Source organism: Miscanthus floridulus, chromosome 17 (assembly GCF_019320115.1).
Source record: "Miscanthus floridulus cultivar M001 chromosome 17, ASM1932011v1, whole genome shotgun sequence".
NCBI lineage: Eukaryota > Viridiplantae > Streptophyta > Magnoliopsida > Poales > Poaceae > Miscanthus > Miscanthus floridulus.
The window spans coordinates 75,824,437-75,895,426 of NC_089596.1; the positions used below are offsets into that span (position 1 = coordinate 75,824,437).

The 70,990-nt window shown below is 44.1% G+C and overlaps 5 protein-coding genes and 1 pseudogene across 16 annotated transcripts; 4 read left to right on the forward strand and 2 right to left on the reverse strand.

Annotated features, from left to right (window-relative positions):
• The first annotated feature begins 10,707 nt into the window (after positions 1-10,707).
• LOC136518867 (uncharacterized) lies at positions 10,708-14,447 on the forward strand. Of its 12 annotated transcripts, none has more exons than XM_066512545.1 (10): positions 10,708-10,801; positions 10,899-11,154; positions 12,086-12,160; positions 12,265-12,336; positions 12,412-12,543; positions 12,688-12,774; positions 12,907-12,969; positions 13,097-13,186; positions 14,112-14,184; positions 14,320-14,447. In XM_066512545.1, the coding sequence occupies exons 5-10, from the start codon at positions 12,444-12,446 to the stop codon at positions 14,384-14,386; spliced, it is 480 nt and encodes a 159-aa protein (XP_066368642.1). In that variant the 5' UTR covers positions 10,708-10,801; positions 10,899-11,154; positions 12,086-12,160; positions 12,265-12,336; positions 12,412-12,443; the 3' UTR covers positions 14,387-14,447. The 12 variants fall into 12 exon arrangements, 8 of the variants coding, with proteins under 8 accessions (XP_066368642.1, XP_066368644.1, XP_066368643.1 ...); XR_010774635.1 differs by adding an exon at positions 13,604-13,720 and having other exon boundaries at positions 10,717-11,154; XR_010774634.1 differs by adding an exon at positions 13,604-13,720 and having other exon boundaries at positions 10,717-11,154; positions 14,311-14,375.
• Positions 14,448-15,452: 1,005 nt separating this feature from the next.
• LOC136518835 (uncharacterized) lies at positions 15,453-18,339 on the reverse strand. The gene is made up of 2 exons (XM_066512525.1): positions 18,175-18,339; positions 15,453-15,614 (listed from the first exon to the last, which is right to left on the reverse strand). Exons 1-2 carry the CDS (start codon positions 18,337-18,339, stop codon positions 15,453-15,455), a joined length of 327 nt encoding a protein of 108 aa, XP_066368622.1.
• A 1,211-nt stretch (positions 18,340-19,550) lies between these two features.
• LOC136515811 (protein TORNADO 2-like) lies at positions 19,551-19,934 on the forward strand. The gene has a single exon (XM_066509302.1). It carries the CDS (start codon positions 19,551-19,553, stop codon positions 19,932-19,934), a length of 384 nt encoding a protein of 127 aa, XP_066365399.1.
• A 5,781-nt stretch (positions 19,935-25,715) lies between these two features.
• Positions 25,716-26,978, forward strand: LOC136515812 (uncharacterized). Its single transcript, XM_066509303.1, has 2 exons — positions 25,716-26,087; positions 26,304-26,978. The coding sequence occupies exons 1-2, from the start codon at positions 25,716-25,718 to the stop codon at positions 26,976-26,978; spliced, it is 1,047 nt and encodes a 348-aa protein (XP_066365400.1).
• Positions 26,979-57,045: 30,067 nt separating this feature from the next.
• Positions 57,046-58,181, forward strand: LOC136514982 (MDIS1-interacting receptor like kinase 1-like). The gene is made up of 2 exons (XM_066508686.1): positions 57,046-57,517; positions 57,627-58,181. The coding sequence occupies exons 1-2, from the start codon at positions 57,182-57,184 to the stop codon at positions 57,642-57,644; spliced, it is 354 nt and encodes a 117-aa protein (XP_066364783.1). The 5' UTR covers positions 57,046-57,181; the 3' UTR covers positions 57,645-58,181.
• Positions 58,182-65,598: 7,417 nt separating this feature from the next.
• LOC136515813 (uncharacterized) lies at positions 65,599-68,918 on the reverse strand (annotated as a pseudogene).
• Positions 68,919-70,990: the final 2,072 nt, after the last annotated feature.

Genomic DNA, 70,990 nt, shown 5'->3' on the forward strand with positions numbered 1-70,990 from the left:
ATGATACATAAATATTAAATTAATTTTAGTATTTTTCTATTTTAGTTTAAACCTAATATATTTATTGTCGTAAATTATTTTAATATTTTAATTTATTTTTTGCTAATGATTGATTAATTGACACATGTTGGATCCATGTCTGACGTACAGTCAGCGTGCCACGCCAATTTATAGGGTATGTTAGACCATACTTGGACAGAGATGATACCGCATGCCATGTTTAGGGACCTACGGTGATCACATTGAAAGTTCAGAAACTAGATGACACCGCTAGCCAAGTTTAGAAACCCACAAATATTACTTTAAAAGTTCATGAAACTGGATGACACAACCGGCCAAATTCATATACCGGCGGTGAATTTTGCTCCATTTAAAATTCATACCCCGGATCCCGAATGCCTCGCAAACTTCGGATTTGAATGCCGCAAACGAAGGACAAGCTATCAAGAGCACGAGACTTTCACGGAAGTTGGCCATGCCATACATAAAGCAATCCGACGTATTCCAATCAATTGGGATGCTAGTAACCGATAAGACTTTGTTTGAGTTATCGATAAAAGACGTGCAGGAGTTGAGATCATTTCGCGCACCTCACTTTGTGGGCGCCACAACGACGGCCTGGCTCGTCCCTTCCGGCGCCGCCTCCGCGGCCGCCCCCGCCGCCGTCTGCGGCTCGACGGGCGGAGAGGTGCGTCGTCTCCGTCGGTGGTCTTCGGCTTTGTCCCGCAGTTCCCCATCGCTTCCGCGGTTCCGCCCCTGCTTGCCTGTGCGATCGATGAGCCCAATACAACAAGGAACAAGAGGTTAGAAAGTTCGAAATGCTGCGGCGGAGGAGCTCAGAGAAGTACTATGTGAAATAGACGAAGGCGACCCCGTATAATAAGCAGCTATGATGTGTGCTCGATCGATCGATCAGCACGAAATGGATGGGCGGTCAGTGCAGCTGGCGGAAGCTTTGGTATCAGCGATGAGTTTTTGGTTGTTTGTGTGATTGACATATGGCTGCCATCAAAAATTACGACTCAGTGCAGTTGTTTAACGTGTGTTGGTTTCAGGACATGCTACGACTGGATGGTCCATCCTCTTTTTGTATTATATTAATTAAAAAAGATTTTTCTCAAAAAAATAAAAAAAAAAGATACTGAGGGCTCGGGCGCTCAACGATCGGTAGCTTGGTTTAACTGTGCAGCATGGTAGATTAAGCTTTGGTGTTCGATGGGTTATAGTTTGGTTGCAGTCCTTGGAAGATGATCAAGACAGCCTTACTCTTGCTGAAACTAGTTGGAACACGAGATTAGAAATGTTGTCTGTTTTGCTGTGGGCTAGATTCACCACTGTGGCAATGTTTTAGGCCAGTATCTGTGGAGATTTTCATTGCGTTGTTTTCAAGACTGTCATGTCATATAGAATGAAATGAAACTTAGATGGAACACTCACTCTCAATGCAAAGTTTGATTCTATGGTTTCATAAATATTTAATTTTGTAACTCATAGAGAGTTGGTAATCGTGCCAATAGAGTTTCATCCCCATGTAAGAATGGCAACGGGTCGGATTCGAATCGGGTGGAGTCTCCGTGCACCTAAAACCGAAACCCGAACTTAAAACCCGAATCCGCCCCGAACACCATTTTCGGGTGGAAATCCATCCCCGAAACCAAACCCGACGGATCCCCGAAACCCGTTGGATCCTCCGAAACCCAAAAATTTACAATAGACTCCACAGCTCCGCTTTGCCGGCTGGGTGCGTCGGCGTGCTGCTCCTGGTGCGCACGCATGCTGTGGGCTGCTACGGACCTCCGGTGCTGCCTGCTGGGGGCTGGGCGCCCTGCCCCTAGCCGCTGCAAAGCGTCGGGCTCGAGCGGCGTCCGAGGCGCTGACCGCCGAGGGCCGAGGAGGCCACTGACTTCGAGCGCAGCGACTCCGAGGCGAGGACAAGACCACCTCCACAGGTGACTCCGATAATATATATATATATATACAGAGAGAGAGAGAGAGAGAGAGAGAGAGAGAGAGAGAGAGAGAGAGAGAGAGAGAGAGAGAGGGCCAGGCGTGGCGTCGAGACTTCTTGACTGCCCAAACAACAGATGGAAAAGCAAGAAAGGATGTCAAACCAACTCCAGGGGCTACAATCAAGAAGATGTCTGTTTTCTTCAAGTATTTGCCATACTGGAAAGAGTTAGACGTATGACACGCGATCGATGGTATGCACGTTTAGAAGAACGTGTTTGAAAGCATAATTGGCACCTTGCTAGACATAAAGAGCAAAACAAAGGAAGGACTCAATTCACGTCTGGACATGGTAAATTTAGGAATAAAAAAAGAACTTCACCCTGTTCTTCAAGAAAATGGGAAGTACCACCTCCCGCCAGCAAGCTACAACCTGAACAGAGATGAGAAACATGCGACGTGTGTGTGGTTAAAGAATTTGAAAGTCCCAACTGGATTTTGCTCCAACATAAGGAGTATTGTGTCAATGAAAGACCTAACGCTCACCAACTACAACTCACATGATTGTCATGTCATGCTGACTACTTTCCTCCCTATTGCCATCAGGGCTATAAATCCGGTGTTCTTAAAGATGGCAATCATACGGTTGTGCTACTTTTTCAACAAGATCTCACAGAAGGTAATTGACCGCGATGAGTTGGCGTCTCTTCAGGAATTCGCGGTGGAGACATTGTCATAGTTTGAGATGTGTTTGCCCCCATCATTCTTCGATATAATGGTACACCTTGTGGTGCACTTGGTGCCACAAATAGAGGCATTGGGTCCCATGTATTTGCATGAAATGTGGACGTATGAGCGTTTCATGTCAATACTGAATGGCTATGTATCAACTCGTGCTCATCCTGAGGCGTCCATGGTAGAGGGGTACTCTACCGAAGAGGCCATTGAGTCCGGAGGTCCATTCTGCAATAATTTCTTAAAAGACCAGATTGCAATAGGTTTGCCTCCATCACGACATGAGGGTAGGCTGCATGGAAGTGGGAGGATGGGACAGAAATCATTCATCCCATCAGATTACAAAATAGTCCTCGAGGCACATCACAGCATCCTACATCAGCTCTCGATAATGGAGCCTTTGATCGAGCAACACATGAATGAGCTTCGCGAACATAATCATGGGCACACAGACGATTGGGTAATGAAGGAACACAAGCATCGGTTCACCACATGGCTAAGGGAGCAGAACATTCCAGATGGGGAAACAATTGAGGAACAAACCATCAAGATGTTGGCATCTAGACCATCACGCCAGGTCATGACATGGCAAATCTATGACATTAGTGGCTTCACGTTTTGTACCAATTCCAAGGATAAAAAGAGCATGGCACAAAACAGTGGTGTTCGATGCGAGGCCATAGACAATGAAATTGGTGAAATTACTACATACTTTGGCTTCATTGAGGACATATGGGAACTAGACTATGGTACATTTCAGATCCCCATGTTTCGATGTCAATGGGTTGAAGACAAACATGTCACGGTGGACAACTATGGGCTTAGAGTTCTTGATCTAAGTAAATTAGGTTACAAAGAGGACCCATGGATCCTTGCTAACCACGCTACACAGGTCTTCTATGCTGAACAGATCCTTTCTAAGAATGAGAAGAAAAGTACCAACAAGCCAAAGCATGTAGTTCTCCCTGGAAAGCAACAAGTTATAGGAGTTGATGGTGTAACTGATCTGGAGGATTTTAACTAGTTCAACGAGATGTCTCTCTTTACAGATCTTCCAGAGAAGATAAGGAATGTTGAGCGAAGCATCCCACAAAATTCGTTGCCCTGGGTGCGCCATGATGGACAAGGAAGAACAATAGCTGGCTAGATTATATTTGTCATTTGTCATGTAATTCATTTATCAGTTATATTTTGTACCCTGTGCTACCCTTCTCTGTTTCTACATGTTTACATTTCCCCTCCTTCATGTGAGAAACCGTGTCAATCATGTATACAGCGAATGGTATTCATTTTATATATTTTTCAAGTTAAGGGCAAGCACATGTAAGCCCTAAACACTAAACCTATGTCAGTGTGTCGACAGAACCTATGTGTTTTGTTGTTCATGGTGTTATTGTGTGGTTCAAGCCTATATTAGGGGTCATGTTCATCATGCATGTGCAAGGGGTTTCTAGGGTTGTTTAGGTGACATGCTAGGCTAGGGATTGCAAGGGTTTGAGCTCTAGTTAACATGTGCAACTAGTAATTTGGGAATCAATTTAATCATGAGAATTTATAGAGAATTTTCATGATATTGGGAATGGCAACTTTACTTTGAGATTGGGTGACCCCTAGTCCACCAAGATCATAGATGGGGTCTTGATAAACCTTAAATCCAAGCAAGAGAGATAGATTTTCCATTGACCCTGCATATTAATATAATTAATCATATCTTAGGGTTAATTATCTTTTATTTGAAATTACTAATGAGGTCAGGGCAAATTTGAATCCAGCACCATTTTTCTAAAAAAAATATAGCATTTTTATAGGCGGTGGTTAATGAAAACCGCCAGTGTAAATCAATTTACACCGGCGGTTCCTTATAACAACCGCCAGTGCAAACAATTTACACAGGCGGTTGGTGGAGATAACTGCCAGTGTAAATAGTTTACACAGGCGATTGTTATAAGGAACCGCCGGTGTAAATTGATTTACACTGGCGGTTTTCATTAACCACCGCTTGTAGAAATGCTACTATATATATAGCGCGTTCGAATTTTGCCCTGAAAATTCTAACTCCGGTGGCGCGCATTCCTTCTCCCCGACGCCGTCAGGCTGCCCAAATTTCCAACGCCGCCGTTGTCCCCGCCCGCGCCGCCGTCCCGCGCCACCCCTCGTCCGTAGCCCGGCTCGGAGCGCCATTTCCGAGCCCCGCTGTCTCGGCCGGAGCCCGCCTCGGAGCCCCACCGTCATCGTCGAGTTCGAGCGCCGCTAGGACCGCCCCGTCGGAGCCCGCCGTCTCCTCGGCTGGAGCCCCGCCTCTCAGAGCATCTTCTGTTGGCATCGACACGATCAACGTCTCTATACCACCACATGTTTTTGTTAGTGGCCGAGCCACGTCTATAATTACCTTCGAGGACATGCAATTGATGTTTAACCTCAAGAGACTCGACACACAGCTCATAACGGTGTGGTGCTTGTAAGTATCACTCATACTTACACAAACATGTGTTATTATTATTGTGTTGTATCAAGTTTCAATCTCTGACATGCACGTGCTTGTTGCAGAATGCAACATGATGAGCAGGAGAGGCGTTACGGTGAATATCCTTTTTCTCATGAAAGAGAAAGGGTTGGGTATCTCAACCCACAGAGAATATGCGAGCAGCAGCACACATTCACAGTCGGAAAGGACGAAGAAAAATTAAAGGACAAGACACCGGAAGAAGCTGAGACGATTATTGCTGAAATGAAAAAGACATTTGAGGCCGAATACACCGTCTACATAGGACACGCACTCCTTCAGTTTAAAAACAGGAAATGCATACAACTTTAGGTAAGTGTGAGTTTACATACTTCAAATTAATAATTTCAATTAACAAAATTATTGTCTAAACACACATGCATCACAAATTTGATTCGTGCAGGGACCATTGGATCTGTTTACTGATTTATCCCAGGGAGGGAAAGGTGCTGGTTCTAGACTCCGCAGATTACGATCCCGAAACTTATCAACCATTCTTGACCTACTTAGAGCGGTAAGCCGACATATGCATGCATACTTTTATCGATTAGAGTTTGAGAATGACTTGGTGATTTTATTCGAGATCATAGGGCATATAGGTATTATAAGATTAAAGGTGGACCATACGACTTGACGCGAAAAGGGGAGCCATTGGCCGTATATCACAAATGGCCGGTATGTAAATTTATGAATAGATATCATACATGTATAGTACGGAGGACGATGTTGCAACTACATAACCACTTTCCTGGTATATAGTGCCACAAGCAACCACCCGGATCGGTCCACTGTGGCTACTACGTGTGCGAGTTTATGAGAGAGAACGGACAATACATCAAGAACACTGATGAGGTAAGTAATAATAGTCATTTAAGAAGTTATGTCATTAAAGTTGTAAATATATGGTCAAGTGTAAATATATAATGTTTATAAACTTCCTTTCCAGGTATATAAAGTAAGCAAGACGAACAACGTCACCACTGCTTCTTTATACAACATATGCGCGGACTTGTGCTCATTCATCATGAAAGAAATTATTCCATGCAGCGGGAAATATCACGATGCTACCAGCGTCTTAGCAAGGCCAGAGTTTAGAGTGCTTACAGAAATTGAGAGGCTACAACTAAATCGAGATGATTATTAGAGCTTCCATGGAACTTAATGATTTATTAGGAGCAGAAAACTTTAATGTATATACATGTATGATATAATTAAATTTCATGTGACGTATATATTTCAATGGAACTTAATGATTATGAGCAGAAAACTTTGATGTAAATACATGTATGATATAATTAAATTGCACATTGCTACAGTTGATCATTATCCAAAAGAGTTTAGTAATTTCAATATATCATGTAGGGTTTAGTACAAATTTAGAAAACTGGTGGGAAATATCTTCACTGACGGTTCTTTTTTGAGATCCGCCAGTGTAAATAGATCTTCACTGGCGGTTCACTTAAATAAACTGCCAGTGTAAATAGATTTACAAGAGAACCGCCAGTGTAAATATATTTACACTGGTGGATCTCAATTAACCGGCAGTGAAGAGATTCATTTTCACTGGCCTCTCCCACTGGCGGAGCTAGAAAACGCCTGTAAAAATAGGTTACAAACCGCTTCTATAGGGCTTTTCTGTACTAGTGATTAATAGTGTATTCACTTGGGACAGAGGAAGTAATATTTTTTGTCACGACTAACAAGCAACTCTAGTTCATCCAAACTTAAAGAAGAGGATCGTTTTTCTTTCGTACTGTTTGGAGTTTTGGATCTCGAGTATATGAATGAACACGTGGTTGAGCTCGACTGCTTGCCGCTGGGAAGCCTGGGAGACTGGGAAAAAGATGGAGACGGACACCGGATAGAGCCGGAGCGCAGCGCAGGTCGTATTTTCTCGCGAGGTAATACTCGCAGCTTACTGTCAGTCAAAGTATCTCTACTTTTTCACCGTGCTGATGCTCAAGTATCCTCGCACTGTTCGCTTCGACTTATAAGCCGTACTTCAGCTTATTTGCTCCCACAGATTGACAAGAAAAAACGTTAACTTTGTTCTCTCCCGTTCCCGTGTCAGTGTGTGGGTGCAGCTTGATTCGTCACCGATGCCGCCGCCAACCCTTTCTGCCGGTGGCGTAAAAATAAATGCACGGCGCTGACGAGTCTGCCCCGCTACGCCTGCGCGGACGAGGTCGGCCGGCGCCCGGCGTGCAGACGAGCGGCGCGGGTGTGAAAAGACGCGCGCGCCCTTCCGGCCCCGACGCCGTGCACCGGCGCTCACAGGCACAAACTCATTAACAGCCGTAACCGAAAAGTTTCCCTTTTTCCATTAACAGCCGCCATTAAAAGGCGAGATGAGCACAGACTGTTGCACGGAAGTCGTAATTAACTGTTACCCGGATCGGATCCAATTCCTCAACCGAACCACCGCATGAAATTTGGTAGCTAAGCTGGCATCGCCGACGTGAATTACTCGCCGTACCTACCTGACGGTGCACGGGGACCTATCGCAGCGTGACAACGAGAGGTCGAGAAGCCGCGGCCGGTACAGGTCGGCATCCGAGGTGGCCGAGCCGAGGAAACAAAGGCTGTTGTCCGTCCCTTTGGCGTTGGCGACTTGGCGAGCCGGGGCGGTCTGTCCGCTAGCATCTGCGTGTGGGGCGGGCCCCGCTAGCAGACGGGCAGGTTCTGCCTGGCTGCACCGAGCGACGCCGTTGACAGGTCGGGCGGCAGTGGGGTTTAAGAAGCGTAGTAAAATGTAGTGTATGACGCACCAAGTATCTAGAGATGACGACGCGTTTAGATCCTGCGTGGCTGTGGCTGCGTGCCATTGTTGTCCCTTTTATCCCTGCGATTTGCGTGTAGTACTCTCCTTGTGCTGCCGGAGTAGACTGTATCAGTTCTTCGGATAGATACGGAAGTGCGAACGCGTTTGCGTGGAGTAGTGTTTGAGTCAACCAGAAATGCATGACAAAGGGTCGGTTAGTTGAGTGACAGATCTAATTCACATTCTTCACTAAGAAACTACAAACTCTTACTGCTATTGGTATCTTCACTATCTTGCACTTCAAAACAGAAAACAACATCTAATTTGGCTCCCGCCGGAAAAGACGAAGCAACCGTGCGCTATTGTATTCATCTTCTAGAGAAAAACAAAAGATATCTCTAATCTCTATAATCTCTATAAAACTAAAAAGACTAAAAGGTGGTGGACAACCTCTTCGTGCGACAAAAACGTCGGCACGTCGATCTGCCGCCCATGTGTCAACACCGCCTCCGATTTTTCTTTCCCACACGCGTGCGTCACGCGGCTCTCCCACCCTCTCCGGTTTTCGCGGCGTTGACTCCGATTTTTTTCTCCCCACACGGCCTGCGATCACGCGGTTCTCTGTAATACGTTCAATTGTCACGATCTCGACGCTCGCAATCAGCTCCCTCCGATTTTCACTAAAAAACGACGTCAAGCAACATGGAAACAAGAATCAATCAATCGACCTACTTTATTTGCTCGCCCTATGTCTTGTCGACCACGGCGACACTATCGTCTCCTTCCTTTCTCGCCTCTGATTTCGAGTTTGATCATCAATCTCTTCTACGAACACAAGGTTGAAATGTACCCTTGTGGTTCAAGTTTGTGATGAGTGACTGTCAACGAGCTGGCGCTTCGGATTGAGTTTATGAACTAACCATGATGTGAGTGTGTTGTGCAACATGTCTCTTCGCTTGTGGTGCGCAGGTGTGGAGCTCGGAGGCGGTGGTCGATAGCGAAGGTGAATGTCAAGCGGGTTCGTGCCGAGGGACTAGGAGCGGTGAAGGACAGACGCCGGAGGCTTGGACTGAGGGACCGGAGAAGCCGGACGACTAGCCGCGGTGGCTGACACCTGGGGACATCGACAAGTGCAAGTGTACATGGAGGAGTGACCGTGTTGACCAAGCCAAGACGACGGACATGCAAGTTGAGCGGAGGCTGTGGAAGACATGGCGGCCGGGCGGTCGAGGACGGCGTTGACACGTGTCGAGGTGCGGGGGACGCCTATGGAGTACGCTACTCGCGAGCGGGTTTGGTGGTTTGGGCTGCAAAACCACCGGTGGACGGTTTTCGAGTTTGGGCCTCAAAACCCGGACGGAGGTTCCGAGAAGGAATGGGGCGGCACGTGGCGGAATCACAAAGGTTGCGTCGAGGCGAAGCAAATCTGTGAAGAAAGCGTGGTCGTCCGATCAACAGATCTCGAGTTAGACCATAACGCCCCCGGGGTTAAGTGGTTCGGCTCAAAATATTTAGGGACAAGTTGGTCATGTGTAATTGCCCTATGAATAAGGGGAGGGCTGATCCAACCAGCTCTATCTCTCCAGTCATTCATTTTCTTTCATCCTTGTTAGGGTTCTCTGCCTCTAGACTACTGTAGTGATCCGCAAATAATTTAGCCAAATCATTCACATGTGTAAACCAAATCTTGTAGACCTGATCTAAGTGGGAATGTAGGTCTTAACCTCCTCTTGTCCTCCGGATTTCAAGATCTGAGTCAATTTCGTTTTGATTTGGTTTTGGTGTTCTTCCTCTCCCGATATCCCCCTTCTCTTGTTTTTGATGATTTGCTTGAGTCCGAGCTTTTGGGGGCTTTTGAGTTGGATCAAAACGTGTAAAGACACCTGAGAATCATTCCCACCAAGTGGTTTGGGCAGATTCAACTCGAGCACGAAAATCCATTCTTTTGAGAAATTTTGAGAAAACCCCACCCTTCTCGATGGATTTTGAGATTGCTTGAGATTTGTTGGGTTTTGGGTGTTGATGCTCTGAAGGTATCTTCTCAACACTCCCAAGAACATCCCTACAAAGTTTCAAGTCAATCTGAGTTGATTTGGTCGAGTTTCGAGCTTCAAATCGAATTTTACTGAAATCTGCTCGTACATACCAGACATGTCCGGTAAGTCACTTTCGAGTTTGAAGCTGAAATTTGGTGGAGAGCTATCTCAAGGTGTCTAGAAGCTATGTTTCAAATTTTATAATTTTTGGACATCGTTTGATAGGGTTTTCGATTTTTCTCCTAATGTCGCTCTGTGCTGTCCAGTTCAAACCGGACACGTCCTGTATGAACTGTGATTTGGATGTTTTCGCTTGTTCTCTGCGTGTTATCCGGACACGTCCGGTGCAGCCCTCAGACATGTCCGGTATGAGGACCTGAGCGCGGTTTTTCGCTATTTTGCGTCCGGTTCATTCTCGGTTTGCTTTGTAGTGTCCCGCTGTGTTCCTAAGGAACATCCACCCACTCATTTGGGTCGTGGACATCACGGTGATTGCTTTGCGTGCTTGGCGGTGATTTTGGGACAACGGCTCAATATGTCGAAAGAAATTTAAGGCTCCCATTTATCCTCCTCTGGTCGCCGTTTTCGGTCCTTCATCTTCCTGTTTCTAAGTTTCTTCATGTGCAAAAACTGATGGTCAGCGCGGCACCACGTTACACGACACAGCTCATCTTCCCTTCACGGACAGCGATGAACCGCCTCCGCAGAGTCGAGGGATGAGAAGGTGCGGCTCATCTACCCTGACCACAAGACGTTGATCATCGCTAGGGCATCGCCAGCGCTGCCTTCTATCCTAAGTGACTGGAATCCATTGATCAGGTTATGCATTATCAATTTATCATTCACCTCGAGTAGTTTGCAGGTTATGTATATCCATCATCTCGATCCCTGTTGTTGCGATGGCGTCCGCTGACAGGTCAAGGACGTGGTCCACGTACTGGGTGATATCCAGCCACCCCGATCCTTTCCTGCGATCTCGATCAGGTCCTCATCCTCCTGCACCTTCTCAGCCGCCGTCTCCCCAGGAGGAGGCAGGAGATCGCCGCGTGGGAAAGGAGATAGCAGCAGATAAGGCTCTGTTCGTGTAGGCGTGTGGGGGAGGTCAAGGCTTGGCAGGTGAAAGAATTGCCGCAATAACGAGACTGCCTCCAGATGATAATGAGTGCAACGAGGTAGGCGAAGGCTCTACTATATATATGTGAAACTGAATGTAAGATTATTTTCAGGTTTCATGGAGACTGCATGTTTTCTATCTGCTTTTGAATTAATATAAGCAATCCACCTGATAGCATTTGTCAAACATTTGTTTTGAACATGTGTTCATAGTAAGTTGATTTGATTACGTTGTTGCAGATTATGGTTCTGGAATTGGGAGCATATTACATTCTAGAGTTAACTCAATTACATCTGGACTTTTCAAATTTCAATAATCAGAGATAACTGCTCTTCTGTTGCAAAAGAAATGGTTGGACACCATTGCTTCAAAGTTTAAAGATAGTGTTGCTTAAGGAGCATTTCATTACAGTCAAAGATAGTGCTACTTAAGGAATGAACATGGCATTACTGATTCAGGATTGACATTGCTAAGCATTTGACCAGGTTGCATATGTTACATTTTTTTTTGGCTAAATTGCATGATATACATGCTTTGCCCTACTGTAGGTTAAAAGGCTTTGCATGCAATGGATAAAGATCTCTCAGACATAATTAGTGGATAAATCCTAGCTATCTATTTTAAGTGGGACTTTGCAAGATAGCTTAGCTCTTATCAGAGTCAGATTGCTAGCGATTTCCTAGCAGTAAAAAAACTAGCTCCTCTTATCGAGTTATCAAACATGTACACTGCCTATCAATTAAAGGCCCATAAGATTGTTTTTCAATAGTCTCATAATAATAGATCTGGCTGATTAATATGTTTCTAAATTCGATCCATATCTTTGTTCCTTGGTTCTCTGTAATACGTTCAGCTGTAAGTCCACTATCTCTGCTTGGTAGGCATGTGTTATGGCTTCTTTGTCATACGTTTGCACCTGCACTGAATTCCTGAATAAACTTCATCTGGATCCATCCATTGAAGCTAATAAGCATATCATGTAATTGCAGATTCATAGGATAAGCAGTATACCGGCCTGGGGCTCAGGAGCCCAATTTTCCTTGAAATCCACCTCAACTGAAAAGGTATTTTTTTTATTTGCACGCACTATTGATTTCCATGTGCTGATTTGTCCACCTCTTTTAATTTAGTGCAGTTTAATAATAGTGGGATAGCTTTTTACACGTAGTGTTGATGGACACGCCAAAGCCAACCGGTGATCGGGTGCTTTTAGGGGACCTTACAAATACAACACATGGAGGTATATAAACTTTTACAACATCTCTACATATTCTATGTTCATATGTTTGCAACTCCTCACCTTAATTTATTGAAGGCAATCATACCCGACTGGGTTGCTGCCACTGAATGGGGATCCTAATGAGCAGAAGAGGCAGAGGGAGAGAGAACGGTATGCAACAATGTCGGATAAAAAGAGAAGTGAAAGAAACAAGAAACACCGTGAGAGGTATAAGATGAATAACTAAGGTCTTATTGATCTTGATAACAATATGATTGCCCATTCAACAAGTAAGATGGTATTGCTGAGTGTCACTTTAATTGCCATACATGTTATAATTAATAACAATTTATACTATATTTAAACTTGCAGATGGTAATACAACAAATCAAACAGATGAAAATAGTGGCTGGCTCCATATGCACTCAACCTACAGTAATGACGCCGAACAATTATCAGGTTACTTATTCTGCTAATAAAAGTATTTATTGGTGCGGCGACTGCAATTATCGTGGTGACATAGCATGCTTATTGCATGGTTCAATTTGTATTGTATGGATTAATAACAATTTACTATGTTTAAACTTGTAGATGGGAATATAACAAATGAAATGGACGAAAATAGTGACCGGCTCCATAGGCACTCAACCTACAGTAATAGCTTGCAACAATTATCATGTTACTTGGTCTGCTAATAAAAATATTTATTGGTGCGGCGACTGTAGGTGACATAGTTTGCTGTTTGTATGGTTCAATTTATATTGTATGGTTATATTTGTAGACGGTCCGGTACCTTTAAGCAGCATTAGTGGCACCGGTGACGTGGATGACATTGACATCGAGGAAGATATCAGTATTGTTCATGAAACAGGTACACTTTTGTATCCATTGCCTGAGATTCTGGTGAATCGTGCCTGTGTTTGTTTATTACAATTGTGCTTAGACACCATCCTAGCGTGCATTGATTAAAGTGTTATTTCATGATATAAAGGTTTTCATCCCTCCATGATTTTGTTTAGTGTCAAGAACCTACAAGAGTTGTTAATGAACGACCGAGACATATCCGAGAACTGTTTCAACTTATGTGTCCGCTTTCAGGCAGCTCGAGAGTACAGAACACTTAAACAATACAATAGTATTACGAAGCATCACATGGACCTAAGCTTTTGTGCAAGCACATTTTTATAATTATTATCGTATTATATTATATTGTCTTTTTTTATTCTTCTAATTATATAAAATAGGCCAAGTTATACTAATCCTGACTCTCGATATTCTTCTCTTCTAGACAATGTGTGCTTTAACAAAAAGCCTAGAATACCGTAAAAAATACAGTGCAAAAGAAATGGCCGCTACGATTGGTGTATGTGAGAATATAGAATACAACTTACCACAGTGCAGATACGTAAGTCGCTTGCTCCTGCTTTTATTACTTTTTTCCTATTTATTATTCTAATCATTACCATGTTTGCAGTTTCTTCTGCCATGGCTCCGCATTGAAAAATATATGCTTTATGTTTTCGACCAGAAAAAAAAGACGCTTATCATGATTGCTAAAGACACACCAACGCTGATATATGCCAGTTAAACTCTTAGATTTAACATGCAGTACATGGACGCAGTGAATGCACATATTCCTGGATAGAATGAGGATATCTTCAAATGGAAATTCACCCGTGAAAAAAACATTGCAGATGACATAGATGTGTAACTAACTTAGAGTCACCGTCGCTTGCAATAATAATGCCTATAATTTAACTATTTTTATATATTTCTGATGGTGAATTTTGCCACAGATACTCAAGTGGATACCTTATTCTACATTATATGTCTTCGTGGAATAGACCTAAAGCCATACATATTTATACGGTGAGTATAACATACTTTGTGTTTAAGGTTTTGTGTGAGATTTTTGAAGACACGCAGTATTACCCATGTGACATGCACTAATATTTACATATATATACTCGAACCTATGTACATGATGGTATGGAGATGCGACAGAACTTATTCGTGGATTTATTGGCGCACGAAAGAAATAGATATCGGAGATATCTTCCTGCCGATATAAAACATTATCTTAGCCGCATCACTGAAAGATATATACAGTAGAGTTTGTAAGCCTGCGACGTCGTGCTCTCCGTGATTGTGTTAATTTCACGAACTTTGCTTTTTGGATTAAATGACACTTTAATGTCGATATTTAATTTTATAGTATTGTTATTTTATCGTGCGATCCGTGTGTTTTTAGTATAAAAATTTAGTTGTCCCGTAGCAACGTACGGATACAAACCTAGTATAATATAAATCATGAAGTGTCGCTGTGTCACAATGTGACGATGATAGCGTTACACTCGTCGAATGCTCCTCTTAACCGGCTGACTTAAATATGCCGCTATCGATTAGGTTAGGTTTCCAGATGGCGCTGATGATGTTTGTTGGAGCTTCGTTTACGCCGTATAGAATTATTCCTTCCGTCTCAAAATGAGTGCATATCTCATATTTCGAGAAGTCCAGCAATATCAAGTTTAATTAAATTTATAGAAAATAATATTAATATTAATTACTATGAAAACATATAATGTGATTAAGCTAGTGATGATTATTTGGTATTATAAAGGTTAGTATTTTTTTATTTAAATCCGGTAAAAAACTTAAATTTGTTTGACTCTTTAAGGTATGAGATGTATATTTATTTTGGGACGGGGTGGCTGGACTAACGCTACACGGGCGCACGGTCGCGCGATCATCTGCCGCGATGTGCTCGTACGTGTCCTTTGAAGAAAGGGCCGCAAAATTACAAGTTTCAGCGGGACATGGACGTGGTATTGCAATTTAAATCTAAGCAACCTTAATTTAATTAATTTGGGTCGGAAATGACGAGTTCCCATCATATATGTTCAGCAAACCAACAAACGAATAATACTAGCAGTAGGCCATATCTCCAAACCAACAACAGCCTAGCTAGAAGCATACTACTCGTAAGAAATGGCGAGAGGAAAAAGAAGACAACACGGCAGTAGAGTCGTGCCATGGGGATGCGGTCCATGCCTCAAAACATCCAGGAAGCAAAAAATGGAACTCGTAAGAACGCCGTCGTTTTGGCGTGATGATTGGGGGTGTGCCGTGTGCGTGCGTCAGGCGACGCTCACCGGAGTAGACGCCGGAAGCTCAGCGGCCTCCTCCGTCGTCGGCGTTTCTTTCTCCTTGCCGTGATCAGCGTCTTCCTTGGCAACCTCCTCCTCCTTTTCCTTTGGTTCAGCATGCTCGTTTTCTTCGACTGTCGTGGTCGTAGCTTCCTGCCACACGGAGGCAGTGAGACAAGGTCCGCCGATATTTTCATGACAATATTTTGTTTCTTTGAAATGTAATTTGTTACTTTATTAGTCCTATACGATAAAACTATTTTTTGAGTATGAAATTTGTCATGGAATATAATTATATTCGGTTGCAAGCATGATTGAATATGTGAATGGATGAAAATATATCCATATGCGGACCAATAAATAAATAGCATGCACATTACTATACATACATAGATCACGCGCGCATGGCTGGACAAGCTTAATGAAGTCATATCAGACCATTTATCACTCTCCTTTATGTTTGGAAAACCTAAACGTAACAGTACACTGGGATGGAGGAAATGGTTCTTTCATATTAGAACAAGAATCCGAGTTTGTCTTAAATCAAGTTATGTTAAGTTTGACTAAGTTTATAGAAAAGAATAATAATATTTACGCCATCAAATTAGCATAATTTGTATAGTGTGAAATGTATTTTTAGATTTTACATCTTTAATCTTTAATGTGGTAGATATTATTACTCTTTTTAAAATTCAGTCAAAATTAGTATAGTTTAACTCAAACTTGGATCACTTATATTTCAAGATGGAGGGAGGATATCTACTCTCTTGGTTCAAAATTATAAGTCACTTTGACTTTTTTAGTATATCCACTTTGCTACGTATCTAAATATAATAATATATCTAGATATATAATAAAATCGATGTAGAAAAAAGTCAAAGTGACTTATAATTTGGAACATAGGGAGTACATTAAAAGTATTAAAGCGAGCCATGGGCACGCGGATGGAGCCTAGAAATTTCGAGATTAATCTAAAAAATAATATGCATCATAGGATTTTATAATGATCTAAAGGTCTATATTGAACCAAAAGTTTTATATCAAATATAAAAAAATCTAAAAATATCGAAAGAGAAGTATTCTAAAACATAAATCATATGTATGAGAGAACTAGTGGAGGTTGTAGTTGCACTTGGTGTGGTCAGTGCAAGGTTTAAGTTTTTTTGTTGAACAAATGAACAAGCCGGTGACTGGCTGACCATGTCTGTTTGAATTCATCAAGCAAATTAACAAATTCAGCCTTACAAAAATAAATAGTGGTACATACCATCAAATCGTACATCTACAAGTTTACGATGAAATTATAATGCCAATAAAAATACCATAACAAATCTAGCCACACTATTTGCGCAAGCCACCATGCTAGTTGTTTTATATCATCAATCAAAAGGATAAAAAGTATTTAATGCAGTAATTAGCAACGAATCACGGCCCACGTACATGAGAACTAAGACCATCACAACACCTAAGGAAAAAGTCCACATTACCTTCCTCAACTTTTGCGAAAGTCCGTTTTTCTTCCCTGAACTCTAAAACCAGGTAAACCACACCCCTGAACTTTTAAAACCGTTCGTTTTACATCCCTGACCGGTTATAAGCATTTTTGTCCTTTTCTTTTTATTTATTTCGGCTAAATCTTTGAAAAATCATAGTAAATCATAGAAAAATCATAAAATGGAAAATCCAATTTTATTGGACTCTACATGAGTAGATCTACACAGTAAACATATAATATGATATGCTTTAGTATAAAGTTTTTCCTGTAGCTTTAGATCTATGCTTTTCTGTATTTAATTCATAGCTGCAGTTTCTATGGTCCAATTGTGGTGAAATTTTTATGGTGGTTTAATTATTGTATGCTAGAACTGTAGTAAAAATTTCATAAGCATACACCTAAATAAATCTGTAACTAAATTATACATGATTCAATGAGTATGAAATTTTTACTACAGTTCAAGCATACAATAATTAGCGCACCATAAAAATTTCACCACAATTGGACCATAGAAATTGCAGCTATGAATTAATTACAGAAATCATAGATCTAAAGGTACAACAAAAAATTTGTACTAAAGCATATCATATTATATATTCACTGTGTAGATCTACTCATGTGGAGTCAAACAAAATTAGATTTTCCATTTTATGATTTTTCTGTGATTTACTATGATTTTTCAAAGATTCAACCAAAATAAATAAAAAAGAAAAAAACAAAACCGTCTTTGAAAACCGCTTATAACCGGTCAGGGAGATAAAATGAACGGTTTTAAAAGTTCAGGGTGGTGGTTTACCCGGTTTTAGAGTTCAGAGAGAAAAAGCGGACTTTCGCAAAAGTTGAGGGAGGTAATTTTGACTTTTTCCCAGCACCTAACGACCTCCGTAAAATTGTATAAAACCATGGGCCAGTTTTTACAGAAAAGGCCGAAATGCAAGGGGCCCAAGTTGCGGAGGCAGAGACATCTGGTCCAAATAAAACCTACACTTTTTCCGTTCTTTTCATTTATTATACCCCCCGAATGCCTCTCAAACTGCAATTAAGGTCGGATTTAGATGCTGCAAACGAAGAACAAGCTATCAAGAGCACATGACTTTCACGGAACTTTTGGCCCATGTCATACATAAAGCAATCCAACTATCCCAATTGGGATGCTAGTTATCGATAAAAGACTTTGTTTGAGCTATCGATAAAGACGTGCGGGTCATTTTTGCGCACCTCACTTTGTGGCGCCACAACGGCCTGGCTCGTCCCTTCCGGCGCCGCGACCTCCTGGTCTTTGCGCTCCCCCTCCGCGGCCGCCCCCGCCGCCGTCTGCGGCTCGACGGGAGGAGGTGCGTCGTCTCCGTCGCTGGTCTTCGGCTTTGTCCCGCAGTTCCCCATCGCTTCTTACGCCCCTGCCTGCCTCTGCGATCGATGAGCTGAGCCGAAGACAAGGAACAAGCTAGGTGAGAAAGTTCGAAATGTTGCGGCGGAGGAGCTCAGAGTACTACGTGAAATAGACGAGAAGGCGACCCCGTAAAATAAGCGGCTGTGCTGTGGTGCTCCATCGATCGATAAACACGACATGGATAGCCGGTCAGTGCAGCTGGCGGAAGCTTTGGTATTAGCGATGAGTTTTTGGTTGCTTGTGTGATTGACAATTAATCGCAGCCAAATTGACATATGGCTGCTATTAAGATCACGACTCACCGGCGTTGTTTAGCATGCGTTGGTTTCAGGACAATGCTAGGACGAGATGGTCCCATCATCCTTTTCCATTATTAAAAAGATACCGAGGGCTCAGGCGCTCAGCGATCGGTAGCTTAGTTTAATTGTGCAACATGTCAAACTAAACTTTGGTGTTTTATGGGTTAGTTTAGCTGCAGTCCTTGGAAGATGGCCTATTAGGGTTATTCCTAGATGAAACTGCATGTTATTCAATGAAGATAATTTTCTTAGCAGCAAGCGCATTAAAAGGGTGCTAAAAGCAGCTCTGACGCAAAGTGGGGCTCTGGGGATAGGAAATGTCCTAATAGGAATATCAAGACAGCCTTAGAGCATCTCCAAGAGTTCCCTAAATATTTCTCCTAAAAAGTCTATGCTTACCAACTCATAAAAAGATTTTAGGAGAAAAAAAAAAAGTTCATCTCCAATAGTTTCTAATATTTAACTTCTAAAAAATCAAATGCAGGTCCTATTTGACTTTTTTTTCTTCGGTCTTCTTTTTTTCCACGCAAACCTCTTCGTCGCCGCACGTATCCACGCCGCCGCCGCCTGCTGCTGCTCTTCTTCCCTTCGCTCCTACTCTTCCGCTGCGGCACGCCGCCGCCGCCTCCCAGTCCCAGGTGTGCATTTTGATTTGATGGACTTGGATGAGGATTCTGGTTTCCAACAGTATGTTGCTGTGAAGCTTGATTGGCACGTTCTACTTGATCGATTTATGGCGCGGTGAACAAGTGTTACCACACGGCAACGGGCATGTATAGGCCCTGTATGTATGTGTTGGTACCGTCCGCAAAGGAGGCTGGCCGGCCGGCCACACTTTGTAGTATGTATGTATGTATTGTCGTATTTCATTCTGAGCTGCTAGGACTAGGAGCGGTAGCTAAGCCATGGGGCTCAACTACATGGGCGTCGCCGCCATCAACGTCGTGCCCGCGCTGCTGTCCATCCCCGTGATCGCCGCCGGCATCTGGCTGTCGACGCAGGCCGACAACGCCTGCGTCCAGATCCTCCAGTGGCCAGTGATTGCCCTCGGCGTGGCTGTCCTCGCGGTCGGCCTCGCGGGCTTCGTGGCCGCCTTCTGGCGCCTGCCGTGGCTCCTCCTCGCCGACCTCGTGACCATGTTTGTCGTCGTCGTGGCGCTGGCCTGCCTCGCCGTCTTCATCTTCGCGGTGACCATGGGCTCGTCGGGCCACCGGGTGCCGAGCCGGGAGTTCCTCGAGTACGACCTGGACGACTACTCGGCGTTTCGGAGCGTGGCTTCGTCCACGTAAAGTTATGCGGAAGGGGAAGGAATTTTCCAAGTCCTAAAAGATTAGGAGTAAATATTAAAAGTTGTTGGAGAAGTGTTTTTTTCCATCTTTCTAAAACACAAGGATTAGGAGGATGTTTAGGGAACTCTTGGAGATGCTCTTACTCTTGCTGAAACTAGTTGGAACCCAAGGTTAAAAATCTTGTCAGCTTTGCTGTGGTGTAGAGTCACCACTGTGGCACTGTTTTACTGTGATTGGTTATTTCATTGCTGACCAGAATGTCTGCATTTATGAAGATCAGCGCTAAGCGTTTTGGTGGTGACTTTGCATCAGTGGTCAGTGCCTCAGTGGCAAACTGTTTACGACAATGCTAACAATATTTACAAGAATTTGCACAAATAATATTTACGAGAATTCTTATTATGAATTTTTCTCAAACACAGCTAACGTTGATATTTACCAGAAATGAGTACTATGAATATAATTATTTACAAGAGTTTTGGACTATGGTTGAACACAAAAATTAATAAGAATGATCGACATTCCAAAGATCAGCATAAGTTACATCATATTTACGAGACTTCTGTTTACGGCAATACCAACATCATTTACAAGAATTTTCACTGATAATATTTACGACAAGACTCTCTTGTTCACGCATCGGCTCATCCTGCGCTTCTTCTGGTGGCGTTCGCCACTCCTGCGATTGCCGGACGACCCAGCGTCGGCCTCTACGCCTATTCCAGTTAGCATGCACTGTCCTTTGTTCATGGAGGACGCCACCAGAGATTTGGCGTTGGCGATGGTGTGGGCACAGCACCTAAAGCCCCGTGGCACTGACCGATGAGAGAGCGACCACAAGCAACTATCTTCTTAGATGAATAAGAACGACGGAGAGGTTCTGGCCCACGTCGATGGCCTCGCGACAGTGATTTTATTTGAACCCTGTGACGGTAGGAACTTGCTACCTCCAAAAGCATCCAGTACGTATCAAATCTTCATCTCGATCTACTCGAAACATAAAAGTCAGTAAATCACTTGGAAGATAAAACAAGTTGGGTATCATATCAAACACACCGTACCGTGAATTGGACCAGAAGTCATCTGCCAAAATATACATCCGCCAGCACGCTTGTTCTAACAGTGCGCATGTGCGGCCACCATCCGCCAGCACGCTTGTTCCAACCGTGCGCGTGTGCGGCCACGAGTCGCCATGACGATGAACCTGCCCAAACAGGCAAGCTGAATCGCGTGGAGTAGGCTAGATGGAGGGCGCGCACCTCTATCCATCGTCGGCAGAAGCAATGTGGGAGGGGCTCCGCCGGATGAAGTGGCCCTACTGCCGCCACCGCCGAGATGAGTTGATGCGCCACCGACGAGATGGTGGGGGCACCGCCGCCGCCTCTGGAGGTAGGAAGCCCGCCGCCGGATGCAGGGGCGATGCCGATTCACCGTTGAGGAAGGGGCTGTGGATCGGATGACGCCCAACGCCGGTCGGGGAAGGGGTGGCCGCGCGCAGATCGGATGTCGCGCCGTCGGACAGTGCGGACGGTCCTGCGGGGAGTCGTCGAGTCGAGGGCTCGGGGTCGACCAACGGAGTGATTTAGGAAGAACATGATTAAGGGGTGTGCGATCCAATTCCAATTAATATAAACGGCTAGATTTACGAGCCAGGCATCCAAGCTAAGCCACGCACTAGTAAAAAAAGGGCTTCGGCTGCCAACCCCTTTATTCATGGTTTAGTCCCGGTTGGTGATACCAACCGGGACTAAAAAGGTAGCCACGCCAGCGCCTGGGCTGGCCCCTTTATTTCCGGTTGGTGTTACCAACCGGGACTAAAGGGTCCTTTTTTTCCTGCTTATTTTAATTGATGATTCTTTTTTGTTTTAATTTGGTTTTCGAATACGCATTATTCGCTGCAAAGTAATATACGTATACGCGTGCGTACAGTAAAGTTTTCGCTCGATCAATGCACGCAAGCAACACAAGTAAAAGTAAACTAAAACATAATATTACATTTCATCGTCACATGTAAAGTTTGCATTAATTGTACATTTCATCATCACATGTTCTTTGGATTAATACGAAATTTGGCTTTCATCATCACATATTTGGGTCATAGTAAAACTCGCCGCCGGGAGTGAAGACCTGATCATTCAGAAATCCACCTATTGTCTCTTGGATTGCTTTGAGATGGTGTGTGTCCAGGGTTTTTTTCTTCAACCAACGAGTCTTCAATTTGAGATATGAGATAAAGAAAAAGTATATTAGTATATATATATATATATATCAAGAATAATGATAAATAAATTGTATCTATCACGAATATATATATATATATATATATATATATATATATATATATATATATATACACACACACACACACACACTTACCTTTTTTGCTCTAGACTAGTTCTTTTTTAGCACACTCTCATGAACTCGCAAACATAGTATCCATAGAGATTGGTCCCCTAGGGCCGCAGCAGAACCCACTTTACGAGAAAAAGATTCGTCATCATCCGAGCATAATGAAATTGAACTTAGGTAGGTATATAGTACTTACTTTGTATAGCACTACTTTCAGTGGCACTTTGCATTTCATGTGGTGTTCCTGACAGACCTTTTCCCAACAACTACCAAATAACATTAATTGATAAATATAATACACATTTCATACATATATACATTAATTGATATATATATATATACACACATTTCATACATATATAATTTCATACATATATACATTAATACATATTTCGTTAATATAATTCATAAATATAATAAATATAATAAATAAAATATATATATACCGCCGGTTTAGAATTAATGGAGTGTTGGCGACGGGCGGTGGTGGACAGCGGCGCTGGATCGAGGCACGGGGGCTCCTGGCCGGACGCGGCGTCGTCGGGGCTACTCCGGCGAGGTGTGGGTGGGCGTCGGGATGCCCTCCGGTGAGGAAGAAGGCGCGGCGTCGGGCCGGGGTGGCCCGGGAAAGCGAAATCGGCGGTGGCGTGGCGCGCGCGTGGCGTCGGGGGCAGCCAGGGGCTCCTCCTTGAGGGGCGCAGCGTCGGGGCTACTCCGGCGAGGTGGGCGGACGTCGGGGTGCCCTCTTGGGAGGAAGGCGGCATCGAGGGTGGCCGGGAAGGCGAAATCGGTGGTGGCGTGGCGCGCGCGCGGCGTCGGGGGCGGCCGGGGGCTCCTTGGTGAGGGGCGCGGCGTCGGGGCTACTCCGGCGAGGTGGGCGAGCCTCGGGGTGCCCTCTGGTGAGGAAGGCGGCGTCGGGGGTGGCCAGGGAGGCGAATCGACGGCGGCGGAGCTCTGGGGACGCGCTAAAGACGAAGACGATCAATGAGGAGGAAGAGAGAAGGAAGACTGCAGTATATAGGAGAGGGACCTTTAGTCCCGGCTCCATCCACCGCCCGGGACTAAAGCACCTTTAGTCCCGGCTCCTGCCACCAGCCGGGACTAAAGGGGGACCTTTAGTCCCGGTTGTTGGAAGGAGCTGGAACTAAAGGATTTTTTGGCGGGCCGCCAAATGCAGCCCACCTTTAGTCCCAACTGGTGGCAGGAGCCGGGAATAAAGGTGGGCTACATTTTCATTTCCCGCCAACTTTTAAGCAGATCAGTTTATTTTATATATATTTTGTATTTAAATATTTAAGTCTTATTATTTGGGCAGTAAATTCAATACTAGACATAAATTTTTTTAGAAAAAGTAATAAACTTTATTTTCATTTACTGCACAAAAAATGTGACCTAAACTATTGTGTTTTTTATTATAAATGTTGAACATAATGCAACTAATACTCACTATTTTCGTTAATGCAAAAATGTAGACTTCAATTGAAATTATTAAATTTATTGGTTTTCGACAGGAAATTAGTTTTCATGTAATTGTAACGTAAATCTTTAGGTTCTTCATTAATCATTGTATAATTAATTGATGAGTTCGGGCGAAAATTCAATTAAAGTTAAAAAAGTACCAAACCACCTCAGAAAAATCTCAAACTTGGTGGTGGCTACACACAGGGCATTTGTAGTCTTGAGAAAAAGTTTAAGACCAATCCGGCACTAGAAAGCAAATGGATAAGATCTTAGATTTTCCTGATAATTATTTTTATTATTACATTTTTCTTTGTGCCGCGTGAGACGAAATACGGCGAATTACATATTGAAAACAATATAATTTTGCATCGACCTCCACAAATATTTGTCTCCTAGGGCACAATAGACCATTTGGCAAAGTTTGGCACCATTCCGGATCATTTAGGGGGTGGACTCTGTTCAACGTATAATTAATCGGTGAAGTTGCGTGGAAATTCAATTAAAGTGAAAAAATTACCAAACTAATTCAGAAAAATCTCGAACTTGGTGGTGGCTTCACACTGGGCATTTGAAACCCTGATAAAAATTATGAGATCAATCAGGCACTAGAAAGCACATGGACCAGAAAATTCAAAGTATAGTTAACAAAAGAATATAATCAATTAAATGGTCTTTTCTCTTATTAAATAAATGTTTGGGTGCTTTCTTGTCGAGAAAGTGACTTAGTTCAGATGGCTAGCTAGTGCACTGCGGTTTGGACCTTGGCTATGAGGTTGTGGGTTCAATGCCAGGCTGCCCCATTTTTTTGTCCGGACGCCCCATTTTTTTTTGTCCACCGTGGTTTAAAGAAGGCGACACGTGGACGGCTCTGGTGCACCGGACACATCCGGTGCTCTAAAGAGGCGCGTCCAGTGCACGCGCAGTCTACCCAGTGAAAATAGGGCAACGGCTCTATTTGGAGGGGATGTCTATATATATTGGTTTGGCCGGCTTGGTGCCTTCTCTCTTGACTTTTTTACATTGCCAACATCCCATAGAGCTAAAGAGACTCCCTCCCACTCATCTCCTTGCTAGTGATTGCAAATCAAAGTGAGATTGAGTGATCCAAGTGCATTGCTTGAGTGATTGCATCTAGAAGCACTTGGTGATTGTGTTTCGCTATGAATTTCTCTTGTTACTCTTGGTGTTTGCCACACCTAGACGGCTTGGTGCAGTGAGGATCATTGAGCGGAGGGTGGTGTTTGTCTCCGGCTCCGATCGTGGTGATTGTGAGGGGTTCTTGAGCCTTCCCTGTGGGAGTTCACGAAAGGCATCTCTAGTGGATTGCTCGTAGCTTGTGGATCCCCATCTTGTGGTGGTTGTGCGGCACCCGATTGCGGGATTGGCGTGTGATGTCAATTAGCGCGTGAACCTCCAAGTGGGTGAATCGCTACAACAAGGACGTAGGTTGCCGACAAGCAAGTGAACCTTGGTAAAAATATTGTGTCATCTTCTCTCCAAGGTTTTCATTGTGCTTATTGATTCATCACTTGCCACAGCGGTATAACCATCTCTATCACTCTTCATATTTACATTGATAAATATCTTCTGTAGTGATAGTTTACTTTTCTAGTTGTATTTATCTATTGAAAGCTCTCTAATATTATTTGTTAGAATTAATCTTTGAGTGACTAGAAAAATATAGCACACTAGACTTGTGGTTAGGTGGCTTGCAACCCTCTTTGTAGTGCTAGCGCAAAACTCGTATTACGCCATTTAGTTGTCTAACCTCTTTGTTTAAGTGTTGTTGTAGAAAATTTTATTAGGCTATTCACCCTCCCTCTAGCCATTTAGGACCTTTCAAGTGGTATCGGAGCTAGTACACCGTTGATTCAAGGCTTATCAACCTACGGTGTTAAAATGGCTCAAATCAACAACACCAAAAGGCCACCCCAATTTGACGGCACAAATTATAGCTATTGGAAGGCAAAGATGACAACACACATAAAGTCAATCAATAGAAAGATATGGCAAGTTGTGGAGACCAAGTTTGAGGTTGCTAATCCGAAGGCTCCCACCACCGCCGAAGAAGAAAAGTTGCAAAACAATGATATTGCTCTTAGTGTTATTCATGATGCTATCAATCAAAGAGTGTTTGAGCAAATCAAGACTATGGAGATGTCTCATGATGCATGGATGAAGCTAGAAGAGTCATATGAGGGCACACAAGCGGTCAAGGGTGCCAAGGCTTATATTTTCAAGGAGAAGTTTGCAAGCTTCAAGATGAAAGAGAATGAAAATGTGCCGGAGATGTTTGATAGGCTCCAAGTGTTGGTAAATGATCTAAAGGAGCTTGGTGAGGAGGTGAAGGACAAAGACTTCTCTCATAAATTCTTGAGATGTCTCCCTTCAAGATTCAAAATGTTGGTCACTTTGCTAGTGAGGAGTGGTTTGGACACAATGACACCAAACCAAGTGCTTGGTGATGTGATGACCGATGACACATACCGGGATGAGGAGGAAGAGAAGAAGGATGAAAAAAGGAAGAGTGTGGCATTCAAAGCCACATCATCATCCAAGGGCAAGGCCAAGCTAGAAGAATCAAGTGATGGTGAATGCCCAAGTACTTGTGATGAAGATGATGATGAAGCAATGGCTCTATTTGTGAAGAAATTTGGTAAATTCATGATGAAGAAGGGCTATCCTGCTAGAAGAAAGAAGAGATCCTCGAAGAGCAAGGATGAACCAAGAAGGTGCTTCAAGTGCAATAGCAAGGATCATCTCATTGCAGATTGCCCACATAATAGTGACAATGATGATGATAAAAAGATCAAGAAGAAGGGCAAGAAAGAGAGCAAGATGACCTCCAAAAAGAAGAAGAAGGGAGGTTCATATGTAGTCACTTGGGATAGTGATGCATCCACAAGTGATGATGATAGTGATGATGAGAAGACTTCAAGCAAGAAGAAGGCTCTTGCAAGCATCGCTATCAACAACAAGCCTTCACTATTTGACACTCCATCTACATGTCTCATGGCTAAGGCCACTAAGGTACAATCCCATGATGAGAGTGACAATAATAGTGATAGTGATAGTGATAGTGATGATGAACCAACTAAAGATGAATTAATTGACATGCTTGAAGATGCCCATGAACATTTTGACATTAAGAGAAAGGAGTGCAAGGAATTGCACAAGAGCAACAAAACTTTTGAGCAATCTATTGAGGAGCTAAAGGCATCTCAGAGAGGCTAATGGAAGCCCATGAGAAGCTTCAAAAGGCTCACACCAAGCTTGAGGAAGATCACTCTTCTCTTATTGCCCAAAATGAGAAGGAACAAATTCAAACATGTGATAAAGGCTTAACTTGTGATATAATTGATGAATCACTTTATAAGCCTATTATTGTTCCTATCACTAACCCTTCTTGTAGCACATCCACTTCTACCTCATCTACTAGTGATGGTCTCACATGTGATTCCTCACTAATGGTTGAGAATGAAACCCTCAAGAAGGAGGTAAATGAGCTCACTCACACCTTAGGTAAAACCTATGGTGGTGAGGCCTGCTTGCTTAAGTGCTTAGGTAGCCAAAGGTTCTCTCTTAACAAAGAGGGATTGGGCTATACCCCCAAGAATGGCAAGACAGCTTTTGTCACTCACAAGACTAGTTTTGTGAAGGTCAATGATCGGTTTTGCACTAGATGCAAGCAAGTTGGGCATGTAGAGCAAGCATACAAGATCAAAAGAAACAATGCTAATGTATCCTCTATTTGTGAAGTGACTCAGGGGCTCGGTGCTGAAACAGTAAAAGCACCGGACGCTACTGTCGATGTTTGACCACCGATAGCCTGCCACGGGGGTATCCGGGGCAGTATGTTCGGGTTTCGGCGTATGCAAAGATGGTTAACGCAAGAGATAGTCGATTTATCCTGGTTCAGGCCCTCGATCACAGATCGAGTAATAACCCTACGTCCAGTCGGTGTTAGCTTTTGCGTTGGATTGATTATGAAGTGTTGTGTCATACAATTGTTCTCTTGAACTCACTATCTAAGGAGCCCTGCCCTCCTTTATATAGTCAGGAGGTCAGAGTCCTAGTCGGTTTACAGTGAGAATTCCTAGTAGGATTATGGAGTAACACTGCTATTAAGATTATAGGGGAAGAGTCCTAGTTAGACTAGGTCTTCTTCCTTCCTTGCGGGGTATCCCATGGGTCCCGCACTGACAAGCCCCCGAGCACTTCATGGTTGAGTTATGGAAGCCTCGTCTTGTTCCTTCAAGTCTTGTTGAGCAGGAACAAGCGTCATCCGAGTGCTTTCTTGATTGAGACCATGTAGCGCTTCGTGAGATCTTTGCGTGGTGTGTACCTTTTTGAAAAAAAGTACTCCCATATGGATGTAGCCCCCGAGCCTCTTGCTATTTGGCACAAGGAGCTTGAGGGTCTTTTCTTGTAACCTTCCTGATTCTTCATCGAAAGGCTCCCCGACTTCTTTATTGAAAAAGGGGCTCTGATTTAGCTGTGTTCGGGTTCTTTTTATCTTGTGGCCCTGACGCCGTCTGTCTTGAAGAAGCATTCTGAGTGGTGTGCGCTTTTTTGGAGAAAAAAGTGCACTCACTGAGTGTAGCCCCTGAGCCTCTTGCTATTTGGAACAAAATGTTGGAGGGTCTTGAATATGAGTTGTTTGATAGAACTGTATACCTCTCCTTTTGCAGCCCCCGAGCATATATTCGGGTTGTTTTGTTCAGGAAGAACTTAGAAGTAGGGTTTTGGCATATTCTCTGGTAGTCTGCTATTGTTAGATGTAGTTGTATGGTGGTGGTTGAGTGTGAATGCCTTTTGTTCATGGGTTGTACTGTGTCGGTATATTCTTCCGAATATGCCCGTCTTTGAGTATTGTTCCCTCTCGCCTAAGTCTTCCATTATTGAGTCATGTCTTTTCACTGTGTCCTTTGTTAGGCTTATTTTGTTGGTACTCCTAGTCCATGTGCACCGCTCCTTTGATCTATAAATACCCTCTCAGAGTGCTTGCTTTCATCCATTGAATATTCTGTTAAAACCTTTGTGATCATTAACATGGTAGTTTGTGAAGCAAAGCAGCCCCCGGGCGTGTTTCGTAGTTCCTGTGTGTCTTGTCGTAGTTGGAGGAAGTCTTGTGATAGGGATTAGAGGTAGGCTAATCCCGCGGCAGCAATGTACCAGGATGTACGTGGTGGTAGTTGGAGGAAGTCTTGTGATGTGGACTTCGTTCCTTCATCTGGCAGTTCTGGGTTGATCCTCGTCGCCTGTCTTGAGACTGTTCGATGCAGATCAACACCATATCTAGCATCACATCGGTCTTGGGTAGACAGACGTCTGCCGGCCTTCTCTGCTCCATGTTGTCCTACCGTGCTGCTGATTTCCGCCTTGGATGCACTGTGTCCATTCTTTGAAGAAAATAGTGTAGCCGATGGCGGTTTGTCCTTCCGAGTAGCAATTTAGGACACGTAGTCTTTCTAGAGCCCAGCCGTGTTCGTGTTCTTCTTTGCTACTTTGCTTTTCATGGTACCGAGTACGTTGGGTCTTGTAAGATTTGTAATCTTCTATTTTTGAAGTCGCTTGTAATGGAAAGAATCTTGTCTTCTAAGTTCTTATTTACTTTTCTGCTGTAGTTCCGGTTGTTCATGATATTCCTGAGTTCTTTCCCTAAGAACCGAGTTCTTATGTTCCTTATGAAGTTGCCCTTCTTTTCTTCTTTGTTGACGGGTTGTTCTTGTAGTTATCTGATAACTCCACAGTAGTGCTAGATGGATAAGTCTGAAATCTGCCCGTTGAATTGTACCATTGTGTGGATTTGTGCCCTTCGTCATTTTAGCTGTGTTAGTAAATGGACCGTTGCGTTCTCACATGGTGCTTTAACGGGCCGGGTGGGCCATTTTTAACGCTGTAAAATCTATTTAAAGACCCTTCATCTTCTTCTTCTTTACTGCCTTTCTCTTGCCTTCAAAACCCTAGCTCTCAGTCATCCGCCGTCGCCATTTCTGTCGCCATCTTTAGCGCCGCTGTCTAGGCTTTCTTTTCCCCTAATTGCTTTTTGTCTCCGTTAGTACATGGGTAAGAAGAAAGCCACAAGTAAGTCCCAGTCTTCTTTCGTGGACGAGGAGTCATCACTCTCCGTGATCGAGAATTAGGAGTTTGTTGCCATGAGGGCCGCCCAGAAGTCTTGGCCGACTCCGACAACCACCGAAGAGCAACTCCGCGAGCTTGTCAGCGATAGCTTGATCCAGAGCAAGGCTTTTACTGAATGGAGAGTTCCAGGTGAGCATCGGGTCCCTGCTCCAGGTCCTGGTGAGATTGTTCTTTTTGTCTCTTTCATTCGCACTGGACTTTGCCTTCCCGCCTCTGCCTTTCTTCATCAATTTCTCAACTATTTTGGGATTTGCTTGAACCATCTTGCTCCTAATGCAGTTCTTCACCTTTATATCTTTGTTCATCTTTGCGAAGCTTTCCTTGGAATTCCCCCTTCTCTTTCTCTATTTCGTTACTTCTTTCGCCTGAAACCCCAACCCCACCGTGAAGAAACCAGTGTTCTTGGTGGTTGTGGGATTCAATTTCGCTAGGGTCTTAAGAGCAAGTTCTTTGACTATGACCTGGTCGATTCTGTAAGAGATTGGCGTGCCGACTGGTTTTATGCCACCAATCTGATCCCTTCCCTTGCTATCCACTCTGGATCTAGTCCCGTGATTAATGACCAATGGGATAAGAACCCTGTGTCGCCCGCTAAGGTTCAGGCAATCCAGTCATTCCTTGATAGGATTAGTATGCTGAAACAGTAGGGTTTAACTAGTTTTGGTATTGTCTCGAGTTTTCTTCATCGCCGAGTTCAGCCTTTGAAGGAGCGAGAGCACCTTGGCTTCAAGTACTCTGGGGCTGAGGATCCTTCACGCATGGTCCCAGCTCTTGAGCTGACCGATGAGGAGGTACTCGAGCATCTCCAGATGATGCTGAAAGGAGCAAGCATTGTCTCGCTTACTGTCTTCGAGTTCTCTGCCAACAACCCACCTCCAGTCGTAAGTTGTTTTTCTCTTTGTTTGGGTACTTTATGTATTCTTGCTGTATCCATTTTTGTTTAACTTTTCCCTTTCTTGTTGTTCTATTCTTTTTCATAGGAGTTTGGGTGCAACTTTGTTGACCCAATCCCTCTTGATGTTCTCCCTGCCGTGGCAAAAACTAGGGAGAAACTTGCTGGAGCCTCCGCAACCAGTAAGTTCCCAATCTCCACAGCGCTTCCTGGAGTTTCTTCTGGATTTGTTGATGTATATGAAGAATATGTTCCTCGTCTAGTCCCCCATGGTCCTCGTAGTGTCTCAAAGAGGGGGCAAATGGATGGGTCTTCATCTAGCCTGCCTGCTTCCAAGAAGTCTCGCAAGCCAAATACTCTTCTAGGTACTCCAGTTGTAGCTAGTATGCTCTTAGGTGAGCATATTTTATACTCTCTGTCCCTTTGTTTTCTTGTTTTTATCTTGAACCGAGTACTTTTATTCTTTTTTCAGTGGGTGCTCTGGTGGCCTTGGTTGAGACTGAGGGGAAGAGGATGATGAAGTACCCCTCATCATGCGGTGGTGAGTAGTTTTCATATTCCCCTTCCATTAAATTTCTCCTCTTTGTCTTGACTTTTAGTCTTGATCTTTTTGAAGTACCCGGATGTCGGGTATGGGTTCTTCTGAGGCTCCCATGCTGGCTTCTTTCGAAGCTCCGGTGTTGAGTTCTTTGGTAGCTTTGGTACTGAGTTCTTCCACAGCTCTGGTGCAGAGTTCTTCCGTGGCTCCAGCCCTGGCTTCTTTCGGGGCTCCAGTATCGGCTATACCGCTCCTGTCGCCAAGTGGCGGGGATGTTTTTGCCACCGTGGTCCCCCCTATGAGGTCTTCTTTTGGTTTTGTGAGGAAGAAGGTGGCTGGGTGAGTAGATTCTGGCTTCATCTTTTTGCTTCTGTTCTCCTTTTTTTGGTTCTCATCGGTGATTTCTTTTATCAATTTTTAGTCCTTCGTCTTCTCTCGCTTCTTCGTCGACTTCTTATCAGCCCTTTGTCATGCCACCGAGTATCGAGCCTCAAGACTCATAGCGTACTGTTGGTGAAGTGGCTGCAGGGGTTACGAAGCTTTCTGGCGATGGTGCCGCTGCAGACTTGGCTGCTCCGGAGGTGACCGTGGCCATTGCATCGGGTCCTTTTGAGGGTTTGGCCTTGGCTTCCTAGGAGGTTGCTCTGGTCATTCTTTCTTTGCCTCGGCCGGCCTCTCCCTCTCCTTCTCTTGCCTCTGGCGGTCCTCCTTTTGCTAATGATGTGGTGCAGCAGTTCGATGCCACTCATCGGCTATCGGAATTAACTGCTGCCTAGGGAAACTTGTCGTCCCTTGCGACTTCTTTTGGAGAAAAGCTCTAGGTAAGCTTTTTCATCGTTCCTTCTTTGGATGTTCGTTTTCCTTTGGTCCTTATTCTTTGTTTTTCTTTGTATCTTTTTGCTCAGTCCTTCTCTCATGATCATACCGGCTTCTTTTTCTTGTCTGAAAACGAGAAAAAGTTGTCTTCAGAAGTGAGCACCTTGAAAGCTTATCTTGATCTCCTCTGGGCCGAGATGGAGGCTGAGCATCAAACGCATCAGGATGAAGAAAAGTCTCTACGTGCCTGGGCTATTGAAATCGAGAAGCAGAGGGATGCTGCTCTTCAGGAGGCTCAAAAGAACTCAGAGGCCGTGAAGGACTTGGAGGCCATGAAGGAGTGCAACGGTATTGAGTGTTATTTTTGTTTCTTTTTGTATTCAAACTTTCCTTTCTGCTGACTTGTTGTCTGTTACTTCATCCAGCTCTCTGGGTTGAAAAGCAGAAACTCTCGGAGGGCATTGAAGAAATGAAGACTCTTGTTTGTACAAGTCATAATAAGGCTGAGGAGGTAATTACTCATGTTGAAGAGGAACTTGCGCTTGCTAAGTTGATTAGACATGGAGTTGATAGAGATCTTGTGCAGGCCCAGAAAACCATTGAAGACTTGTTTGGCAGGTTAGTGACGGCTACTGAAAACTGGAAGGCTTTGTGGAAATCCTTTCATTCAGTAGCCGACGTTCTTTGAACTCTAGCGGATGACGGGCAATCTTGGGCTCAGTTGATTCCCCGAATTCTAACTCGTTTCCAAGAGTTTGTGAAGAGGTGCGCTCAACTGTGTACCAAGAATGTTCTGGCCCAAGTCCGGGTTCTTGCTCCGTGGCTCCTTTGTCCAAGATAGCAGAGGAAGCTGATAGTCAAGAATACATCGATGCTGTCGAGAGGATGGAGCTTGAAGTTGAAGACTTAGCTAGTAGGATAGTAGATAATCCCAATATTGTTCTCCCTTCTCCTGATGATGAGGCTTGATGTATTTGACTTTTATGCCCATGCCTTGTAATATGACATTATACTTCTTTTTTGAATGAAGGTCTTTTTTGTTGATGTCTTCTTTGCCTGAATGCCCTGCCTATTCCTCAGATGATTTGTCGAGTACTTTTCTGTTCAAGTAAACAACTCGTTATATATAGATCTTTGTGTTGACGACCTATCTTGATCTATCGAGTGCTTGTCTGGCCTTCTCTTGTGCCCTGTAAACAACTCATTATATGTAGATCTTTGTGTTGACGACCTTTCTTGATCCATCGAGTTGTAAACAACTCATTATATGTAGATCTTTCCGTTCTTGGGTATCTCTAGTGTAGCCCCCGAGCCTCTTGCTATTTGTTGCAAGTAGCTGGAGGGTCTTGCTTTTGATATTGCTCTAGTCTATGCCCAGGCTTAGTTTCAGTCATTTTGATTTTATTTCGGGTTCTAGCTTGTTAGCTACCCTCATCAGCGGGCTCAAGCGTCTTTTTAGCTATTTTGCTCTCGGTCGGGATGCTCAGGCGTATTTTTAGCTATTTTGCAATTTATTTCGGGTGTTAGCTTGTTAACTACCCTCATCGGCGGGCTCAAGTGTCTTTTCAACTATTTTGCTCTCGGCCGGGATGCTCAGGCGTCTTTTCAGCCATTTTGCATTTTATTTCGGGTGTTAGCTTGTTAGCTACCCTCATCGGCGGGCTCAAGTGTCTTTTCAACTATTTTGCTCTTGGCCGGGATGCTCAGGCATCTTTTCAGCCATTTTGCATTTTATTTTAGGTGTTAGGTTGTTAGCTACCCTCATTGGCAGGCTCAAGTGTCTTTTCAACTATTTTGCTCTCGCCCGGGATGCTCAGGCGTCTTTTCAGCTATTTTGCATTTTATTTCGGGTGTTAGCTTGTTAGCTACCCTCATCGACGGGCTCAAGTGTCTTTTCAACTATTTTGCTCTCGGTCGGGATGCTCAGGCGTCTTTTTAGCCATTTTGCATTTTATTTCGGGTGTTAGCTTGTTAGCTACCCTCATCGGCGGGCTCAAGTGTCTTTTCAACTATTTTGCTCTCGGCCGGGATGCTCAGGCGTATTTTTAGCCATTTTGCATTTAAGAAACAACTCGCATAGAGCCATGAGACATATGTTTGTCGAGAGATAATCATCTTTATTGATCATGAATATTGATGTGTTACAATGATATTGCGGTATCTTGTTGATCATGAACGTTGACCTCTTGTGTCTTGTATACATATTCTCCCTTGAGTTGTTTTTATGCGTAGAATCTTCATAGCTGACTGATGTCCCATGTATTGTTGACTTCTTTTCCATCTTCAGTTATGAGCTTGTATGTGCCTGGTCCGATGACTTTTGCGATGATAAAAGGACCTTCCCATGGACTGAGTAGTTTGTGTCGTCCGTTGGTTTTTTGTATTCTTCTTAGTGCTAGGTCTCCGACTTGTAATGATCGAGACTGTGTATTCTTGTTGTAGTGGCGCCTTAGTCCTTGTAGGTATTTTGCTGATTGCAGGGTAGCGTTTACTCTGACTTCTTCTGTGCTATCGAGTTCTAATCTTTGGGTGTGTTCTGCTTCTCCTTTGTCGTATTGTTCTATCCTTGGTGACGTCCAGATCAGGTCTGCGGGTAGTACGGCTTCTGATCCGTATACCAGAAAGAAAGGTGAGTATCCAGTGGCTCTGCTTATTTGAGTCCATAGCCCCCATACAACTTTGGGTAATTCTTCGATCCATTTTGACCCATAGTCTACTAGTTCTTCATACAATCTTGGTTTTAATCCGGCTAGTATGAATCCATTAGCCCATTCTACCTGTTCGTTGGCTTCTGGATGTGTGATTGATGCGTAATCTATACTGAAGCCACAATCCTGTGCCCAACTTTTGAATTCTATAGCTGTGAAGGGAGAACCCAAATCTATGATGATTTGATTGGGCATGCCGAAGCGGTGCATAATATCTTGGATGAACTCGACCGCTTTGGCTGCGCTGTATTTTGCGAGTGGTTTGTATTCGATCCACTTGGTGAACTTGTCGATTGCTACAAAGATGTACTCGAAACCGCCCTTTGCTTTCTTGAGAGGTCCCACTTGATCCAACCCCCAGCAGGAGAAAGGCCAAGCGTGTGGAATGCAGATGAGGTTGTGGGCTGGCACATGAGCTTGTCTTGCGAACATCTGACAACTTTTGCATCTTCTGATGAGCTCTTCTGTGTCTTTCAAAGCAGTTGGCCAGTAGAAAACAGTGCGGAATGCTTTGCCGACTAGTGTTCTTGAAGCGGCATGATTTCCACAGCAGCCTGAGTGTATTTCATCTAGGATTTGTTTCCTTCTTCAAATGAGACGCATTTTAGGAGTACTCCTGATGATGCGGCTCTTCTGTATAGCTTGTCTCCTACTAGGACGTAATTCTTGCTTCTGTGGACGACTTGTGTGGCTTGCTGTTTTTCCGTCGGCAACTTATTCTCTTTGATGTAATCAATAAAAACCTGTGTCCATGAAGTGTTGATCACCAGAATCTGGTTGCCTTTGGCTGTGAGTTCTATGGTTGTCTCACCAGGTTGTTTGATAGAAGGAGCTGATAACTCCTCTATGAATACGCCGGGTGGTACCTTTGCCCTGTCGGATCCAAGCTTGGCAAGAACATCTGCTGTAATGTTGGAATCCCGCAGGACATGTAGAATTTCTAGTCCTTGGAAGTGTTTTCGAGTTTTCAGATTTTAGCACAGTAAGCACCCATGTTTTCTTTGGTGCAATCCCAATCTTTGTTGACTTGGTTGATGACTACTGCTGAATCGCCGTATATGAGTAGTCACTTGATTCCGAGGGTAATAGCCACTCTTAGCCCGTGTATGAGAGCTTCATATTCTGCTTCATTGTATGTGGCTTGCCATAATATCTGGAGGACATACTTTAGTTGTCTTCTGTCTAGAGAATTTAGGAGGACGCCTGCCCTAGCTCCGCCTAGCTTAAGTGATCCATCAAAGTACATCTTCCAATGATCAAGGATGGCGCTTGATACGGGTTGTTGAATTTCTGTCCATTCGGCAACAAAATCAGCAAGGGCTTGAGATTTAATTGCTTTCAACGGGGTGAAATCGATGTTGACAGCGCCGAGTTCAACCGCCCACTTGGATATGCGTCCCGTTGCGTCTTTGTTGTGTAAGATGTCTCCTAGTGGGAAATCTGTTACCACGGTAATCTTGTGGCCTTCAAAATAGTGACGAAGCTTGCGTGAAGTGATCAGTAGGGTGTAGAGTAGTTTTTGCACATGCGGATACTAGATTTTTGATTCTGATAGAACTTCGCTGATGTAGTATACTAGGTATTGTACTTTATACACGCGCCCTTCTTCTTCTCTTTCCACTACTACTATCGTGCTGATTACAGTAGTAATTGCTGCAATGTATAGCATCATGTCTTCGTCTTTCTTTGGAGGTGTTAGGACTAGTGAGGAGGTGAGGTATGCCTTAAGTTTCTTGAAAGCTTCATTGGTTTGTTCCGTCCACTCGAACTTGTCTATCTTCTTTAGTAGTTTAAAGAAAGGCAACCCTTTTTCGCCGAGTCTTGATATGAAACGGTTGAGTGCCGCCATGCAGCCTGTTAGTTTTTGTACTTCTTTGATGTTTTGAGGAGGGCCCATCTCTGTTATTGCTCGAATTTGCTTGGTGCTTGCTTTGATTCCGCGATGACTAACCAAGAATCCGAGTAGTTGTCCTGAGGGAACTTTGAATACGCACTTGTTTGGGTTCAATTTCCACCTCCACCTCTTCAGGTTCTTGAAGGTTTGTTTTAAGTCTTCAATCAGTGTATCCAGGTTCTTTATTTTTACAACCACGTCATCCACCTATGCTTCTATGTTTTCGCTGATCTGATCACCGAGGCATGTTTGGATGGCTCTTTAGTAAGTGGCTCCAGCATTCTTAAGTCCAAACGACATGGTCCTATAGCAGTAGGCACTGAACGGATCGTGATGAAAGATGTCTTGCTTTGGACCTATTCTTTTAATGTGATCTGGTGATACCCGGAATAGCAATCAAGAAAAGATAATAGGACAGATCATGTTGTTGAATCAACTATTTGATCAATGCGTGGTAGCCCGAACAGATCTTTTGGGCAGTGTTTGTTAAGATCTGTGTAGTCAACACACATATGCCACTCGTCTGTGTTCTTTTTCTGTACTAGAACTGGATTTGCTAGCCAATCTAGATGTAGAATTTCCCTGATGAATCCAGCTGCCATTAGTTTTGTAATTTCCTTTTTAATCGCTGCCTTCTTGTCGGGAGAGAATCGTCGTAGTCGTTGCTTCACAGGCTTGGAGCCTTTATTGATATCAATTCCGTGCTCAGCCAACTCTCTTGGGACCCCTGGCATGTCAGCCGGCTTCCAAGCAAAGATATCCTTGTTGTCCCGAAGAAAGTTGGTGAGCGCAAGTTCCTATTTTGCCAATAGGTGGGCACTAATGGTTGCTGTTTTTGTGGGAGCACCGGTGCCTAGGTCGATTTGCTTCACATTGACTTCTTTTGGTGGTGCTAGGATGCTTGGTCTCTTAGCCGGTATCTCTAGTTCTTCTTGGCTTGTTTCTGCGGCGCTAGTGGCTATTTCTTTTCTTCCATCGTTTGCCTGTGCCTTTGCTACAATTTGGATCGCATGTACGTCGCAGTCAAATGCGCGCTTTAAATCACTCCGAAGAGAAAGAACTCCGTTAGGCCCTGGCATCTTAGGCAACAGGTATGGATAATGCGGTATTGCCATAAATTTTGCTAGTGCTGGGCGCCCAAGACTTGCATGATATGAGGAATTAAAATCTGCGACTTCAAATTTGATGAACTCTATGCGGTAGTTCAAGGGAGTCCCAAAGGTAACCGGTAGAGTGATTTGTCCAAGTGGCATTGCTGCCTTGCCGGGTACTATGCCATAAAAAGGTGTGCTTGTTGGTGTGATCATCCCGGCGAGTTGTAGTCCCATCTTCCTTAGAGTTTCTGAAAAGATGATGTTGAGTCCTGCTCCTCCGTCAATAGTACTTTCATGACAGTCATGCCAGCAATGGTTGGATCTAGAACCAATGGGTAATGGCCTACGTTTCCTACGCTGGTCCACTGGTCTTCTCTTGAGAATTAGATTGGATACTCTGATCAGTTGAGATATCTTGGTGTAGCGGGTTCTGCGGCCATAATTGTTCGTAGCGCTAGCTTTTCTTGATGTTTGCTTCTGGGGTCTAGGATCCCGACAAAGATTACTGCTACTGTCCCTCTGGATTTTTGGAATCCCTTGTCATCATGGTTGTCTCCTTCTTTTTTCTGATTGTCTTCTTTATTGTTTCCCTTGCTATCTTTTCTAGTGTACCTTTCATTGAAGGTGTAGCAATTTCCGATGGTGTGCCTCCCATTGGGGTGCAAAGGGCAACGCATGTTCTCAATGTTGTCATATCTTCTAGGCTTGGTAAATTTCTTTGATTTGTTAGCCATTGCTACCGTGTTGTCTGGACCTCGTTTTCTCTCCTGATGTCTGTTGTTTCGAGGATTTTGCCTATCCGGGTTGTCTCTGTTGTTCCTTTCTGGGAATCTTTCTTTCGTTTTTTCTTCTGCAGTAATCATCTTTTCTACTGTTCTTCTGAATTCTTTGTTATTTCTTGGGTTTTCTTTGCAGAAGTCTTGGAATTGCCACCCAGCCATGATTCCATGAGAGAAAGCTTCGATTACTTCTCGTTGTGTGATGTCATGTACTTGAGCTCGTAGTTCGCCAAATCGTCGATAGTAATTTCTGAGACTTTCACCTCCTTTCTGCTTGAGTCCTTTTAATTCTACGTGGGTGATTGGATGTGTAATAATTCCCACAAAATTTTTATAGAAAGCTCTTTGTAAGTCTTCCCAATTTCTGATTGATTCGGGATTTAATTTGTCAAACCATTGAAGCGGCATGGTTTCTAGGGCCATTGGGAAGAACAAGGTTTTGATGTCATCGTCTCCTCCGGCTAATTCAATCGATTGTGAGTAAATCCTGAGCCATTGCTTCGGTTCGGTCTTGCCGTCGCATTTGGAGTGGTTGGATGGTTTGAACTTATGAGGTAGTCGAATCGAAGCGAGTCTGTTTGCAAAACAGGGAAATCTATCGTGTGTTTTGGCTTCTGTATATTCTAATTCTGTGCCCCCTTCTTGCCAACTGTCGTCTTGGTAAGAGTAGTTTTGTGTGGCTGTCCAAGTAGGTGCTCTGCTTTTGTCCTTTCTTGGTTGCTCGACTCGGTTATTTTGACTGTGATTTCTTCGGCTTCCTCCGTTGTGACTTCCACTTGGTCCTAGTCTTTCAAAAGCAGACTTCCTTTGATTTTGATCTTCCTGTTCATGAGATGTTGCCTTTCCGTTGTTCGTTTTAAAGATTGTTGATCGAAGGAAATCTCGAAGCTATTCTTGTTTCTCATTGGGATGTGAGGTCGCCCTAAGTTCTTCTAGTGCTTCCCGGATCTTATTACTCGCTGCTCGTCCTTCTTCGATTTCTCGTTCTGATTTTCTTCTATTGTACTCGGCTAGGTCTGATTTATATTTGATCCAAGTGTCTTTTCGCTGTTTCGCACGACGTTGTCGTCCTTGTTTCAATTTGTTCTTTCTTTCTCTTGCTTGCCTCTGGCTCTCAGTCTCACCATTGTATCCCTAGATAAATGGTGATATATTGGACTCAGATTCATCTAAAGACCTTACGTCGGGTGCTTCTAGGGGGATCAATGGTGATCGAGGATGGCGAATCATGAGTACTTCTATAGCGTGAGTTGTTCTGTCACCGTCGTTGATTTCCGTACTGGCAGAGCTGTTGATGACTTCAGTAGAGGTCTCAAAGTCATAGATGGAATCTTCTTCTTGGTAGGGTAGAATTGCTGTTGTCGTGTCATCGACTAGTTGGGCGTCGTCATCCTCAGGAACGGTATCTGGCCAGTGAATGATGCAATCTTGAGATGTTATGGTTAAAACGAGACCTTCTTGGGCTCCCTTTAGTGGCATTCTAAGCATGGGATAAGTGGATCCTTCGTGCCATGTCTGATAGGATGTTGCCATGTTGTGAAGTCCGAACGAAAAAAGACCCGACTTCTTTGAAGTATTCTGGGTGTACTCCAAGTAGTATTCTTGACAGGTTGACATCATGTCCTGGAGCTTTGTCAGAAAAGAACTTGGTTTTCTAAAAGAACTTAGATAAGACTTCATTTCGGAAGCAGAACTTGAGTTTGAATCGGACACATGAATTTGCGAGAACTGAGTCGGATTGAGCTATGCGAATCTTCCGACAAGCTGATCTGTAATTATCGTCAAAATAGGATGGTCCTAATGATGATCTAAATCTTCAAGGAGACAGCCTTGGAGCTTGCCATCATCGCCTGCCTTGCAGATCCATGAACCGAAGATGAAGGTCGATCCCTTCGGGAAGATCATGTTGTCGAGGTCCATCAAGCTCTCGGATGCAAAGTCGCCGAAAGCCCCTACCTGGCGTGCTAGCTGTCGATGTTTGACCACCGATAGCCTAGCACGGGGGTATCCGGGGCAGTATGTTTGGGTTTCGGCGTATGCAGAACTCGATGGTTAACGCAAGAGATAGTCGATTTATCCTGGTTTAGGCCCTTGATCGCAGATCGAGTAATAACCTTACGTCCAGTCGGTGTTAGCTTTTGCGTTGGATTGATTATGAAGTGTTGTGTCATACAATTGTTCTCTTGAACTCGCTATCTAAGGAGCCCTACCCTCCTTTATATAGTCAGGAGGTCAGAGTCCTAGTTGGTTTACAGTGAGAATTCCTAGTAGGATTACGGAGTAACACTGCTATTAAGATTATAGGGGAAGAGTCCTAGTTAGACTAGGTCTTCTTCCTTCCTTGCGGGGTATCCCATGGGTCCCGCACTGATAGCTACCAGTGTCTGGTTAGCTGGACCGGACGCGTCCGATGTGAAAACTGAAGTTTTGGAAGTCTCTGAGTTGGGATCGGACGCTGTGGCCTACGCGTCCGGTGTTCCGACCGTCGCATCCGGTGTGGATGTAATGGTCACTTTAAGAGCTTTTGACCATTGGAATCAAACGACCGTGGTTTAAAGAAGGCGACACGTGGACGGCTCTGGTGCACCGGACACATCCGGTGCTCTAAAGAGGCGCGTCCGGTGCACGCGCAGTCTACCCAGTGAAAATAGGGTAACGGCTCTATTTGGAGGGGATGTCTATATATATTGGTTTGGCCGGCTTGGTGCCTTCTCTCTTGACTTTTTTACATTGCCAACATCCCATAGAGCTAAAGAGACTCCCTCCCACTCATCTCCTTGCTAGTGATTGCAAATCAAAGTGAGATTGAGTGATCCAAGTGCATTGCTTGAGTGATTGCATCTAGAGGCACTTGGTGATTGTGTTTTGCTGCGGATTTCTCTTGTTACTCTTGGTGTTTGCCACACCTAGATGGCTTGGTGCAGCGAGGATCGTTGATTGGAGGGTGGTGTTTGTCTCTAGCTCCGATCGTGGTGATTGTGAGGGGTTCTTGAGCCTTCCCCATGGGAGTTCACGAAAGGCATCTCTAGTGGATTGCTCGTAGCTTATGGATCCTCATCTTGTGGTGGTTGTGCGGCACCTAATTGCGGGATTGGCGTGTGATGCTAATTAGCACGTGAATCTCCAAGTGGGTGAATCGCTACAACAAGGACATAGCTTGCTGACAAGCAAGTGAACCTTGGTAAAAATCATTGTGTCTTCTTCTCTCCAAGGTTTTCATTGTGCTTATTGATTCATCACTTGCCACGGTGGTATAACCATCTCTATCACTCTTCGTATTTACATTGATAAATATCTTGTGTAGTGATAGTTTACTTTTCTAGTTGTATTTATCTATTGAAAGCTCTCTAATATTATTTGTTAGAATTAATCTTTGAGTGACTAGAAAAGTATAGCACACTAGACTTGGGGTTAGGTGGCTTGCAACCCTTTTTGTAGTGCTAGCGTAAAACTCGCATTACACCATTTAATTGTCTAACCTGTTTGTTTAAGTGTTGTAGAAAATTTTATTAGGTTGTTCACCCCTCCTCTAGCCATTTTGGACCTTTCAGCGTGTTAAGTTTATAGGATCGTCTAGTGTAGATCTGAGGGACTTCTAGCTTATCGGATCATTCAAAACTGACTTGAAACATGAACTAGACATAGAACAAGAGAGAGAGAGGTAGAGAGCGTGTTGGACCTAACACCGCAGGGGTTGATGGTCTAGAGGCCTCCATCGCATTCATCGGTGGAGTCTACGCACAGGCAGCAACGTTCGGGGAAGAGGTTGGTGAAGTTGTCGTCGGTGGAGCGGGGCGGCGTGGCTGGTGGCTTCCTGTCACTGGCTGCACCCCTCTTTGATTGGATTAGGGTTTAGGGTTTCAGTGGGGAGCTTGGCTCACGGTCAACCTCATACCCAGAGCTGCCGGCCCCCACCTCTATTTATTGCGTAGTGTGACAGGGGCCCTCCAGCCATAGTTGGCTGGGTGCCCCCGATCAGGGCACGAATCAAAGGCCCCAACTAGGCCATTGGGTCTAGTGTGGTGTTAGAGATCAATCTAACAATCTTCCCCTTGATCTTCTACCATCTTTCAATTTCATATCATTTACTTTTGTTCATTCCATTACAGATTAGCGCATAGAGCATATTTCATCATCACGGTCAATTGCTGATAGATTTAACAGCTACAATACACCACTCTGTTCTGAAATAGATACTTATCTTTGGGCCTTCTTTTATCCGGGAATTATAGGCTTTCCCTTAAACCCATGTTGGCTACATGTTCTCTAAACACGTTGGGTGGTGAGCCTTTTGTAAGCGGATCCACGAGCATCTTTTCGGTACTTATATGCTCAAGTCTTATGACATGATCCTGGACTTTATCTTTCACAACATAATACTTTATGTCATTGTGTTTGGTAGCACCACTTGACTTATTATTGTGAGCACACTATACTGCCGGATTATTATCGTAGTATAACTTAAGTGGTCTATAGATGTCGTCAACCACCTTCAAACCGGGTATGAACTTCTTTAGCCAGTTCACCTGCCCCGTTGCCTCATAACACGCTACAAACTCGGCATACATTGTGGATGATGTAGTGATGGTTTGCTTTGAGCTTTTCCAAGAAATAGCTCCCCCTACGAGAGTGAATACATATCTAGACGTGAATTTTCTATCATCTCCCGCATAATTAGAATCTAAATATCCCACTATATGGAGTGAATCTGATCTTCTATACGTCATCATGAGGCCTTTCATTCCTTGCAAATAACGCAAGACTTTCTTTACTAATTTCCAGTGTTCTATTCTAGGATTGCTTTGGAATCTACCAAGTAACAGGTAACAAATGCCAAGTCAGGGCGCATACATACTTGAGCATATTGCAAGCTTTCACCAGCTGAAGCATATGGAACCGTTTTCATTTGATCGATCTCATACTGGTTCCTGGGGCATTGAAAATCCCCATATCTGTCGCCCTTGACTATAGGAGCAGGTGAGGGACTGCATTTGTGCATACTGAATTTCTTTAAGATCTTCTCTATGTATGCCTTTTGTGATAGTCCTAATACCCCTTTACTTCTATTTTGGTGAATCTCAATCCCTAGAACGAACAAAGCTTCACCAAGATCTTTCATATCAAATTTTGAGGATAAAAACTTCTTTGTCTCCAGTAGTAGACTGACATCACTACTAGCAAGTAAGATATCATCCACATACAGGATAAGGAAGATAAACTTCCCATTCTTAAACTTTACATAGACACAATTATCCTCTACATTCTCCTTAAACCCAAAATTCCTTATTGTCTAATCTAACTTCAAGTACCACTGTCTTGAAGCTTATTTTAATCCGTAAATGGATTTCTTTAGGCAGCATCCCATTCGTTCTTTTCCTTCCATGACAAAACCTTTCGGTTGTGCCATGTAAACATTTTCCTCCAAGTCCCCGTTAAGAATGTCATCTTTATATCCATCTGATGTAATTCTAAATCGTAATGTGCCACTAATGCCATTATGATTCTAAAGGAATCCTTACATGAGACTGGAGAAAAGGTCTCATTGTAATCAATCCCTTCTTTTTGCGTAAAGCCTTTTGCCATAAGTCGCGCTTTATATCTCTCTATATTCCCTTGAGAGTCAAGTTTTGTTTTGTAGACCCATTTATAGCCTACTATTTTGGCTCCTTTAGGAATTATTTCTAAGTCCCAAACTTTATTGGCATTCATAGATTTCATTTCATCTTCCATGGCCTCAAGCCACTTTGATGAATGATCACTTCTCATGGCTTCTTCAAATGAGGTGGGATCATCCTCCATTTGAAATTCCTCAGTGTTGTATACTTCATAGTCAGCAGGAATAGCTGATCTTCTAACTCTTTGAAACCTTCTAGGGGCCTCCATATTTGGCACATCTTCTATTTGAGGTTGTTGTTGCTCCCCCTCATGTGTGGCAATAGGTTCTACAGGATTCTAAAGAACAGGTTCCTCATCGTCATTCATTGTTGCTACAGGCGGAATAACAATAGGTGCTGGCACCATAGTATCTTGCACTATCGGTGCAGCGACAGCAGGTAGTGAGAAAAATGGCTCATGAATCATCGGAGTGGGCGCATACACCTGCTTCTCTTCAAGGTCAATTTCTCGAGCTACCATGCTCCCCCTCATCATTTCATCCTCTAGGAAGACAGCGTGTCTCGTTTCCACAAACTTTGTATGTCTGTCTGGATAGTACAAATGAAAACCTTTTGACTTTTCTAGGTAGCCAATGAAATGGCAACTTACTATTTTGGGATCTAGTTTCCCAATGTTTGGGTTAAATACTTTAGCCTGAATAGAACTCCCCCACACACGTAAATGGTTTAGTGAGGGTACTCTTCCTGTCCACAACTCATACGGTGTTTTGGGCACCGACTTACATGGTACTCTATTGAGAATAATAATGGAGGTTTTTAACGCCTCCATCCACAGGCTCAATGGTAAGGTGGAGTAACTTATCATACTGCGCACCATATCCATCAGGGTACGATTGTGCCTTTTAGCTACTCCATTCTGTTGAGGTTCGCCTGGTGTAGAATACTGGGCTACTATGCCATTCTCCTATAAGAACCTTACAAAAGGTTCAGGAACTTGGCCATATGGGGTATGCCGACCGTAGTACTCACCCCCACGGTCGGACCTGACTATCTTAATCTTTAAATTGTGTTGGTTTTCAACTTCTGCTTTAAATATCTTAAATTTATCCAATGCTTATGTTCTTTCTTTAATTGGATAAATATAGCCATAACGGGAGTAATCATCTATGAATGTTATGAACGAATCATAACCATCCACACTCTTTATAGGAAACGGACCGTAGATGTTTGTGTGAATAATCTATAAAATTCCTACGCTTCGTTTGGCATCTTTCTTAATTTTCTTTACATACTTTCCTTTTATGCATTCTCTATATTATTCTAAATCTGAGAACTCTAATGGAGGAAGAATATCATTCTTAACTAGTCTTTCTATTTCCCCCCTCGAAATATGGCCTAAATGATAGTGCCATAATTTCGACGACGCATCATGAGTTCTCTTTTGTTTTCTGTTTACATCCGCAGACGAGGATACATTCTCATTGTCACACGCAACGTTCCCATCATCGCATACAACATTCATATCATCACGTAGTGATAATAAATAGAGCTCATTTTGTAAGATAGCAAGACCAACACATGTATTATTAAATGTTATCTTACATTTGCCATTTCCAAAATAGCAATCATAACCATCATTGTCCAAGCATGAAACACTAATCAAGTTTCTCTATAAAGAGGGAACATAAAGTACATCTCTAAGTAAAAGTATGAAGCCATCAGCAAGCTCTAGAGAAAGATCACCAACAGCTTCAACATCTGCTCGGACTCTATTTGCAACTTTAACGTGTCTTTCTCTTCTTTGCGTAGTCCTCGTTGAACGGAATCCCTGTAAAGAATTAGCAACATGAACAGTTGCACCTGTGTCAATCCACCAAGTAGATTTAGAATATTGTACATATAGGGATTCATTTATGAACGTAATAATGTTCTCACCTTTCTTTGCCTTGATCATCTTTAAGAAATTGGGATAATCTTTCTTATAATGTCCTGTCTTTTTGCAATGGAGACACAGGTCTTTCTCTACTGTGAACTTATTCTGCTAAGGCTGATGCAGCATGGGACCCTTTCCTTTTGGCTTTGAGGAGGAGTTAGCATTATTATTCCTTTTCTTGTTGTCTTTCACATAATTAATGGTGCCACCATTGGCAACTTTTATTCTCTCCTCTTGCACACACATAGCCATGAGCCTCTCTAAGTCTCACTTCTCAGGCTATATGTTGTAGTTGACAACAAAAGTATCAAATTCTTTTGGCAAGGAAGCAAAAATCTGATGGATAAGGAACTCTTCCTTGAGAGCCAGATCCATTGGTTTTAGCTTGGATGTCAAATTGCTCATTCTTAGTATGTGCTCTCTTACACCATCATTTTCAGAGTACCTCTCTGTCACCAGCTGCTTTATCAGCTGGGTAGCATATGTCTTTGAAGAGCCAGTGAATCGACTCTTTATTCTATCAAGGTACTTGGTGACCATGTCACACTCTAGGATTGAGCCCACAATTGCAGGCTCAATCGTATTCTTTATCACAGCCACACATTTCTTGTTAGCAGTGACCCACTTCCTTTGCTCAAGGTCATAGGACATCTTTTGGGATGCAAAATCCCTCTCTCTAGTTGTCCAAGCGGCATCAGCCTCTTTTGTCTCCCTCACCGGTGCCACGGGCTTAGTGGAACACGGTGAGGTGACTACCCAGTCCACCTTAGCCAAGATAAAGGCTAGGTTAATCTTTTTCTTCCACTCCGTGTAGTTGTCACCTTTGAGAGTGGGGATCTCTTTGATACAATCCATCAAGTTGTATCCACCTAAAAACACAATTCATATAGTGTGAGAACATAAATAATAACAACAATTGTATGCCTTGATTCCAACGTTGGTCAAAATTAAAACATACAATTGTTTATACATTAAATCTACATCACCATTGGGCAGAAATAGAATTAATGCATGACAAAACTCATCATAATATTGCCATTAATCAACGTTGGTCAGAATAATAACAATATTATAATAAACTAAAAACTTATCCATTTTTCAAAATTAAATTCTCCCATTGGTTCGAATTTAATAATGAAAATAACAACTTTAAATACGCAGCGGAAAGCGTAAAAATTCTCATTATTATTTTTCCAGAGACTTTATAGTACTGTACTTTTCTCTGAACAAAATTGTCGCTGAATAAAAAATGTGCAGAGTTGGACATCAAATTCAATTGAAATTCATCAAAATATGTATCAAAAGGTTTCTAGAAAAATAAAACGAAAGAAAAAACTGTTTCACTGTGTTTGTAGCCATTTCGGCCCAGCAGAGCAGAAACGCGGCCCATGGCCTAGCGGGCAACTGCGCTCCCCCGTGCCCAGGCCGCTACCTGGGCCTGGGCTAGGAATTCGGCCCGCAGCGTGCGCGCTGCTGCACCGCCCCGCCTGGGCCACTGCCGGTCCAGACGATCTCGGTTGTTGATTTCCATCCGACGGCCAGGCATCAATATCGTGAGAACAAAAACCACCACCGCGGCCGTCTCACCCGAAACCCTAGCTCACTCGCCCCTCCCTCTTCTCTCTCTACGCCCGTGCTCCTTCTTCCTCAACGCAGCAGCAGCGAGCGACGACCGAGCGAGAGTGAGCACCGACGAGAGAGAGAGGCGGAGCTTCGGCGCCGTCGCTGGCCCGTTTGCCGGCGTGCGCGCTCCCCGGTGGGTGAGCGCGCCGCCGTCGAGCGGCCTGGCCGCGGCGCCTCTTTGCCAGAGCCCGACGAGCATCTCCCTGGCTTGGCCTTCTTCTCCTCACAACAGGGGTTTCTGCAGCAGCGAGGTAGGCCCTTCCCCTTCCCCTTCTTGACCTTTTGATTTGGTTGTTCTTCTCGGATTTGAGTCTGATTGGGATGGGGATCAATTAGGGTTAGGGTTACGGCAAGTTAGGGTTAGGGTTTCTTTTCCCGATTCGATTCATTGTTCTTCTTCCCCATGAGTCTTCATGGGTTTAGGGTTCGGCTGTGATTCTCTTCTAGGCTGAAACCCTCTTCTATTTGCTCAGATCCGAAAGGATCTAAAACATTCTTTCCTTTTTCTAGTCTGATTCTAGCCCTTGCCGTGATCTACATCTAGCAAACCAGCTCCGATACCATTGTTAAGTTTATAGGATCGTCTAGTGTAGATCCGAGGGACTTCTAGCTTATCGGATCATTCAAACCGACTTGAAACATGAACTAGACATAGAACGAGAGAGAGAGAGAGGTAGAGAGCGTGTCAGACCTGACACCGCAGGGGTTGATGGTCCAGAGGCCTCCATCGTGTTCGTAGGTGGAGTCTGTGCACGGGCAGTGACGTTCGGGGAAGAGGTCGGTGAAGTTGTCGTCGGTGGAGCGGGGCGGCGCGGCTGGTGGCTTCCCGTCACTGGTTGTGCCCCTCTTTGATTCGATTAGAGTTTAGGGTTTCGGTGGGGAGGTTGGCTCATGGTCAACCTCGTACCTAGAGCCGCCGGCCCCCACCTCTATTTATTACGCAGTGTGACAGGGGCCCTCCAGCTATAGTGGGCTAGGCGCCCCCGATCAGGGCGTAGATCAAAGGCCCCAACTAGGCCGTTGGGTCCAGTGTGGGGTTAGAGATCAATCTAACACGGTGTGGCAGCCGAAGGCGCCCTTGTAGGAATGCGCCTCGTCGATGACGACGTACTCGAGGTTGGATAGGATCATCCTGAACTGAGCGTGAGACGACAGGATGGACATGTGGAGCATGTCAGGGTTGGTGATGAGCAGCCGCGCGCTGTCCCTGATCTTCGCGCGATCTTTCATCGGAGTGTCGCCGTCGTAGATGCTGACGTGGTAATTGTTATTGTCGGAGCACCACGGTGTGCTGGTATTTCCCCGGCATTGCCGACGGCGGGGAAGGAGACCGGAGCGCACGAATCGCAAGCGAGATCGCGGCGCCTTCCCGTCATCATCTGATTTTGTCAGGACAGCGCGGTGGTGGTGTGTTCGACACGGAGCATGAGTCCGACCCGGAAAGCGTAGTTGCGCCTGGGCTGCACGGCCCAACTAGGAATCGTGCGCCGATAAGCGGTTAGAGATTACTGGGCCGGATTTTGGGGGCCGCCAACGATTCAGGTCACTGAGGACGGGGCGCGGCAAGCAGACCTGTTTCGGTGGCGAATGGCCGGAGTAATCTCTTGAGCCCAACTTCGACGGGCTATAGGCTTCTTTCGGCCGCGATCCAATATCCGCGTCATCTATCGGCCTACTAGTTGGCAGTGTCGGATTACTGGGCTGATTGTCGCGTGGCCCTGAATGAACGACAAACTCGTCCTTGGGCTTTTTCCTCATTCCACTCTGCAGATTTTTTTCAATATTCTAAATAGCGGGCTATAACATTTAGCGGATAGTTTTGCTCCGCCGTAATAGCTCTGCTATATCCCGCTTTACCCGCTATTTAGTATAATGATATTGCAGTGGCAGTTGCCAAAAATTGATATAGCCCGCTATTTAGTACAATAATGTTGTAGTGGCAGTTGCCAAAAATCGCTATAGCCCGCTATTTTGAATTGAATTTTTATCCACGGGAAGCCACGATTCGGCCCAGTCTAACGTTACAGGAGTTAACTACGTCGTGCACTGGTACGGTTCATGGAAATTTGATTTGCGACTCATGGATTTGGCACTGACAGTGGCTTAACATTCATTTTGGCCCCAATTCTACAATAATACTACTCCATAGACTAGTGCTCATATCATAGCCTCATAGGCGGTGCTTCATGGATTGCGTGGTCAGCTCTGAATATTTTCTGATGATGTTGCTTAAGCCTGGATGGTCAGAGTAAATTGTGGCAAAGTTTCAGCCGTCACTGGTTTCCAGCTGGGATGATGAATGTTAATAGCTACTCACCAGCCGGGATGATGAATGTTAATAGCTACTCACTCCGTTTCAAATTATAAGTCATTCCAACTTTCTTGGAGAGTCAAATCATCTCAAGTTTGACCAAATTTATATAATAAAGTACTAACATTCATGATACCAAATAGGTACCATTAGTTTCTTCATTAAATATATTTTCATAGTATATCTATTCGGTGCCATAAATTTTTGTGATCTTCTCTATAATTTTGGTCAAACATAAAATGGTTTGACTCTTCAAGAAAGTTAGAATGCCTTATAATTTGGAATGGAGGGTGTCGGTGTTTAGACCCGACAACCTACCGAGGGGGGTGTCCGAGGTAGTGTTTTGGTTAGTGGGGTTCGTCGAGATCAGGAACTCGAAGCTAAACGCAGACACACGATTTAGACAGGTTCGGGCTGCTGAACAGCGTAATATCATACATCCTGTGTGTTGGTTGGATTGAATTGCCTTGGAGGGGGTTCCTGCCTCACCTTATATTGCCGGGGGTCCGAGGCGGAGCTACAGGGTGGTCCTTGTGGGCCGCGGACCACCCTGCTCTCCGGCCAACCAAGGCGCATCGGTACAGTTGGGACTGGAGAATCCGCCCGTGTGCCGCTCAGCCTTCTACGTTCGGCCTTTCCGCCAATGCCCATCGCATCAGACTGCGCCCCTTCTTTTCCGTGCGGCTGTGCGGTGTCCCATCGAATTCTTCTATGTGCATGCGGTGCAGCCGTAGGAGCAGGCGACGTGGCGATGGCGAGCACGGCCATCGGGCATCGGCAACTCCACGATGGAAAACGCGGAGCAGCAGTTCTGCAGGTACACGTACATCTCAATCCTGATACGAAGACTCAACAACTAAGCCAAAGACAATTAGCCTGCTGCTAGCTGCCCTATTCTCGTTTAGTCATGTACTCACGATTGTCCTTTTCCTTTCAGAGTCTCCTATTTCTTCCCTAGCAATTAATCACAATAGGAGCCAGGATTGGTGATCGGCGATCCGCAATTGGCATAGACAACAAAAGTACATAAGACACATGGTATGCAAAACTGATTTATTAGATTCAAGACTTCTGTGGCTTTAGATTGTTGGAAGATTTTTTTTATGTGGCACTGAATTTATTTTATTTCAGTTTGCAGTATTGGATTATTGGTTTGGTAAACTGAAACATTATATAATCCTCTTGCATATTTGTTGAAACATTAAAATGAGTGGTGATATCGTCTCCCTTTTCCAGAAATATGCATCAAAGAAGTTGCAGGCCTCACATGAAGTAGTTGCAGTGACGTATGTCCTCTTTATCTTAATTGCATTTGGTAATTTATATACTGATGTAGCGACATGCTATATTTATAGTGGTTAAAAACATTAACAATGGACCACCCTAACTATAAATGCTGGCTACGCCACTGCCGGGGTATGGTTACAGGTCGGTTGGTTACAAGAATACTAGTTGGATATGACTAGAGGAGTTATACTCTTATTATAACGAGTACTTTCCTAATCCTCGATTAGTTCCTATCTTTCCATGTAGACTACACCGCCCTGCGCCATGATCTCCATATCAGATACATCTCGGTGTCCAGCCCTATATTTAGGACTGTCTAAACCTTCTGGTGTGCCTATAGATGTATATACGATAGAGGGAGTTGCATATATCTTCTAGTGGACCTATAGATGTATATGCGACAGAGGGAGCAGTATATGCACACTTGCTCGACCGAATATGGCAGGGTTTGTTTCGCCGTCATGGCGTGTCTTGCAATTGCGTTTCTGCAATGCATGGATTCTTGCATTGCATGTGTTGCCGCCACCTGCCGCCGACGAATGATTGATCCATCCATCCATCCATCCACGGATCAATTTGCATTGGGTTCCAACTAGATCCCAACTCCCAAAAGCTACACCGATCGGTTCACGGATGCAAAAATATCAGCCACATGCATGCATGCTGGCCTCTCACCAAACGCGTCACAAGCTTTCGCTAGAAAACCATGCACAAGCAGAGAGAAAAGTTGATAGGATTTTATTGCAATTTTAGATCCACGGCCGGGCAACCCTTTCTTTGTTTTTCTTTTCTTTTCTTTTCTTTTTCCTGACTATAGCCTTCCAGAGCTGTAGTCTTGTACTTTTTTCTGCTATATCAATGAAACACGCACTATCTTGTGCAGTTCGTTCAAAAAAAAAAAAAAAATCCACGGCCGGGCGAGGAAGAGGGAAGATGCATGGATGAGCCGCCGGGGAATAATGGTATATATTTTGCATGATTAATCCTTGAGCTGGATCCATCAGCCCGGCCATGCATGTTAACTAACCACCCAGAGGTTCATGCTTGATAATGGTGTCATATCGCCATTCTTGGATTATTGGATACATACAATAACCCTAACTCACTGACAATGCAAGCAGGGGCCCAGCCCAGTTGGCCCCACATGGAAGTGGGTGGCATGCATGTGAGGCAGTTTACAGGATGAATTCCTGTGTTAAAAAAAATACATGATCACTAGTGAAAGGTAGTGTATGCTTTGAAAGCTGCTTAGCAAGAGGGTTTCACATGGCCAGCCTCTCAGTTCATCGATGGTTGTTGCCTGTGTGTATCCATGGATGATGGGCCACATGTGCGCATGTGGCTTACCTAGCTAGCCAAGTACGAGTAATAGCTAATAAGCTAGGGTGGTGAGGCTGTTGAGCCAACCGAATATTATTATTCTCCATGATTAATCTGCATGTTTCTCTCCATGATTACCAACTTCTCCATGTTAAATGATTCCCAGATATTGCTTCCGCTTTTTTTGCTAGAGCTCCTTGATTATATTATATTATTTCACATGTAAATTAAATTCGTTCTACTGAAATAAATCTGTACTTTTTCCATTGCCATATATACAAAATCTGCCATGTTTTCATTAATTTGGGGAGTAATTATCAATACAGTTTACTTGGGGACATCTTGTTTAAATATAATACCAATGAGTAGTAGTGCTCACTGTTCTCAACAGCTGAAAAATCCATTATATGTTTTCCCCATTTTGTTTGTTGGTCTGCACAATGCAATACTGAAAACTGTATGATATACAATTAATGTTAGCTTAATAATGCTATTCTTTTTGCTTAATTCATGATCATGTACCCAAATTTCAACTTTGGTGTGTAAACAAGGGAACCTGAACCAAACGAATAAAGCTGGCAGACACCAAAGATGAGATGCTACATGTTCCACCCAAACTAACCCTTCCGCTGCATGAAGCAGCAACAAAACGTACATAACATGCCAAGATTCCCATGCCAACGCAAGAGGGTGGCAAAATTCTCCCAATGGCAACATGCAGCCCAACTAATCATCCATAATTCACAAGGGAGATCGAGCTTTGTTTATTAATTAACGGTTACATTAGGGCCGCCTAGCTAATAGCCTGTTCGATCTGTCCTTAATTTGATACTGCTTATGAATGATTGGAGAGAGGTTGCGAAAGAATATGAGAGGTAGAAACAGCAGGGAATGAAAAAGTTCAGGGATTTGTTCTGGTTTAAAAAATTATCTCTGGGTTTTGACTTTTTAATCCAGAGATGACAAGACAGGGGTCATGGATGGTAAAGCTTTGTGCTGTGGAACTCTCCTCGAGTTCGCTAAAGACAGTGACATCTCTCCTTCATGTCTACACTGTTTGTTTATTGCCCTGTCGGTTAATAAGCATGCACGGATTTATCCAGTAGCACAGGCTTAAGACTCAAGTCGATTGCTTATGTGAGAACTATTAACTATACAGGCAACAAAACATGCAAAAGCTGCATTAGACTAGCCTGGCTATATTCACAAAAAAACAGAGACTAGCCAGGCTAGCAGTTAGCCACCCAACCAAACACACCTTATAGTTACTACCCATAGCAGAGTGCTTGCTACGTACAGTGGAAACATACATTAGTAGACAACATGACAACTCGATATACCATAGCCTAAACATGCATGAAACTTATTAACTGAAATCATTATTCCTCAACAAGTCGGTGCAAAATGATTGGGTGCTGCATGCAAGGATATTACATGGAAGCAAAGAAGGGTCGATAATGGTGAGAGGATGGCATCACAGGCTAGCATAGCCAACTTTGGGGATCTTTTTTTTCCTTCCTCTCAACACCAAACTCGATCATGTCTGCATGATTAAGTTTGGTTGGTGCCAACAGTTGCTTAAATACCACCACACGCCATTGCATGACCTGATCATCCCCATCTCGAGTACTATACGTTAGCCTGCACCTCTAGCTGGCTGCACATCATGCAAAGTTTGCTCAAAATCAAACACCTTCGATTAGGGCATGCATTAGGCCCTATAAATTGGCTTGGTTTTCGTTTCCTACTCCCTGGGTAGGCTGTTTTGATCAAGATGCATGTGTTTCTAGCCGTTTTGGTGTGCTGTGGCACATTGCTTGGGTATTGGCATTCTGATGATTTGTGTGCCAGATGCATCAAAGTGGAGTAGAAACACAAGTTCAGATACCTTCAGCGTCTTGTAAACACAATAATGTCCAACGGAGAGCTTGTCTGCATTCCTCCACGGTGCAAAAATCAGATTTACTGTTAGGAATTCGACTTTACACAATGAAGCATTAAGGTATGAATGTATAATTTGAAGAAGATTTAGAAGGTTACGGCTACCTTATCTTGTTTTCTCTTTGTTTCTTTCTTTCTGTAGTTTCTATATTATGCAAGACACATTCAAACTCCGGAATAATCCAATTAAACAAGAACCAGTACAGCACTGTGTTCTTGATTGCTCTTCTTCCTTTTTCCCATTTGCCGGCAATCAACATCCTTTTGCTTCCTATTTGTCTAACCTTTTCTATGTTCTTCGCTTCTAATCACCAATAGTGGCTGATTGGCACCATTTTAAGTTGCTAGTTACTGAAGAGCTGCACCAGTTTCTACAAAATATTTTTTTTTACATTTACATACATGTTTATGAACTTCAAACTGCCGATAACATATATAACAAATATTTCAGTATTCTCATGGAGTTGGCATTCTAAGGCCTATACGTAGGGATGAAAACGGTACGGATATTTTCCGACCGTATTCGAAACCGAATCCGTTTAGAGGGGTTGAGATCTGTCCGTATCCGAGTCCGGATATCCAACATCCGATACCGTATCCGTATCCGAATACTCAAATCGCATATTTATGATGTCGATATCTAATCGTATCCTATTCGACATAGTTGACACTATCCGTTTTCGAATCCGAATCCGGACAAAAATATGAAAACAAATGCAATATCGGTGATATCCGTCCGTATCCGATCCGTTTTCATCCCTACCTATACGGCTATAGACATGGCTCTGAAAGCAAAAGTTTGACAGATTTTGCAGAGTACAGGCTAGGGCTTATGTCCTATACTAGACTTTACAGTAGAGAAAACTAGCGGATAGCTGGTTGATACTATCCCTAAGCTAGTCCCACTTGTTGGAACAAGGACCCGTGAAATCAGCTTGGTACTTGATACTCCCTCCGTCCCAAATTACTGTTTGTTTTAGCTTTTCTAAGTACTATGTATCTAGACGTACATATATCTAGGTTCGTAACAAAAGCTATGTATCTAGAGAAGACGTATCTAGACGTACATATATCTAGGTTCGTCCCAAATTACTCGGGTGGCAGAAGGAAGGTTCTGTAGTTCGGTTCTTGTGATGCCAGTTCTTTCTTCTCTTATCTGGAACAATTTCAATTTTCACTGTCTATTCTATGTTCTAATGCTTCTTTGCAATAATCATGCCACTGTTGTAATGACTTGATCAGATACGATACGAAGAGGTGCAAATGGCAGCCTTGCAGGACAATTTTACTAATCACGTGTGATTCTTTCTCTGCCTGCTTTAGCAGCCAGATGAATGTGTCAACTCTGCTTTCTAATTAACTCATTTAAATTTAATTACTCTGCTAGTACCTATGTTGCCTTCCATATGATGCAGTTGTGGTGACATTCTACTGGGGACATGTGCCAAGCAATGTAGTACCAACAATCCTCTCTTGTCAGAAAACAGCAGTAACAGCAGCTGCTACTGCTCACTGCCACAGGAATGATTAGCATAAACTTTATTTTAACAAGGTCAACTTGGGCAGCCTTAACACATGCACCACGGTACATATCCTTCACGCCTGGTAAACTTTCTTTAATTTTTATGCAGGACATGTGCCCAGATCTTAGCCAGGGTGCTTGCATCAGGACAACACCAAGAACATACCCTCTTATCTCCCTTTGGGTTAACTCTATTCTGCAATGGAAGCCTCCTGTCCCCTGACTGGTAAATGACATAGTACTAGCACTGCTTGTTTTGCTCAAAATTACAGTCCCTGTTCTTGTCCTACTAGCTTCTCTGTGTACTCTTACATCAGGATCAGCTGTAATGTTAGGCCTTCATCTACACAAAAAGCAAGAGTAGATCTGCTTCAGAGCTTCATAAGCAGAACCTTCTAAAGAATAGGCCGTACGAATACCCAGTGTTTACAGCAGGTCGGTCTCTGATTATTAGTACTACTAGTAATCAGACCATGAAAGCTAGAGCAGCTAATCTACTGTCTGCAAATGACAGGGAATGTAAAATAAACATGCTATTAATCTACTCTGATCTGATGGGGGCAGGCACAAAGTAAAAGACTAAAAAATGCCACAATTTGCCCAAAAGCAGGTTGGAAAAGCCATGACTTTAAAACACATTCCCTCCATGTTCCATGTTCTCATGTTTCATCCATCTCCCAGCTCACATTCCTTCACTGGGTGAGGTGTCCAGGCACTAAACAAACAACATGGTGGCATGTTAAGAAATGCCAAGAAGATTCATTAGATTATTACATGCTTTATTAACCAATCTTCTGGTGAGAATGATATAAAGCCTTTTCTGCCACCTTCATCTTCTAGCTAGCTGCAGCCCCTGCTGTTCCTGCAGATGCGGTGTCAGTGAACTTTAGCTAGGCAAGCCAGACAGTGTCTCTGACATGGCGCAGCACTAGAAGCAGCAGAGCCAGAATAGGTGCTAGAAGAAGCAGCTGATTTCATCAGCTACCAAAAGCGCCTCCAGGAAAGTACTAGAACATTCCAATGGAAGCAAGAGCGCCAGTGCTGGTCCTAGCAGTGACACTGTCTTTGATCTTGGCCAGCACCGGCGTTGGCGCCGCCGCCGGCGACGAACGGGCGGCGCTGCTCGCGCTCAAGGCGGGCTTCGTTGACTCGCTGGGCGCGCTCGCCGACTGGAAGGGCTCGTCGCACTGCAGCTGGACCGCCGTCGGCTGCAACGCCGCCGGCCTCGTCGATCGCCTCAACCTCTCAGGGAAGAACCTGAGCGGCAAGGTCACCGATGACGTGCTCCGGCTGCCCTCGGCCGCACCAACGAGTCCGTCTCCGTCGTCGCCGGATCCTACGGCTACATCGCGCCAGGTACCAATCACCATTGCAATCGCCAAAGCTGGATTCAGAGTTCGATCTCGAAAATCCTTGATGCGTTGGATTTCAGAAGTTGATCGATTCGATCTGAATCAATGCGCAGAGTACGGGTACACGCTGAAGGTGGATCAGAAGAGCGACATCTACAGCTACGGGGTGGTGCTGATGGAGCTGATCACGGGGCGGCGGGCTGTGGAGGCGGAGTTCGGCGAGGGGCAGGACATCGTGGGGTGGGTGAGGGAGAAGATCCGGAGCAACACGGTGGAGGAGCACCTCGACGCGAACGTCGGCGGCCGGTGCGCGGCCGTGCTCTGCACCGCCAGGGCGCCGCGGGACCGGCCCTCCATGCGCGACGTCATCACCATGCTCGGCGAGGCCAAGCCGCGCTGAAAGAGCGGGAGCAGCGGCGCCGGCAAGGACGCCGGCAGCGCCGCCGTCCCCGCCGCCGTGGTGGTGGACAAGGACAAGCCGGTGTTCAGCACCACGCCGGACTCAGACTACGCATAGATTTTGTTTTCTTTCAGTCTCAGTGCCTGTTAATGATCATTTGTTCTTGTACCTAGATTTTCAAAGATGCAGGGTTTTGAGCCTGTAAACCACAAAATTTGCTGTGAAGATTAACTAGCCAGCCGTAGATCATGTAGATTATTAATGGAGATTGCCGGGCTTGTATTAATTAATAGAGAAGAAAGTCACAGAGGCCTAAGCCAAGGAAAAAGGGAAAAAATATATATACAAAATTTACAAGAAGGCGTTGTGAAGCGGCGATGAAAACAGAATGAAATCGCTCAAAAGAAAACTTGTGTGATGAATTGATGCTTCAGATTGTCTCCAGACCGGGCTATGTGTGGAGGCTCTAAATTTGGCTTGCGGTGATTAGCAATGGCTAAAAACTAACCTAACACCTGTAAGAATTTTTCTTTTGAAACGAGCCAGCACGAGAGCTGCTGCTATATTAAGAATTGCAGCTCATACAAGGCTCTATATAAACCACGGCTCAAGCGCCTGGTTATACATTCAAGTAATTTTGACAGCTTCAAGAAGAAGACCATCATCGGCGATGTCGAACGTTGAGCAATCCATCCAGGCCGGCAAGGCGCATGCCGCCGAGGGCGAGGTGAGAGCTGGCTTCCTAGCTAGTGCTGACGAATCGCTTTGCTCGCATGGCGTGGCGTGCCCTGGGATTCATCCATGAATGATCCATGTGTGTGTGTGTGTGTGTGCAGTGCCAGGCGGAGCGCGCGGCGCAGTCCGTCAAGGACGCCGGCGGCGGCGCCGCGGCCGACGCCGCCGGAGCTGCGGCCGACAGCGCGCAGCAGCAGCAGCACCGCGCCGCCGACACCGTCCAGCAGGTATGTACGGATGAATTCCTCCTCGCCGGGTGATTTCCGATGAATAATCCTCTAATCCTCCCATCCGTGTGGGAGCGCAGGCTGCTGATCAGGTGGCGCAGATGGCCCAGGGCGCGGCGGCCGCCGTCAAGGACGCCGTGGGCAGCGGCCACTGATGGATCCATCCACCAACGCTACGCATCGCATGGGAGCGGCGACCACAAATTCAGAACGGCAAAATAAGATCCTGTCGATTTGTTTTTTCTTTCTTTCTTTCTTTGATTTTCAAACTATTGTCCGATGTTTTTTTTTGAACGAACGGGTACGAGATTGTGCCTATTTCATTGATAAAGATATTGTCTGATGTTTCGTCAAACCACAAACGGAACTATCCGCTTGAGGACCTTGTTCCTTCCTAGATGTATCACGTTAATTCCGTTTGGAAAATGTCTATTGTGGAAGAAACTAGCAATGTGGCCTTGCTTGGTTTCAGTTTTGGTTTCGAATTAGCATGCTCTTGCTTGGTATGGTGCAGTAATCTGCACTTCTAGTTCCCTAGAAGCATCTCTGTAAACTACATCAATCCAGCCTACCTGGGAATTGAATTTGTTGGAGATACAGACAGTAATATAGGAGTAGCTACGTAAGGGAAGTAGGAACCTAACCGGTATTGTAAAAATTTGTAAATGGAACAGTTCTTAAAAATTATTAGTTTTGAGAATGAAAGTTTAGGGTAATGCTGTTTTCTCATTGTCCAACGCTCATAAGATTCTAACCGATCATTCTGAAGTATCAGGCTCTTTTAAGTGGATTTGGAAATCTTAGTGTCAGCTCAAACATAAAAGTTTTTTTTTTCTGGCTGCTGATGAGGGACAGACTGAGCACAAGCGACAAAAAACATGGATTGGCCAGAGTTCAGATGTTATTGCCCTTCAGAAGTCTTTTTTTAAAAAATTGCCCTTCTAACAAATAAGAGACATTTAGATTATATGATGTAATTGTTCTTGGAATCTGGGCTTCTGTTTTGTGGTCCTTTTATATGGTCTTATGTGTTGTGCTCGCTTTATAGCTTAGGTCTTGTTTGGTAGGGATACAGATTCTCTAAGAAACGTTTCAGATTCAGATTTTTTTAGAAACGTTTCTTTGTTGAAATAGAATCACTTTCCTGAAATCGTTTGGCTACCTAGCTGATTCGGTTTCTAAAATAGACATAAAGATAAATTATTTTTCTTTAAAAAAATATAGAAATAGATAGGCTTCACTAATTTTTTTTTATGGGTGAAGAACATTTCACTTGCGATTCATTTTAAATTATTGCACTTGAAAAAGACGAAGTGTACTTATCACATACTAGAGGGGAGAGAGGAAAGAAAGAAACAGAATCACGCGAAACTGGCTAGGAGGTGATTCTATTCTCTAGTACAAAAAATTAGAATAGCTAGAAACGTTTCTATCTAGAATCGCTAGCTGTGGTGACCGTTTGGCAAGCAACAGACGGATTCTAGCAAGAATCTGGAATGATTCTCTCAGCCAAACGGACCCTTAGAGTTTCCTACTTCATGGAACTATTATTTGAGGAACATTTCCATTTTGTTTTGTTTCAGTGCAGGCATTCAGAAATTCAGTATTGCGTAAATCCCTCTGTAACTTATTCTTCAGAGTTCATAATGCTCCCAGGTTCGTAATGTCTTCAGTGTTTAGAGTCTACTTGGAACCAAGGAATATAAAACAAGAGGAATGGGAAAAACCGTACGAATGTGATGAGTGTGTAATAGCGAAACAAAGGATTGAAAAAACACATGAATGGATGGAAAAAAGATGTTTGCAATGCAGGAATTCCAATCGCAATACTTTAAAAAGCATGCTAGTAATAAAAGCATTTTAGGTCATAATAATAGATTAGTTACTATTTTTTTAACCTGCTGGCTGCTGCTGAGGCCTGAGGGGGGTTCTTTGGTTTAACTTCGTTTATCCCTATTTAGCATGTCGAGGCTTTTTATTTACACAGACCTGTATCCTTATCTCTTACCTCTTCCTTCTCATCCGTGCACTCCTTCTCATCCATGCAGTCATTCTCATCTTGTAGGCTTGTAGCTCGCCAAAGAGTACGACAACAGCGAATATGCATGCAATCCAGTGCTTCAGAATCGATTTGTAAGGAAATATTTTCTCCGGCTGTTATTTTGGGCCTTAAGTGAACCAACAGACATATATAATTGTTTGGAATTTGACCTTGCATGGCCACAAGTGTACATTATGATAGTACAAAATTACCAATGTACATTGTGATCACTCTCATTTATTATGTACTTGGTCCAAACCGTCACATGATTTATGTTTTGTGACAATGATTTGTAATGATGCATGCACAGTATAGTCACAATTAGGTTAAGACAACATATACTAGAGGAAAATACTACCATTGCATTAGCACAGGTAACATACTACTCCATCAGTCCCAAATTATTAGTCACTTTGGCTTTTCTAGGTTCATACATTTTAGTATGCTTCTAGACATAATATATATCTAGGTGCATAGCAAAATCTATGAATCTAGAAAAAGCTAAAACAAATTGTTCTATATTTACTTCGGAAATTAATAAAGAATTGCCAAAAAAAACAGCCACTGGAGGTAATAAGTAGTATACTCACTCCCAACTGCTGATAATTTCCAGCAACATGTAACTCATCACTCATAAGCCTATTGCTTATCTTTTGCTAAGTAGCCTGCAGGCTGTAGTATTACTGGTTCTGGTTGGAGCAATAGGCTGCTCTCCCAGTAGTGAAATGCCAACAAGGTTAAAGTGATGATCAACTTGCAAATATGCAACCGGCAAAAATCTATTAAGTAGCTAGCTAGCTAGGTGACAGACAGATAAAAGCCAGCAGCTAGCTAGCTGTATTACCTTGGAGAACTCACAGGGGAGGAAGGGCATTCCTCTGTCAAGTCCTCACCCTCAGTTCCAATGTCCTCCCTCCCATTGCTATACTGAGCAAATGACTCCACCGTCCTGGTGCTCATGTCAATGGCGACGACCAGCCACATCTTCTTCGATGACAAGAACGAAGTGCACCACATGATGCCCAGCTGCGGTTGTGAGCATGCATCTGGGAACATGTCCAGAGGGAAGCGGACGAAGGAGACGGTAGGGGCTGGGCCCCGCGAACACGTCGCACAAGAGGATGACCGCTTCCAACCAAAATTGCCTGATACCCTCAGGAGTTGTTGTAGCATCTTCTTTGGGGCTTCTTTACTAGTGTGTGGTACGAATTCTGAACCACCTGGTTCATGTCACGTCTGAAGCAAGGGCTATTCCAACTTGCAATTGAGTTGTTCGTGCTGCGATCGTCGGATCATAGCAGTATGTGGTAATCTTGGTACATGGTGCATGCAAACTCTGTTCAGAACTGATGATGACGATGCTAAGGGTTCTTCCAACTTGTCATAGTCATAGGATTTCTTCTGCTTTCATTACATGGTAACAGCAATGTAAGCGTCGGATCAGTTATACCAATCGTAAGCTGCTGCAGGCTCCTGCAGACGCCTTACAGCCTTGCTAGCTAGCTTCTTGCGGCAAGGCCCAGCAGAGAGGAAAGCGGCAATTAAGCATATCTTGATGCTTCAAAACATTTTTAGCAAAGTTTGGGGGTTTATTTAGTTTCCATTTTACACCACATTTTAAACATTCACAAGGAAGGAGCAATCATTTTTAAGTTCAAGGACCAAGTGACTCATCCACATAATGATTGTACTTAAAAAAGCTGGACACACGATAAACATCTTTTTTTACAACACACGATAAACTTGATATAACTTATCCGTTCATACAGCATAAAAACAGACCATAAGATAGATCCTTCCTCAGCCACAACATGAAATATCTCCTTCAATTTTGTTGACAAACACAACAGAAGTATTCCTATCTTGTGGAACCAAATATATATATTGATGTGAGTCATTCCACCGACGGAAGCCCCGTCCTGCAATACATAAATACTGTGAAAAAAGCGATCTAGATGGATGATGTTCAAATCAAACTTGCATTGATTCTGTTAGCAAGAGAAAGCTAGCATGCAAAGGTGCTTGGTAAAGTAGTTGTGCTATATATATTTATACTTAGGAAAGAATTGCCAGAAACAAACACTTGATTAAAGATGAAGTGAAATGCTAACGATTAATGTGGTGAACAACTTGCATATATGCAAGGGATAAACATGCAACCAGCAAAAATCTACTAAGCAGCTAGGTGAAAGATAGAGATAAATGCCAGCAGCTAGCAATTAGTATTACCTTGAGGAAAGGTCCTTGGAGAACTCACTGGGGAGGAAGGGCCTGGGACGCATGGACCTTTCCTTGGTCAAGAACTCACGCTCAGTTCCAATGTCCTCCTCACCATTGATATACTGATAAAATGACTCGACAGTCCTGGTGTTCATGTCAATGGTGACCACCCACATCTTCTTCATCACGTATGTGAAGTCGCTGATAAGGAAATGCACTACATGTGGCCTGTCGATGTTCACTTGGGGGAACATGGGAACCTCGCGCGGGAGGCGATTATCAGTCCAGAGCTCATCAGAGGTGACTGTCCAGTCCTTGTTCCACACCATGCCGCTGCTTAGAGATGATGGGAGGAGGGTGTGGCAGGTGATGGTGAAACCAGCACCGGGCTTGAGTGCTCCGTAGCCAATGCCATCATCGCGGGTGACATCGACAAACTTGAGCATACCGGCAGCATCAATGGCGGACACACCACGCAGCGGCATGCTGTGGAACAAGGACTGGACAGTCACCTCTGATGAGCTGGAGAAAATTGCTAAAATAGGACTCCCAAACATGTGCCTTTGCTAAAATAGGACTCCTAACATTGGCTTTGCTAAAATAAGGCTCGAAACGTTGTGACTTTGTTATAATGACATTTTGACAACTTTTAATCATATTCCAAAACTCAAATACATGTATTTTCTCATATTGACTGTATTGCCCTTCTGGTATTCTAATCTATCTGTGTCGATTCATTGCCCCATCCCGTCGTTCCTCCTTCCGTACGGCGCATGAGCGCGTCGTTCCTCCTTCTCTTCCGTACGCGAACACCGCCAGCCGTCGCCCGTTCTTCACCTCCCACGCCGCCAGCCATGGATGGAGAAGAACCTCCGCCCGCTGCCCCTCCTTCCCTGCCGACGCCGCCGGCCATGGACTTGGAGGCAACCGAAGCCCTGGCCGTGCGTGGTGCCCTAGCCGCGGCGTCGCCCGGTGCCCTGGCCGCGGCGCCTGCTGGCCTGCTCGACCAAGCTCGTGCACTGGCCGCGGCACCTGATGGCCAAGCTGCCCAGGCTGGGGCAACCGATGGCCTGCAGCTAGCAGTGGAGGCCCCCATCGATGCTCTAGCCCTAGCAAGGTCACTTCTGCCTACCGCTCCTCATCCGGCAAGAGAGTGCAACATTCCTGTTCTTCAAGTGCAAAGGTATATATTGCATCCACTAGATCTTTTATTTTTTTTTCAGTACAAGTACCGTACAGAAATAAAACTAGGTTTGACTTGTTTATAGGTTCGAAGTGAATGATGTGGAAACTATAGGAAAAGTTGATTGGGCAACATTACAAATTGTGGAAACACATGATGATGAAGGTCGAATTGAAGTTATGAGCGAGAGCCGGATGTGTGAGTTTTTAGGCTTGACAGAAGAGGGCACAACAAATGAGTCAACAAATGTACCTGCACAAGGCTTTGGTTGCCGAATGGATGAACAAGTGAATGATACTGCGCTTGGGCAAGATATTGATGGTGCTGCCATCCCTACTAGTGATGTCGTACCCGGTGAGATGGTCATTATGTATGATAAGAAGAACCCATCAATGGAGGTAGGGACAATGTACCCAACAATGAAGGAGTTCAAGCTGGCAGTTCGGCAATTTGCCATCAACAAGGAGTTCCATTTACGAGTAGAGAAGTCAACTAAGACGGTATTGAATTTATGTGCAGCATGCTTGCAACGTTATTAGGGGAAGGCACATCTTCACAAGTTGACACCAATAGTCCCGTGAGGATGCCTACCGCTGGAGCACTCAAGAAGATGACACCGAAGAGGAAGCTACACATTGGATGAATTACTTTAGTTGTGTGATGAGATGTAAACTGCTCATGATTTATTTCATGACTTGGATCTTGTTTTAAACTAAATTATAGTCTTATGCGATAAACTTGTAACTGCTAGAATCATGGTTTTATGATATGAACTTGTTTGTCCTAAATTCATGTGTTTTATATATTGCTTGGATCATCATTTTCCTATTTCAATCTTGTATATATATGCATATATGCATGCATGCAGTACGTATACGAGGCAATCTTGTTTGTTTCGTACTACACTGTACATGCAGTACGTACTACACTGTACAGGAAGCAACCAGCAAGCCCAGGCCACGGCCAGCCATGCCCAGGCGGCAGCCAGCTAACCCAGGCCATGGCCAGCCAAGCCATGGCCAGGCGGCCGGCCATCCAGCCCAGGCAACGGCCAGCAGCCCACCTATACATGTGTTTTAAAGGCCTAAGGGCAAAATAGGCAGCTCAAGGCAAAATACATGTATTTGAGATGACAAATGTGATTAAAAGTGTCAAAATATCATTATAACAAAGTGACAACGTTTCGAGTCATATTTGAGCAAAGCCAACATTAGGAGTCCTATTTTAGCAAAGGCACATGTTTGGGAGTCCTATTTTAGCAATTTTCTATCCTGCTGCTTCATTCCCGTCTGATATCGGGAGGAGTACGAGAGAACTTGTGCAGAGGGAAGCGGAGGAAGGAGACGATAGCCGCCGCCCCAAACACGTATGGAAGAGGATGCCTCGGTCGTAGTCAATCCAGCACAGCCAGCGGTCGACAGGGATGACCGTGTTGGTCAGCCAGATGCAGAGCTACCAGGCATCATCCGGATCGTCACTGTGGAGGATGGGTAAACGCGAAGAGGTCCATTTGCCAGCTGACTTCAAGAACAAGTAGATGTCGGCGAAGACCTTACGCTTGCGTTTGTCCGGGTAGAGGTGCAGCTCCGCCACCGCGAACTCTTCCTCGCCTTGGCACAAGAGGCCCATGGATCTGAAACTCTGCAAGAGCGACATCTTCCCCGTTTCAGGAGGGCGATGAGATGGGCTGCCATCGTGGAGGACACGTTCCAAATCCTGGGTGCAAGTGGGGAGTTTTTCGAGCGAGGAAGGCTTGCCGGCGCTGTAGATGAAGAAGTTCTGACGCCGACATGGCCTCGTGGTACCGACGCGAAACAGGGCGAGATGGCGGTGGGTCATCAACATGGCTAAGAGCATCTCCAAGAGATATGTTATCCTTGTTCTGTATGGTATATTTAGATTTTTACAGGAAAAATTGAACTCCATCAGATCCTATTTGGTTTTGTATAATAGCAAGTATGCTATCCCTGAAATCTCGTTGGGCATAGATAGCAAGCGAACCTGGCTCGCCATCTTCCGAAATAGCTGGCCACGGTGGATGCCCCGCACGCGCGATCCTTCCTGTGCGCCAGAAACTAGCTTCCCGCCCGCGCACTGAACTCTCCCATCGTGGGGATCAAGGCCCAACCCGCTCCATTCGACGATTCCCAACTCCCAAGCTCGTCCATCGCCTCCTCCCCTTCGCCGACCCTGCCACCGCCGCACCACGGAAGCTGCTACTCGCTGGCCCTCTGAATCGCCCTTTCCTTATTCGCCCTGATGTCGCAGCGTCCTCATGGACAGGCTCCGTCATCTAAGATGGGAGATCCCAACTACGCTGCCCTTTTATTCCAACAAGAGGCGGATGGGAGTACCAGGTGGATTGGAGCAGCATCAGGTGGATGGGAGCAGCAGTTTGGATGGGAGCAGCAGGCGGATGGGAGATCCCAACTGCAGCAGGACTCCCCGGTGCTGCCATGGTTGGAGAATACGGCACAAGGAGGCCAGCGACGATGGGTCCTTCCACCCAACAGTGCTGCTGCTACTGCATCGAATCCATTCCTCGACGTGTGCTCCGGTATGGTGCCCCTGCTCAAGTTCTATGATTTGATTTCCTCCGCTTATCTCAGGTGTTATGTGTTTTATTACTCTAATTGATTGTCCTGATTTCGTCGAGACCACCATCGGCCCATCGCACCCTGTTCACCCTGTTTTAGTTTCAGGACTGCGTATCAAAGATCTATATATTTCTGATTCTCAAAAGGTTACGAATTTGGTTGGCCTAAAATCCTCGCCCCCCAGTATCTGCAAATCGATCGCAGCCAAGAAGGCAGCAATTTTTTTTATGCAGAAGGCAGCGGCCGTGGGTGAATCAAAGGAATACACACTAACAAAGAGTTGTAATGTATGAACCAATAGTTGTCAAGCGAAACATACCACGAATATGCTGTAGCAGAATTGGCATTTTACTAATAGAAAATGTGCATATTAGTAGCAGGCCTGGAGCTGTTATCGGCCAATGTTGGAGAGCATTTCTAGTACCGGCGAGCAGACAGTGAGAGTAGGGTTGACCGTGGCACTGTGGGGTGGTGCTGCTTGGCTCCTTTTCACTTTGAAACCTCGGCAGAAATAGCTGGCTCCTGTATTCCTTTGTGTGCACAAAAGAGAATCAAAATATTTTTACTGAACTATTAAAAGAATGTCATTGCCATCATTTCTAAAATGTGGAGAACATGTATTAGCTGAGATTAGAACAGTATGAAACTTGCTCATGATGTACTCCGAATAAAGTGTCATGTTGTACACATTATAACTGTATATGGATATCTATATGTATGAATACATGATGGTAAGAGTGAGGCAGCAGTGAAATATCAATGACACTTTGCAATGAGGGAAGCAAAAGACTCTGAGAACCATGTACTTCACAATTTGTTTATCAGATCCAAATTTAGCAGTCTCAAACTGCAGTTGACCTGTGGAAGTCTGTTTTTGTAGACCCTAAAAATATGGACATTGTTTGCATACATTTTAAAAAGAACTGGCATATCCAAATATAGCTGGAAAAGTAGCATATGAGCCTAAAGGGAAGGGGGGAGCTGGGAATGTGTTTTATTTGAGGATGGTGACATGGGAACAGAACATACTAACACTGAATACATATGGAGGCACTCTTAAAAGAAACCATATATTGAAGCTGAAGTTGTCTATGGCAACTAAAAACATCAATATGAGGAAGGCTGTAGTTAGGTTCACATTTTGAGATTGACCTTGAACTGTAGAAGTAGGGAAAATATTGACAGGAATAATTGGCAACCTGTCAGAGCTACTGGGTACATAAGCAAACTATTTCAGTTAGGGAGAAAACCTTTTATATCCAGGCTAGACATCTAAGATGGGAAAAACACTAACCTTGTATAGGTATGGACTAGAAAGACACGCGGCGTTGCCGCGCTCTTCGGTGAAGGGCCAGCAGTGGCACATATTAGCGTCTTGTGCATAGGAGATTGAATAGGCTATATTGGGTGAACACGTACAGGGTAGTAGCAGCCTGTCGCCACGTACCAGGATCAGCGTCTTGTGCTGGTGATGCACACACGATGTTGCCGCCAGGAGCCCAGAACGCGACGATCTTCTATTGACGCGAAGGAGCACAACCGCCACCATGACGTTGCTGCAGACGACTCCAAAGGAATAGATCGTACAAAATTTCAATCGGCAGGTGGAATAGGCCCATGGTAGTTGGTGACGTGGCAATTTTTTAATATACAAGATGAGAAATAGCAAGTCTATTGGAAAACTCTTCTTTTTTGAGGACTTCTATATTTTACAAAAGAGCTAAACTATGTAATTTGGCTATTTATTTTACCACATCTGTTGGAGATGCTCTAAGGGACTCTCCTTGCTGGGACCCAGAAAGCCCGGCAGCTGCGCAAAGATGCGGGAGATGGACGGGGGCTCCGCGAGGTCGAATGCGAAACAGAATTGGGCTTCCCAGGAGGTGGTGCCGGACGCCCTGACGAGCGCCTTGCTCTCGTCCGGGAAAGACTTGTCGTCGTCCCTGCGGAACACGATGGGCTCCAGCATCACCCAGTTGGGGAAGCCGGCAGCGGTGGACATGGTGACCTAGCTTGAAACAGATCGCGAGATTAGGAGGGCCAAGGGGAATCTCTGTGAGGACAAATAGGGGGATTTGTAACATTAAATTCATTTGAATTTCATGAATGAGCCTAATAAACTACATGGTATGCCTAGATGCACTAATCAAGTCCTTAGCAAAGGATGTATGCATGCCAAACAACATTTACCTTGCTTTTGCTTGAAGGAGAGGCATGTCATATAGATATTCAAGGAATGGCTTGAGAGGGGTGAACTCAACTCATATTGGAGAAATCAAGGATGTTCAATTCATTCCTAATCTTGCAAAACCTCTTCTCATCATGTGGCTTGGTGAATATGTCGGCAAGTTGATCATCGGTGCCAACACTCTCAATTGCAATGTCACCTTTCATTTGATGATCTCTTATGAAATGATGCCTTATGTCAATGTGCTAACCTAGTGTTTGATCTAGTTAACATGTATCAAGTGTTTAATTCAACATTGACAAGATAACCATTGTAAGATGTATGAAGAAGCTTGTCATTGATTTAAACCGACTTAAATATCTTATACATGTTGTCTAGTTTAAACCATTTGAGCTATTAATTCACCCCTACAATCTATCACAAGTGGTATCTCAAGTGGTTTGCACCAAGATAACTTCCTCAAGTGGTATCACACATGGTATTCACCCTCTAGTCCGCAATCTCATTAATTGACTAACTCCACCTAAAATTTGAGCCATATCTTTTATGGTAATTCATGACAAAGGGGGAGAAGTTAGTCACAAAGATAATATGTAATATGACAAAGGGGGAGACAAGGGGGAGAGTTAACAAAGGGGGAGAGACATGACAAAAGGTTGTCATCAATTAAAATCTTGAGCACACAAGTAGGGGGAGCAAGCTCATAAACTTGATTGTTGCATTTGTATGTGCACTACATATGGTTGCTTTCATTGCACAAGTTGTAAACTTCAAGATTCATGCTTGTGTGGTGTATGCTAGTAATAAGATTTGAGTGATGATTTGAATACTAGCATGCTTAGGTAGCTAGATATAATTGTCCTTTTAATCAAATGGTACTAGAGCCTTGCTTCTAATGTTGATCTCATGAGGTTTCTAGTTCTTTTTGATATTTTCAAGTGGTATCTAGCTAACCATGGTGCTAAGGATGGTGTATATTGGCAACTCTGATTGATATCACACTTCAAAGGTCCATTCTTTACACCTTAGCATCATTTGGTAGTCATTCACTCTCCCACAATTTATATCCATGCATATGTGCAAGCTTTCAATCTAAACTCTTAGCACATATGTAGGGGGAGCTAATGCTACCAACTCGGATTTATGCAACTTGTCCATATCCTTTACACATGATAAAATGCTTGGGCAAGTAACATGAATCCAAAAGATTTTAATTCAATATCTTTGTGAAAAGGTTGTCATCAATTACCAAAAAGGGGGAGATTGAAAGCCCTAGTTTGGTTTTGGTTAATTGATGAAACCTATTGGACTAATCCTATGCTTAAGTGTGTAGATAAGTTAGAATGGTCCAATCCAAGTGATGAAGCTAGATGATGAATGGAGATGGTGATGACCACAAGATGTTGATCAAGTGCTTCACATTTGGAATAGAAGAAAGAGAAAAACAAAAATGGGCTCAAGGCAAAGGTATAACAATAGAAGCCATTTTTGGTTTGGTGATCAAGACACTATAGAGAGTATGATCACATTTAGGATAGATAGCCGTACTATTAAGAGGGGAGAATCTCGGTGAATACGGTTATCAAGTGCCACTAGGTGAAGTCATACATGCATATGCATTAGGACCTAGTGTGCTAACATAACACCCTTGGAAAATGATTGTGAAAATGCTAACTCACTCACACATATGGCGGAACACTTGTGGAGTTGGCACATTTGCAAAAGGGTTGAAGAAATGGTGCAAAGGTGCTCACTGGTAAGCACCAGACGCTGGCCCCGTGGGACCAGACGCGTCTGGTGCATTATCCGAGCCTCTGTTTACTCTAACAAGTTGCACTAGACGTGCCCCCATGGGACCGGACGTGTCCGGTGGCAAACCCTAGGCG

Excerpts from the sequence above, each read along its gene's own strand:
- LOC136515811 (XM_066509302.1), top strand. The coding sequence starts at position 19,551 with ATGGGGCTCAACTACATGGGCGTCGCCGCCATCAACGTCGTGCCCGCG.
- LOC136518835 (XM_066512525.1), bottom strand. The coding sequence starts at position 18,339 with ATGGGGAACTGCGGGACAAAGCCGAAGACCAGCGACGGAGACGACGCA. Across the intron at positions 15,615-18,174 it reads TTGTGGCGCCACAAAGTGAG|GAAGCTACGACCACGACAGT; the intron begins GTGCGCAAAAAT and ends TCCGTGTGGCAG.
- LOC136514982 (XM_066508686.1), top strand. The coding sequence starts at position 57,182 with ATGGAAGCAAGAGCGCCAGTGCTGGTCCTAGCAGTGACACTGTCTTTG.
- LOC136515812 (XM_066509303.1), top strand. The coding sequence starts at position 25,716 with ATGACAACACACATAAAGTCAATCAATAGAAAGATATGGCAAGTTGTG. Across the intron at positions 26,088-26,303 it reads TAAAGGAGCTTGGTGAGGAG|GGCAAGGCCAAGCTAGAAGA; the intron begins GTGAAGGACAAA and ends TCATCATCCAAG.
- LOC136518867 (XM_066512545.1), top strand. The coding sequence starts at position 12,444 with ATGGGGATCCTAATGAGCAGAAGAGGCAGAGGGAGAGAGAACGGTATG. Across the intron at positions 12,775-12,906 it reads TGACGCCGAACAATTATCAG|ATGGGAATATAACAAATGAA; the intron begins GTTACTTATTCT and ends TTAAACTTGTAG. Across the intron at positions 12,970-13,096 it reads CCATAGGCACTCAACCTACA|ACGGTCCGGTACCTTTAAGC; the intron begins GTAATAGCTTGC and ends TTATATTTGTAG.